At 38.1% G+C, this 72089-nt stretch overlaps 1 protein-coding gene across 1 annotated transcript; it reads right to left on the bottom strand.

The window, feature by feature from the left end:
* Positions 1–49368: 49368 nt before the first annotated feature.
* On the bottom strand, positions 49369–68609 carry Slc35b4 (solute carrier family 35 member B4). The gene is made up of 10 exons (XM_027950136.3): positions 68310–68609; positions 62212–62325; positions 59564–59666; positions 57886–57935; positions 56758–56839; positions 56473–56533; positions 54789–54898; positions 53497–53572; positions 52212–52287; positions 49369–51180 (listed from the first exon to the last, which is right to left on the bottom strand). The coding sequence occupies exons 1-10, from the start codon at positions 68384–68386 to the stop codon at positions 50934–50936; spliced, it is 996 nt and encodes a 331-aa protein (XP_027805937.1). The 5' UTR covers positions 68387–68609; the 3' UTR covers positions 49369–50933.
* Between the last annotated feature and the right edge of the window lie 3480 nt (positions 68610–72089).

Raw genomic sequence — 72089 nt, 5'->3', positions numbered from 1 at the left:
GGAGGTGAAATGGAGGATCAACTTAAGAAGGGTGATGCAAGAGGCAGGAAGAATGGCTGGCACGTGGTGGCGAAGGTTGGGACAACAGTGAGGGCCTGGTAAGGCAGTGGCGGCAGGAATGGTCAGATCCCTTCAGCATTTATCCTGGGTGTAGGGTCGGGTAGATTATGAAGAAAGAAGAAAATAAAGGTTTTCCATGAGTTGTGCATGGGGCACTTTAGAGGTGCTCATGCCTCACCTAGGCGAAGAACTTCAGAAAGGTACCTACTGTGCCCTCTGCCCCTGATTCTGATTTGTGTTAGTGTTCAATGGGTAGCTAAAGCATACTTTCCACCTGACTTGGGGGAAGCTCCAGCTTCCCTTCCCTGAAATTCTTAATGGTAATAGAAGTTTTTGATTGTTTTGCTTTGGTGTAGTGTGAGTCTCAGATTCAATGCTGGATTCTGATTTTGTGGATGACAATTTGTGGTGGAAGCAAAGCAATAGAAAAGATTGTCAACTCATCACATGTTTTTACTGCTGTTACTGTCTTGATGTAAGGAAAAGTTTAGATTTTTAAATGGAGACTATATATATTCAACATTGTCATTTTCCAGTCTACATTTAGAAGCCAAGTTTATATTATTTTCATTTGATATGTTTCTCAGCAAAGTGATTTTTGGATGGGGAAAAAAACATTGGAGACTTGAAGTCACAGTAATTAGTAATGTCTTTGGCTTCTTAAAGTCTGGTACCCAGCATTCAAATTAACAAAGGTAGTAGTTTCACTAGACTTGAGAATCTTCTTCAGATATTTAAGAACTAATCAATTATTTTCAAAACCTCAAAAGTTAATTGGAGAAAGGCATGATTGAAGGGCTGGGGTCTTAGCTCAGTTGGTAGAGTACTTGCCTCAAATGCACAAGGCCCTGGGAGGGAGGGAGGGAGGGAGGGAGGGAGGAAGGAAGGAAGGAAGGACATGATTAAAAATTCACAAAAGAGGAAGTAAAAATGTCCAAAAAATATGTCAAAAATATTTAGTTTCATTATGAGTTAAAAAATATCAAGTTAGCAAAGATGTAAAAACAGGTTAATGCTTATTTGGGGGAGATCTTTGTGTCACAGCAAAAAAGTAAACTGACACACATTTTCTGGGGGACAAATTTCTAATATCTGTCAAAGATCTAACCTTTAGTCCAATAATTTAAATCCAAGAGTTATCAGGAGAAAATCATTTATGTGCATGGATATTCATATCGATTTTTTATAATAGCTAGAAATAATTTAGTCCTCTAAAGGGATTTTAAAAAATAAGTTATGATGCAGCCATATGCTAGATTGCTATGTTGTAATTATAATCATATTGTAGAGTATTTACTTAGAGGATATTCACTATATATTAAAGACAAAGTTTAGGAAGGCATAGCTAGCATGGCTTCAGTTGTTATATCTGGATTGTTTTCCCCTCTAAAGATCACCTTGTTGAGAAACATCAAATGGAAGTGATATGAACTTGGCTTCTAAATGTAGATTGGATAATGACAATGTTAAATATTTATAGTCTCCATTTAAAAATTAAAAATTTTCTTTATATATTAAGACAATCAATAACAGCAGTAAAAAAGTTATGAATAATTTTTTCTCATTTATGTTTTTTAGTATTTTCTAAATTTTCTGCAATTTATGTTTATTCAAAAAAGTAAATAGAATTAAATTCTCTGTCACAAACACACATTGAAGAGTATGTCATGTAAAAGCAACAGCCTTATGGTCTATTTCAATTTGGCATAATGAAGAACTTTCTAAGAGTTAGAGGTGATTTGCAGAGAAACAAACAGACTTCTCCAGAAGTTAGATGCTCCTTTGTGGAAATCTCACAAAAAGTCTCCATCTGTTGGGTGATTTGTTGGAGTAGATGAAATTTAAATATCCTTTAATGATCTATGATCCATTTGTTATGACTAGCTCTACTTCTTGGCCCTGAGGAATCCAGCTGTCTGTTTTATTAAATATCGTGCTTAGTACTAGAACAGAGCACACTTAGTATTCACTAGATCACTGGCTTTTCAACATTTTTGACTAAGATTCATAACTTGAAATACATTTTACATGGGAAGCAAAGCCTCATAAAGCTCCATTACTGTAGAGATACAACTTGATGTTTTCTGTGTGCTGAATTTTAGCTTTCTAAATGCAGCCTATAGCCCGCTGCATTGATTTCACAATTTGATTTGCAACATGCAGTTTAAAAGCCCTGCACTGAACCCTCTAGGGCTTTGCTTGGGTGCCATCTTTGGAGGCTCATTTACCAGGTCATCTGCCTGTCTGGCTGCCATCAGGTGAGGTTGAATGTCATCCCCTCATTTATGCTAAATTCTCTGAAATGATCTGCGTAGTGGCAGATATGACCTTTGTCAATGTTGGAGCTCAGGGGAAGATATATCCAAAATTTTTATGCATAATTATAAGTTCTTTATGTAAAGCTTAAAAAATACTTCTTGATAAACACAGCACATGATCTCCATCAATAGTGTTTCCTCTACTAAGTTCTTAACTGACTTCTCTGATTTTTGTTCTGTGACAACCCTGGAAATAATCTTGTTACCATAAAAGATCCTCACTATTGATATAGTAACTAGCACAGTATGTCCATAAATGAATTCAATTGCTTAGTTCAATTTGAAAGATGCAATTCTAGAAATCACTTTACCATGTTGATCAGGCATTCAGAGAAGAGTCTACCCTTTTATTTGTGTTGAAGATAGATAAATAAACATTGGAAGACTAAACCTCTAATCTTAAAGGTGATTATAAAAGGGCAATCCTGCATAGCAAAAAAATAAAGCTTTTTTAATTAAAGATTGTAACCTTAGAAATACATGACTGTGAATGACTTCAAGAGTTGAAGTAATCCTTGGAAATTCCAGTTCCACTAAAATGTCACCCTGTGAACTTGGCAAGTTAGAAAGTTCTCATGTATTAAATGGAGGCGATACTAGGATTGCTGTGAGGATTAAATGAGTTAATATACTGAAAAATACCTATAACAATGTCTTCCCCTTTTCCAATTTTTCCTATATAATACAGATCTTAGATAGCAAGTTTCCTCTCTTGAAATTTGCCTACTCTATGTTTTGTCTTCTTCAAAGTGTTGACTAGTTATTTTGTGATAAACTCATTCATTTTTTAAAAATCCTAGATAGTAGTACTATGTTTTTATTTTTTTTGTTCAATTGTTTTTTGTGGTATGGGGGATTGAACCCAGGGCCTTGTGCATGCAAGGCAAGCACTCTACCAACTGAGCTATATCCCTAGCCCTGTAGTATTATGTTTTAATTGAACCTTTCTGGATGCCGTGCTCAAATGTTGTCATGTTAATTCAGCTCTACAGAAGACATTACAAATTATGAAGCTTAGTAGAAATAAATGTTTTTGTAACTCATTTTCTCTGTATGTGAATGTGTTTTCATGAACTTTGCTTTTTCTTGGTATAGAAATAGATTCTGATTATTCCTTTGACTGGACTGAAGACTATAGCACTTTACAGTTATAATAGTTTAATAAATATATTCACTTTATCATAGAACCATGAACATTATTACTATTTCCATGGACTTACATGGTAGCTTTCTATTGCAGTAGTTTATTTTGCTATGAAAAGTTATCATGGATACTATGTGAAATTATTTTTTTCTAATTTCTATCATTCCTTTCTTAGAAGCACAAATAGCAAAGCTTTTAAGATATAATCTGTCCTGGAAGAAAGCTTCTTTTATGTACCTTTGGTTTTGTAATAGCAGTTCTTAATGAACTAAATATTTTCTTTAATTTTTCACTATAAATTATGTGACTATTCTATTAGAAATAAATATCTTAAATTCTAAAGAAGATTGTTGTGTTTTAATTTGTTTAAAACCCTTTTCATGGTTACATATTTCAGTATAGAGATTCTTTTTTAGGATTTATATAGGTATTTACATTTTATATATGTATATGCATTTTAATCATGGTAGCTATAAGTTACTCTTATTAATTGTAAACACACACACACACACACATACACACACCTTATCACATGTTTTTTAAACCCTCCTTTCAGTGGAGAAAAAAATGAATGATTTCAAAGTCATTTGGGCATCTGAAGAATTTTGTCTGAAAATGAAAGTCTTATTCAAGTCATTCATTTCCAAATGCTTCCAAAGAAAATAAACTCGAGTGTGGATACATTTAGTTTTGCAAGGTTTTAATTAAATGTTTTTAAAAGTTCATATTGAAAAGTGATTAGTCTCATGTTCGTGGACAGGAGAACAACTAAATTGGTTTGCTATACAAGTAATCTGATGGACGTGGAAACACTGGTCATTAAAATAGGGATTTTTGTTTTTCAAAATATTTACAACCTGACCCACAAATGGCATTTTTTTTTTTTTACAAATTATTAACTTGAATGTATGTGTATAATAACAGATCATCAATATCTTTTACTTTCACTTTTACTCAGTAAAAGGCCCTACTTAGCCTGTGTGATGATATGATATTTAATATATATGCAAATGCTTTATACTTATGTAATTATATCTCCTGCATTTGTTATCTAGGTTGTATTCTATGATTATTCTTTTAAAATATTTTCTTCAAATAGCATTTAACTCATTTGACTTCAAAGGGATGTAAGCCAAAATAAATGTCTGAGCCATTTAGAATTGTTTTTGAGATGCAGTACCAGTTGTGCCAGATACTTCATTTATAGCTTCCTGCATTTGGTAATGATATCAATCCATAAAATGACTTTAAAATCTGCCATGCATCATTAAATTCTTTTATGCTTCATTGTAGGGGTTTAAATAAATTTAACTGGCCTATATACTAAAGAATTTGCTTCTTTTGTGGATTATAAAGTTGTGTGTGTGTGTGTGTGTGTATTTTTAAAATGTTGTCTCTAGTTGACTTTAATTTAGATACTTTGAATAAGATCGCATTAAGAAACTTTGTGGCAGGGTATTATAACATTGGTAATTGCTTTTTTTTTTAACTGAAAAGTAAGATCTTTTGCCTATCAATGTATCAAGACATTAGAAAATAAATTAGGAACTGTTTGAAACTCTTTATTATAGGAGTTCAAGTCATTAAAGTGGTGGCATTATAATGTGGTTTAATAGTAATCTGAACACATTATCTTTTACCCAAAATGTTTTGTTGCTGAGAAACCATTAAGACATTAAATTGCTGGAATTATGGCTGCCTTGTATCATCAGATGGAACCTGACTTATTTTCGCCATAGTTTAGATGGCTTATATTTTAGGTTAGAAAAAGAAACTCTGACACAAAAATTTTATCTCAAATACATTTTAACAGGCATAGGATCTTTCTATGAAAATTATATCAATGAAATACCTTTGTTAATTTTTATCTTATTTCAGTCTGTTCAGATTTCTGGTCTTTTTCATGATGCTCTGTTAAAACAAGTGTTTTCTTAAAAACTAACGAACACAGGGTCTAGCCCTGTTAGAGTCTGTAAACAAGTCTGGATGGCGCCTGGCATTTTGCCAGAGGGAGTGGTTTGTGAAGTAAAGCCAGCGAGTCATTAAGTGTGGAGATTTCTTATTGGTTGACTGCTGTATCGAGTTTATGCTAATTAAGATAAGCTGTGTGGAATGTATAAATACCTCTGTTGTCCTACAATAAACGGCTCCTACTCCTGCTGTATCAATCTACACAAGTTGTTCGTCACCCCCCGGTTATTTTGCTGCAGCCAGACTGCGGCATAGCCCTTCCATCTTTTCTCTCTCCCCACTGCACACCCCCTGTTCCTGTTTTTTTTTTTTCTGTATTAGCTACACTGAATTCTTAACAGTGGTAATAGTCAGGTTAAGCATGTATTTGGCTCCTTATACAAACCACTTTCACTGCCTGATATTTATTCTCCCCAGATGTTTGAATGCCCCCCCGCCCCGATATTTCTTTGTTTTAAAGTTTTGTTCAGATATCACCTCCTTCCAGAGGACTTCTGTTGACTGCCATGCCATCTCTCACTCTGTTCCCTTACCTGGCTTCACTGAATATATCATCCGATATTTTAAAAATGTGTTATTTGTCTATCTCTAATATAAGAAGGTCTTCCTCTCAGGACTCTCTGCTCATTGCTACATGCCCGACATCCAGAAAGTCCAGCACAGGGAAGGTGATCAATAAATATGGGTGAAATGACCTCTTTCTCCTGGAGATTTAGTAAAGAATGGTCCTGCATACAGTTGTCTCCTTTCATCCGGTTGGTTGTGATAAACTCGGTTACTCTGTTGTTCCTTTTCAGGTTCCTCTGTTACTCAGAGCTCCTTTGATGTAGGACTTGACCATGTGTTGCCTGTGTCAAATCTCTCTGCTCTGTCTCAAGTCAGGTGCTAGGTTGTGGAGCTCTAAACTTTCCTGCCTTAATTAAATCCTTTTACTTATCTGCAACAGCTTTCACCTTATATTATTGGTTTGGGATTGTTGTCGGAGTTTAAGTTCAGATTACAGACCAGCAAACTGCACAGAATAGGGATTTGATCTCCTATAAGGATTCCTGGCCTCAAGCTACGTGAGACTCTGCTCAGATAAGTCCTTACATCTGTGGGCTGAGATTTAGACTCCTCCTTTCCAACTTTTCACCTTATCAAAGCACTTGAGTCTTGACAGCAAGGCACACAGGGACAGGGACAGGGGCCTGCCTTTTCAGGACAGGTATTCAAGCCTCAGCCCTGATAACCTCTGACCTGTCAACCTCAGTCCCCACTCTTCTGACTTAGAGCCTTCACTTCACTTGTCACAGGTGGAAGGTTATCTGTCTGGATTTCAGCCTGGATCTCTATTATATTAAAATAAACTAAATTTCTGTTACAGATTAGTAATATTTTTTTTCTTTGGATGGGGGTAACTTCCTACATCTGCTTAATTATATTGACATGTAAATTGTTTATTTTAGCATTTTTAAAGCAAAATTCCTGAAAGTGTTGATGTTCCTAAATAGCTATAGGTATTTATTCCTGGGCCTTCTATAGATGAGCAATACTAAATTAATATTCTTGAATTCTAGGTCTTTAGACATTCTAATGTTTTTAAAGGGAATATTATATATTATTTATAAATATGTCATGTTAAACAGCAACCTCACCATCCATTCTATTTGATCTCAAAGTTTCTTCTTAGCATTGCATGTTTTGTTTTCCTTTAAGCCCTTGGGAATAATTTTGTTAAATGGAAAGTAATTATGGCACCAAAACAGGCTGGTAGACCAATGGTACAGAATAGAGGACACAGAGACCAACCCAAAATTACAACTACCTTATATTAGACAAAGGTGCTAAAAGCATGCAATGGAGGAAGGATAGCATCTTCAACAAATGGTGCTGGGAAAACTGGAAATCCATATGCAACAAAATGAAATTGAATCCCTCTCTCTCACCATGCACAAAAGTTAACTCAAAATGGATCAAGGATTTAGGAATCAAACCAGAGACTCTGCGTCTAATAGAAGAAAAAGTTGGCCCTAATCTCCATCACGTGGGGTCAGGCCCCAAATTCCTTAATAAGACACCTATAGCACAAGAGTTAAAACCAAGAATCAACAAATAGGACAAATTCAAACTAAAAGGTTTTTTCTCAGCAAGAGAAATAATATGTGAGGTGAATAGGGAGCCTACATCCTGGGAACAAATTTTTACCCCTCACACATCAGATAGAGCTCTAATCTCTAGGGTATATAAAGAACTCAAAAAGTTAAATAACAACAACAACAAAAAAAAAAACAATAACCCAATCAACAAATGGGCCAAGGACCTGAACAGACACTTCTCAGAAAAGGATATACAATCAATCAACAAATACACAAAAAAATGCTCACCATCTCTAGCAATCAGAGAAATGCAAATTAAAACTACTCTAAGATACCATCCCACTCCAGTAAGAATGGCAGCCATGATGAAGACAAACAACAACAAGTGCTGGCGAGGATGCGGGGAAAAATGTACACTCATACATTGCTGGTGGGACTGCAAATTGGTGCAGCCAATTTGGAAAGCAGTATGGAGATTCCTTGGAAAGCTGGGAATGGAACCACCATTTGACCCAGTTATTTCTCTTCTCGGACTATACCCCAAAGACCTAAAAACAGCATACTACAGGGAAACAGCCACATCACTGTTTATAGCAGCACAACTCACAATAGCTAGACTGTGGAACCAACCTAGATGCCCTTCAATGGATGAGTGGATAAAAAAAAAATGTGGCATATATACACAATGGAATATTACTCAGCACTAAAAAAATAACAAGATCATGGCATTTGCAGGGAAATGGATGACATTAGAGCAGATTATAATAAGTGAAGTTAGCCACTCCCTAAAATACAAATGCCTAATGTCTTCTCTGATATAAAGGGGGTGACTTAAAATGGGGTAGGGAGGAAGAGCATGAGAAGAAGATTATCACTAAATAAGGAAGAGAGTTGGGAGGGAAAAGGAGGGAGAAGGAGAATCGCACGGAAGATGGAAGGGGAGACCCTCATCGTTATACAGCATACATGTATGATATTGTGATGCGAAAAAGAAAAAAGAAAGAAGGGTGTCACATTAGATTGGGTAGAGAGAAGTGATGGGAGGGGAGGGGAGGGAAGTGGGGAATGGAAGGACAGCAGAATAGAATAGACATTATTATTGCTGTGTGTATATATGTGACTGCATGACCAATGTGATTCTGCAACCTGTACACTCAGAAAAATGAGAAATTATATCCCTTCTGATTCAAATGTATGATAATACCAAGATCATTGTACTGTCATGTGTAACTAATTAAAAAAAATTAAAAAAAAAGAAATTATAGCTCAACAAAGATATGAGGAAAAATAAGATGTTTTATGGGACATTTTAAATTTTCTATATGGAGAGTCTTGACAGATTCTTCTTTTATATTCTATAAAAGAACTTAAATTGTGAATTACAATATGTCTGAGAACATTCTTCACTGACCTCCTCCATATACAAAGTAAACTAAACTCATTAACATATTTCTATTGCTGCATCTTTGCTGTCAGAACTTGATCTTACTATGTTTTTAATTTTGATGCTCATTAAAATGTTACTTTCTTTAGAAAAAAAAAGAAAGTAATTATATATGGGTGACTTTTCCATTAAGTATCTAGAAGCCAGTGTTTTTGACATGTTCTATGTCCTAAATTCCATTCATAAACCTATATTGATTGAGTATTAGGTGTACTCCCAGGATATGACTCCTACATGCTACCAACCGACTTTATTATTTATTATTACTTGTGTTTGGGCAAATACAAACATTTCTGTTGCTTCAGAAAGTTCTCTTATTCTATTTTGTGCCTTTTATTTTAAATTTTACTTCTTTCCTGCCAGATGTTCAGACATCCCACCTGGAATCTGAAGACGCTCCCAGGAAGTCTACTACTTCGAATATATATGATTTCCAGGATCCTACAGACAGAAACTACTTTGCTAAATTATGGGCCAAACTTTCAGCCAAAAAAACACCAGTGGTAAGGGAGGGACCGAAGGGGTGAAGTGGCAACTGAGCCCTATGTGATGTCAGGCAGAAAGAGGATTTGATATTTGGGGATGAATGAATTCCCCCCAAATTATTTTCTTACTGGTGTGAGCCAAAGACAGGACTTTTTCCTGCTCTTTCTACATCTCTAAGAGTAGATACTGATTCTAAAAACCAGAATATCCAAACTCTGACACTCAGTTCTTCTATTCTGTGAGAATAGAAAAACACTACAATAAAATTGATGCAGAAAAATATGTATTTCAAGAGAAAACTTGCTCTCTTGCTGGGATATAATTTTGAATATTGTGGAGCTGAGCCTGAAAAGGGAGTCCATTCAGAGAATCTGTGTTTTATGACAGTACTGTTTTTTTCTTCCATATTTCTAGAGGACCGTTATAGTTGTACATAATAGTGGAATTTGCTGTTATACATTTGGACATGCACATAATGATTAATACACCATATAATTTGACCAATATCACTCCCCAATATTTCCCCCCCACCCCCCCTTCTTCCCCTGGTCCCTTTCCTCTACTCCTACTGATCTCACTTCCATTTTTATCACATAGTATTATTTAAATCAGTCACGTAACTTGGTTCTAACTCAATTCTCTGGGAACTTAAGAAATCAGCATGCGCAAGACTGTCAAATATAAAATGGGCCCTACATGCAGATTAGGTTGCTCATTTTTCTTTTGTAATCGTTTTTCTGTGGTGATCTGGGAATGCAGAGAGTTAAAAAGTCGCAGTTGCAGCAGTGGCAGAACTTTTGTTTTGATTGTCAACTCTGTGCTTGTGTTTCCTTAAGCCTAGTCTGTTCAGATAATTACAGCATCTTCCAAAGTCAGAGCCACAGGCAGTGGCCCAAAGCACCAGACTGATTACTGGTCTCTTCCAACAGAAAGGCTCAGGCTCTGCCACAGACAGACAGAGCTATGCATTCTATTCTAAGCCATGATAGTTGTCAGGCGTTCTGGGGGCAGGAAGCAGTATCTCTGTGTGTATGTCCTGTGTATTCTTGGTCTCCTCTCTGCTGGCGGGCCTCCTCCACCTCCCACTCCCAGGCCTTCCTTCCTCATACGTGCTGTCTCATCATGGTCCAGCCCGACTCTCTACAACCTCTTGGTTCTGTGCCCACACTTGCAGCAACTTCCTCTGTCTCTTTAATTCATATTGCTGAAAACTAGATAATTCACTTGTCCCACTTGACTTTTCAAGCCATGCCACACAGGTCCTATTAGAATACTTGCACAGTCCCCTGTGGCAGGGCAAGAGCGAGACCTCCTTGGTGGAGACTGGGTCTTGGAAGCAGCAGTGGGTGGGTGTACTGTAAACATGTATAAATAACATGAAGTGTGCCCTGGTGTTTGAATGTGGGAAATGCATGCTTATTTGTCCAAAATAAATTAAGTCTAGAATTATTCTCATCGACCAGGAATTGTGGGAGATCAAATATTAGTAATTAGAAATGGGGATCCCTCCCCATAATCAGTTTAAATTCAAGAATTCTAAGACTTAACAATATTCTGGAAAATCACAGAAGGACCTGTGGCCTCCCAGCCACCACAGTTACCCTGGGGTTGCTCCTTGTGTAATATTCTAAATTTTTTATTTTAAGCCAATGACTCTGGCATTTTTTTGTATCTTCTCTACTTGTAGTAGTTTTTTCTACTCTGCCCCTTCAATCTTGCGGAACTCTGGGGAGCCAACAGAGGTGAACAGGTACACCCCCCTGCACTTGAGGAACCCATTACCCTCTGTCATTGCAGGGCTGGGAAGTTCAGGCCTTCCCAGGTTAGTCTAAGTCTCTTCATGGGCCCTGGCCTCCTTAGATGGTATGGCTTGACGCTTCGAAGAGCTTAGCATTTCGAATACAAGTTCTTGAATCTCCATCTGGAACATGGGTGTCCAGAGTTCAGATCTCCAGACCACAAAATCCTGACCACCTTTAGTCCTTCGTGATAAGCCTGTGCCTTTCAACCAGACCCAGTTCTTTCCCAGTTAGGTTGTCCTACCTACCACATAGACAGGCAGAAGCATGTATCATTGTTTGGCACCCTTCTGCAAATGGGCATGTCATGCTTTATTTAAACATGTTTTATCTGTGAGAAAACTTGCAGGCCTTATTAAAGACAGTTTTTCTCTGGTTAAGGGCACTAAGATACCTGGAGTTGGGGACTGGGAAACAGAAATGGAAAAACCCACACTCTGCTCTTAACTGTGATTCATCTCTTAAAATTTTAATATAAGATTAGCAAATAGTATGGAGAAACCCAAAGAAGGGGAGGGTGTGATAAAAAACATGAAAGTAGAAGGGGCCACCTAGATGGTGATAGATGGGGGAGAAGAAGCAGGTGACATAGATCACCTGGGGTCAAAAAGTCTCACGAACTTTTCACATGCCAGATTACTCTGTACCTGCAATGCACTCACTGAGAAGCTGTTTAGCACCTGTAATCCAGGTCATCCAGAGCTCCGTGTTGAACTGAAATGTCTGTTGTGACAGGTGTCAGGGTTGGCGGATACTGATCCATGCTGGTAACAATGCCCAGACCCAGGAGGTTGGGTGCCTTTGCCTGTCAGGCTGGTAGTATAGATGGAGTTACAATGTAACAGGGTGGTTTTACAGAAGAGCCAATCAGGTCCTCCAAGAATTGACAATTTACTTGAGAAATTAGTCTAAATGTCATACTGCATTGTTGTCCTATATATGGGTGCGTTTATCTAAGGTTATTTTGGGTGCCTCACTTTTCTTTTAAAGATTATGAATTTCAACAAATTTCACCATTACATGCAACTATAGTGTACCAAAAAATATGGAAAAAATGAAAACTTCAAAAAATTATTCATAAAAATTATGAATTGAATTCTATTTTGAAATTTGCAAATATTTATCAAAATGTAGGAGATCTCCCAGATGATTAGTCTTTGCACTGCAGGGATAATACCACAAAATAAGCAACATACTTTTTAATGATTGCAACAGAAGGTTCAGTGAAAACGTTACAGTGTTATGTTAGGGAACATAATTGCCTGTATACAGCATTTATAATTTAGATAGGGCTTTCACTAGATTATTTATGTATTCCTCACTGCAGTTCTAAGGAGATGCTATTTTCCTTGTTCCACTTTGGAGTGTTCTAGTGGAATTGATAAAGGAATTACAACGTCCTCTGCCAAAATAAACAAATGATAATTTGTCTAAAAGGGAAAAAAGTAGACATTTTTTTTTTCTTTTTTGGTATCTTATCTGTAGATTTAATGTGTTCCTATTTTCCTTTGAGAATTATTAAGTAAGTGATGTAAAAAGCAGAAATTCCCATCTGTAATATCTTCCATGAGGTTCTGTTTCTCTGGAACATACATCCTACTTATGATTGCATTCTCCCTCTGCTCCTCAATCCCACCTCAAAACTCATCATGTAATGAGGTTTTGGAGAACAATGCCTCTCATCTAATATTCTGCTTCTTCCTTGGCCACAGTGTATCAAGGTGTAATTACAGAATAATGAGGCCAGCTCAAAGATATTGTATGACTTTTAGAATCCAGTCTTAGTCCTTGGTAGACACATAGCACATGTTATAACTAGATGATTGAGAATATGTTTGTTATATGTTTTTGGTCTATGCTTGTTTCTATCTCCATTTGACTATTGGCTCTTTGACTCAGGAGGAAAAATGCACTCTGTGGTATTCTTGTACTGGGTAATCTTACAAAAGTCACTTTTCTGCTATGCAATACCATTTCTTTCTGCAAAATAGAGATATCTACTTGACAATATCTTTGTATTAAACTCTTTTGTAAATTATTGATTTTAAAATAAATGTTAGTTGTTGCTATAGTGATGGTGATGGTGATGATTGGCAGGAAGTGGGGAAGAGTTCAGACCTTTCGCTGTACTTTTTATGTTCAAGAATAGCAGCTCTACTTTGGGGGCTCATCATATCTCAGTATCACCAAGAACCTTCAAATCCATGAAAAGTGGTTCATTGGACTTCTACCAATGGCAGATTTAGCACTTTGGACCAAACCCCTCTGAAGACTACTAAAAAAACAAGATAAAAAAATCTACTGGAAGATATCAGAGAGCAAAGAGACAAGTGGAAAATTATCTGACCAGGAATTCAGGGAAAATGATCCTGAGAGATGAGCCTGGTACCAGAGATAGGCATGATTGAAGCTGAAGTAACACTTCTGACATCTTGTGGAAATACAAAAATCAGGTGTGCTTGCTTTGTGTTGGTGAGTGAAGAGCTGCAACCTTGCAAGTGGGGGTGAACAAGAAGTATTTGGGGCTTCATGGGAACAACAGTTTAAGTACTCTAATTCCTGAAATTCCATTTGTTTGTCTCCAACAAGATGTTTCCAGATATCCAACAGAGAAAGATTTTCATAAGCAATTTTGACAATATTATGTCTAGTTCACAATAAAAAATAACAAAACATACAAGGAGATGAGAAAACATGAACTAAAAATAACAATTAACAGGTAATAGAAATAGGCCTACAGATCTTCTAGATATTGGTGGAATCAAACACACATTTTGAAATTTCCAAGTATTGATTATTAAACCCAATTTTTAATATGTTTGTACTTAAATATCCAAGGTACAGGATTATACTGGAAATTTAATCAAAAATTAGAGATGATAAAAAAACAACTATATGGAATTATAAAGCCTATGAGAAGGGGGAAACAATAACTAAAATTAACACCCAATTAGACACACCTTCGAATTAGTGGACAGGAAAATTAGTAGGAAAAATAAATCTTAGATGATAAAATAGACAATGCTGTGAAAAGGGGAAGATTCACAAAGTAAACAAGAAGGTCTAATGTGTTATTGAACCCTAAAAAGAAAGAAGAGAAAAAATGGAACAGAAGCCAGATTTCAGAGGCAAGTGATGAAATCTTATAATCCTGATGAAAGTCATTAATCAGATTGAAGAAATCTTTAAAACTCAATTTAGCACATATTTATTGTGAAATCATATTGAACAAAAAGAAAATCATCTAAAAAACAATTGGTGGGGGTTGGGGGGAGACTACTTTTCAAGGAGTAACTATTAGGCTGACAGATGATTTTCCAAAAGAAATCATGCAAGTTAGAAGACAGAGACTAAAGTGATGAAGGAAAATTATTGCTTATTGTTCCAAACTGAAAATGAATCAAAAGATATTTCTAGACAAAGGAACAGAGAATTTGTCACAGAAAACCTACATAAAAGGAGATTTTAGGGAATTTTCTTTAGGCAGCATGAAAATGATCTAAAATTTAGAGACACAGGAAAGAATAAAGAGCAAGAGAAAATGAAAATATGTTAGTGAGTCAAAAGAGATGTTGACTATTTTTGTTGTTGGATATAAATAGAATCAGAATATATGACATTAAAATATAAAAATGAAAACATACAACAATTACAAAAGCCAAGAACATTATAAGAGGAGATGAAATGCCCTAGAATCCTGGCATCTGAAGTCCAGGAAGGTAAATATAATAATTAATATCAGTCTGTTACACTGTGATGTGTCAAGAACACATTTTAACCTCTATGATGTCCTAAAAGATTAATAAATGTACGATTTTTAATCTTAACTGGGGGCAGAAGTAGAATAATAAATAATTCAACCTTGTGTCAGCAACAGTAGCCAGAGTGATAAAGCATGAATAAGTAATAAATAGTGTAAAGTTTGTAACAGTTAATAAATGCACTTGACAAAGCTATGATATATAATATTAGTATACTTAAATAAATTGAACTTCAATAAAATTGCAGTGATTTTAAAGGTATTTTTAAAAATTTAAATATACTTTCAACAGCGTTCAAAAATCAAATATTTAAGGATAAATCTAATAAAGGATAAGTAATGCCTTCACACAGAAAGATATCAAACATATTATTTAGGAAATTTGAAGAACTAAGTAATTGGAGGGAAGATCATGTTCATAAACTGCAAGAATCAATAACATACAAATGTCAGCTCTCTCCAAATAAAATTATAAATTCAATGCAATCCAGTAAAAAAAATCCCTATAAATTCTTTTTGGAAATTTATATCATCTTAATATTTACATGGAAATACTGGTATCATAAAATAAACTAATAGACTGAGTAAGAGTCCAGAAACAAACCTATGCACACATGAAAAGGTACTAAAACTATAAGGACAGACTTAACATGGGACAATTAAAATTCTTATAAGACAATTTATGGGAGGTTAATTGGTATGCTTTAGAAAATAATTGGGCCTTTCTTACTGAAATTGAATATATATACACACACACACACATACACATACACACACACATTCACATACATACATTATGCATCAACCATGATATTCCTGAGTATTTAGAGATATATATCTATATATCAGAAAAAGAGACATGTACATCAAAAGATAGGTACAAAGATTTTTATAATAGCATTGTTCACAGTAGTCCTAAACTGGAAATTCAAATGTCCATCAGCAGTAGAATGGCTAAGATTCTACCTTGTGTATGTGTGTGTGGTACTGGTGATTGAACTTGGGAGTGTTCTACCTCTGAGATATAGCCCTAACCCTTTTTATTTTGAGACCTGGTTTCATTAAGTTGTTCAAGCTGGCCTCAAACTTAAAATCCTCCTGTCTCAGTCTTCCCAGTAGCTGGAATTTCAGACATGCCTCACCACACCCAACTAAAAGAACTTAGATAATTTAATAAATAAGATATTCAATTTTCTCATTCCTTGCTCTTACAATCCTTTATTGCTTTATTTTTCCTCCCTCCCTATCTTAAATGGTATTTACTTTTCTGAATGATTCCCAAAGCACGTTAATTTGAACATCTCTAAAAGATTCTTGGAGAACTGTAAATATAATTTTAATCAACCTTACTTCTTAAACACAATTTTTCTCTTTAGATTTTATTTTTTAAACAAATTCACAGCTTTTTTTCTTAGGGCTGAAAATGGCGTCTTACAAATGCCACCCAGTGAGGTTATTTCAGCCCCCTCCCTGGTAGTACCCAGCCCCTTTTGCAAGGTCAGCTCTCTGGGTAGCACAGAGGCTGTGCAGACTTAGACAATATTTTTTTCCCTCCAGAATTGTTATGACCAAGCCTTTGCCTTCTAGAAGAAGCAAAATGACTTTCTGTACTTCAGTCTCTTCAATCAGCATCTCCAAACTCTGTAGGGGACATCTACTCCCACGGTAGGCCAAGTCACCAAAGCCAGTTCTCCAGGGGGAAAATAGCAAGTGACCAGTTGTTTGAGGGCAAATGTGTGTGTAGAGCATATAAGGCCAGTTCAATCCTATAAGGTACCCATCTGTCTGAGGCCAGTGAGAACGTGGCTCTGCAGGGACAAAGCTCTGGGCACCTCCCTCCTCCAAGCACCCCTTCCTTTCAGAGCTCTGCAGCCAGTCAGCTCAGGGAGGAGGGCTGCTTGCCCAAGATTACAAAGCTTCAGAAATCCTATTTTGATCCCCCCAAAATATGCTTTCTTTTATTTAGGTGCATTTCTCAGTGTGGACAAACCAGTGTGAATCCTGGGAGAATAAAGTTCGTCCCCAGAGTTTTCCCTGTTCTTCATGTTCCGTTTGAACTCAGGATCCTCATGACTGTTCACTATTTCACTTTCAACTTTTCTTTTGTCATGAAAAAGACTTATTTGGCTCCACAGGGGTATGAATTACCATCTCAGGTGCTCCCCAGCCCTTCATGAGGCCTGTTCTCAGTGTCCCCCTTTTCTAATTATTACATCACCCCCTACTTGGCCCTTACCACAGCGCACCGCAAGTTCCCAGCCACTTGGCCATCTCATGCGCTGACTTGGAGTTGAGATAGGCGTCTTGGTTCTAGATGGATTCCCAGTTCCTGGTGTGGTTGTTTGACCCCTACAGGGTGTCGATAAATATTTGCTGAACCAATGATTGGACAAAGGAAGGAGGGATGAGTGAGGTGACACACTAGAATCCCCCCCCCCGAGTTTTGTTTTGACCCCTCATTCCCCATTATTCCCAGCTGATGAGTGGGGGGCTATTTCTACTCTATCTCTGTTCTTCCCAAAATCCATACTGTATTCCTTCTCATGATCAATTTGTTTTTCTAGGGACAGATTTCTTACCTGAGCCACTTGATTCAATCTTGGCTTTCCTCCTACCTCCCTGGCTGTTCCTTCTCAGTCTCCTGGTCTATTTTTTTCCTCCCCAACTTGATACTGGTGCACCTCAGGATTCCTCTGCCCCTTTCCTCCCTTTCTCTTCCCTTCTTTTTCTTATCTACTCTCACTTCCTCCCAAACTGAAACCCTGACCTTTGCCCTAAGTCATCTGTAACCTTCTCCACCCTAATTGATGGTAACGGCGGCTTATTTTCAGGTATCAGGACAGAAACTTTGTGGTCCTTCCTCTCCTACCTGGTATCCAATCTATCCCAGGAAATCCCATGGACTCTACTTTCAGATTGTGTCTGGAATCTAGACACTTCTTCCCAGCTATACAGCTGCTGCCCTGGTGTGCTCTGCCATCCTGTATCTACTGGTTACTGTGGTCACCTCCCAGGTGGTCTCTGCATGTTGACCTTTGCTATTCACAAACACAGAACACAGAACACAGTGGTCGGTTACAAACCTAAGTCAGACTGCAACTGCCCTCTGATCAAATACCCGCAGCCGCCTACCTTGTCTTTGGTTTCCTGCAAGGCTCTGTGTGGTCTGGTCCTCTGGGTGTCTTTAATCCCATTCCTCCTCCTCCTCTCCCCACCTCAGCCCCATGGACACTGCTGTCTTATTTCTCTAACCCACCAACACTCCTGCCCAGACAAAATGATTAGTACTGCAACCTGCAACCCACATTCTGTCCCCTTCCTTGGTCTCCCTAATCCCCTTTCCCTGTAATACTTAAAAAAAAAAAACCAAAACAAACCCAAACCTCCATACTACCCTCTAACATATTATATTATTTGCTTTCTAATTATGTTTGTTCTTGTATTCTGATTATTTTGTACCTAGTAGTAGTACATAGCCAGGCACATGGTAGGTGCTTAGTTTATACTCAATGGATGAATGAAGGGATAATAATTTAGAGCACTGCCCCTTGGGCAAATCATACATCTTTTCTGATGCTTAGTTTTCTTATCCACAGAGATAATGGTGATAAAGAGCTAGGTTGTTAAAATGATTAGAAAAGTTAATGGATATAAATTTCCTGCCACTTCATAAGTGCTCTGTGTTATTATTATATTTTAACCACTAGAGCAAGGCAGTGCTAGAGTAAATATTATGAGCATAGGAAGACACCACATATTTTCTCAATCATAAGATTTTACTAGGTAAGAACAACAGTGACATTCTTGTTTTTCCTCAAATTCCAATATTCTCCCCACATCTTATTCAACTCCTGTTATTATGGTATAGAGTGCATTTGTGTAACCTCTTTTATTATATGATTAAAAATACACAAAGCAAATGTGAGGATTTTTCTAAGGCAAACTCCATTGTGAGATGGCCCAGGCTGAGACATGGAACATTGCCAGTCACTCCAGAAGACCCTCCTCCACCCCATCCTACTCCCGCTCCCTCCAAACGTCATCACCATCCTGACTCTGACCATACCAACTCCTTATATTCTTTTTGGATTCTAGTTTGTGAAAGAAAAGTGGAGCAGAACTGACCACAGGCACACCAATTATACAGGCTGTCTTGCGCAGAGAGAGCAGCAAGAGAGGGAGAGCAGCAGTAACTCCCCCTTGAGCATTTTTTATAGGTCAGAATCATGGCTGCCTGTTAGGGGTGGGTTTAACCTTTGTGACTGATATAGCAAGCAACACCTGATTTTGCAGAAGGCAAGTTTCTGTCCCTTGCGAACAGAGACGGGCAGATCTTTTCTCTCTTAAGGAGAATATAGAGAGGCCGGCACATCTCCAGGCCAGTAAGTTTTTTTCTTGGGCTAGTTTCTATTTCTTGAGAGTAAGAACAGAATAAGAAATGCCACTGCCACTGTCGTCTTTCCAGTTGTGATATAATTTAAATCAAGCATCGATTGAGAAAAAAATCAGGATGATATAAACGAAATCACAATAGTAAATGTTGTGTTTTGTACTAGCTCAGAGTGATGCAGGGTAAAATCATAGCCAGTTTTCATGAGAATGAATTAAAAACACAAACAAAATAATAAGTTCACAGCAGGTGTGGTTCATATGTGGTTATTTTATAGAAATGTAAAGCTATTTAGATTAAATTTATGGAGTATTCATAAAGTGAGGGTGGGGAGAGGAAGATGGCTGTAATTATGCCAACAGTTTGGTCTTTTCTATTTTCAAATGAATATTATATCTTTTAATGACAGGTTCTCCACCCATTCCTTTGTTTTCTTTACAATTATCTGTTAAAGAACTCCGTCTGATCCGTAAGGTTTTCCATCCTTTGGGTTTTGCTGGTTGGCTTCTTATGGTACCATTCATCATGGTCTCCTGCCCCTAGATTTCCTGCAAATTGACAGCTGGATCCAGAAGTTTGTCCAACTCAAGGCCCATTTCTTTAGCAAGGCAATAAGAAGTTCTGTATTCTTTCATTAAAGGGCTCATGCTACCTGGTGTTCTCTTTTTGTGATGTTAATAGTTATTGTTGCTCAATATCTAGGATTTTTTTTAATATTCTGGGAAATTGAAAAATGATGATTTTGGAACTCCATGATTTCATTTTCACTTATTAGCTGGAATAATACTATCAAGAGAGGCTTCTCTCATCTGCCACTTGGAAAAATGGTACAGTTCACATAGAATCAACAGCCTCAAAACTTTTTTTTTTTTTTCTTATTTAAGATAATAGATTGGTTTCCTCTTTTCTCTGGAGGTGATCAATTAATTTTAAAGTATCATTGGTAATCATTATAACTTGAATTTATGCATCTTTGAAGGCCATTTATCCTCTACATTTTTAATCCTTATTGAAACACAAATTATCCTACCTTTGGCTAGTGGAGTCTCTTCCAAGTTGGCTCTCATGTCCTTCTAGCTCGGCCCATGTAGTTTTTGATAGCCATCTTGCAATCTGACGTGACAAAGACATTTTCCTGCTATCGTGTAGTCTACCTGACCCAGACCTGGAATTAGTCTCTTCTCTGAGAATTCTGGGTTTCTTTAAGTGGGAAATGGTGGCACAGGAACACATTGCATTTGAGATGCTCAGAGCTATCAGGTGTTCATTGTTTTTAGAACTTTTCTGTGGAAAGATAAAATATTTCATGAGTTCAAGTGAATATTTCCTAATCAAATGCACAGAGAATCCTGCTTTTCAAAGACATAGGACATGATGGAATTATAATGTCCCATTCAATGACTCCTTTGCTTTGTCCCGCATTCCACACAGAACAGTCTCAGAATAATAATACTATCAGATCTTGTTAGGAAAACCAAAAACAGTTACCAATTTTAAACAAATGTTCTCCCTCCATTATTTATGGTTATAACTATACTATCAGAGCATAGTATCCTTATATACTTTCTTCTTTTTAACTCTTTTTTGTTTTAGTTCTCCAATATGTACACACTTAATACTCATCATTAGACCCTACATCAATATCTGTCTTGTTGTTTTCTTGTCTAAATTTATTCTCTACTAGAAATCGAAAAGGCAAAGGAAAAAACATTTCCTGAGTTCTTGTGTGTTGACAACAATGTTATACTGTTAAAATTTATACCTGAATTGTACTTTTTTATTATTTGTCAAATTGCTTGTTTTGTTTATCTTATGAAGTACTTTTATTGTGTGTATGTTGGATCTTCTTTATCCATCTTAAATATTTATCATTTTCTCATTAATCTATTTTTTACCTTTCTTTATTTCTTTTTGGTTTTAAAAAATTTTTCCTTAATTCACTTTCTGTTTCTCATGCCATTATTTCTTACATTTATTTGCTCTTGTATTGCTTGTCTAGTTTTCATTTCTGTGTTGATTTTTCCTTATATTTCTAATTCTTTCCTGAGTTCTGCTGCCTCGTTTATGAATTTTTAAAAAAACATAGTATTTGTTTCTTAATGTTTTGTGTCATTTTCTTTTCTTCTTGTTCTTTCTTTTTATCTTGTGGTGCTAGGGATAGAAACCAGATTCTTATACCTGCAAGGCTGGCCCTCTACCACTGAGTTATACCTGCAGCCTCTGTGTCATTGTCTTAATGTCTTTGTTTATTTTGAAATAGTAGATTACAGATTGTACCGGTTTTATATGCAAATTTTCATTATGGGAGTGTTGTTTGTTCCTTTTTCTCTTTTTTCTTATAATAAGTATGTATAAAATGTGATTGGGTACTATTACTCGTTTTATGTGATATGAATTTTCTCACACTTTTAGAAGGGACCATGGTGGTGCCTTCCTGAGATTTCCTGTCCCTTGTCCCCTCCCCCCTTTGGTCTAAACCTTATCTTTCCTTTGTCTCTTAATAAATTTTTATTCTACTCTCATTGGTTTGTCTTAGTGGGAGGCCCAGTGGGTCACTTACATGACTTCACTTCTCCTAGAACTTACTGTGGACCTCTGTGCTCACCCACTGATGGAGCTGGAACACCCATCCTGTGTTCAGCTGTGGTTCCCAGTGCTTCCCTGTGACTATTTTGAGTGTCTTCACATTCTTGTCCTCATATCTCCCAGGCACCACTTGGTTCCTTTGGCTTCCTCCTGCATAGACATGGATACCATGCAGGAGCTGCAGCTGTTAGTCTCACCTGTATGTTGGGCTTTGAGGGGATATTTTGTCACCTATTTTTGTTGTAAACGTTTCAATATGAGTTTCATTTTGCTATTTGGTTGCTCTTGTCTATTTTGCGGGTGAGATTCTGAAAGAACCAAATCAATTCAGCCACCACCGCTGTCCACCATCACTGTCATCTTCCCAGTTGTGATATAATTTAAATCAAGCATCAATTGAGAAAAAAATAAGGATGATATAAATGAAATCACAGAAGTAAATGTTGTAAAATAATAGCCAGCTTGCATGAGAATGAATAAAAAACACAAACAAAATAATAAGTTCACAGCAGGTTTGGTTCATATGTGGTTATTTTTTAGTAACGTAAAGCTATTAAGATTATATTTATGGAGTTACTTAAATATATGGGTTTTAAATGGCAAAATTTAAATGGGTTGTTCCTTTCTCATCTCATTACAGCCTCCCCTGACCTCTCAACACATATTTTCTCTCCCTCCTGCTGGCAGAGAATCACAGAGCTAATGGTCAGGGAAAGGGTAGAATGGTCTCCGTAATCGAATATCCACCTGAGAGTCTCTGTTCAATGAGTCCACATTAGCTCTCATGGTCATGATTTCTAAGAAACAATTTTAAAACTTGACCTAGACTTTTTCAAGCTAGGAACAGTTGATAGCAAGTTTTAGTGCAGGTTATAAAGAGTGGCAAATATTATTTGTTCTTTATGTTATCCCCCCAAATCTATACTGTTGTACATTAAAGGACTTACCAAGCTCCTGCTTTATGCCAAGGTGCATATGCTATATACAGGGGATGCAGCAGAGACCCAAGGGACTTCTGTTCAGGGTCAGGACTCATTTCCCAGAGATGATCAGTGTGCTAGTCTTGGGCATCGTTATTAAGCAGTCACTCCTACAGATAAGTTTTTGTAAAGCAAAAATATTTTTAGAATCACATCAACTTAATTCTCAAAAATTTTGTCTTAAAATATTTCCCCTAAAGACATGCAAACACTTGAAATAATGCTAGTCCCCAAGGCTAAGCAGGTGGTGAGCCTGGAGTTGTGGCTTAATGCCACTAAGTATAGCATGTCTCCTTTTCCTAGAGGGCTTGTTTATTGTTATTTTCTATGCAATTTTAAGCAAATGCCAACTCATAATGGAGCCTGCTTCTAATGACATAAAAATCAAAACAGCCAGGCTTGTTTCACATTGTGACTGCAAGCAGAGATTAGTGTGTTTTAAATGTACTTGCTGTTTAAATCAATGTTATACATCTCTGTAAACGATGGAGTCTTTTATGAAAAACAAATGAGCACTTGCTAATTTATATTTTTTGGAAGTTAAGAATTTTATATATTAGGTTTGCTTCAAGTGGGGAAATCCAGCACATGGCCAGTTGCTAAACAAGTCATTGTCATCATCTGAGTACCAACGTTTGTATTCTTCACAAAGCAACACATGCTAAATTGTTTTGTTCCTTTATTCTGTCCCCCTTTCTCACCAGATTATAAACCTTTCGAGTGCAAAAGTTTTTTTTTTTTTTTTCCTTATTTCCTGAGTGCAAAATCCTCTGGACTACCATTGAGTTCTTACCAAGTAACCATAGTGGTGGTGACGAGGGTTAAATACGGAAGAAGTCCTTCTGGTTTTTTCTTTTGGGATCATCCTTGGATATGTCCATTCACTCTGTTAGCCATTCTGTGTGCTATGTTCCAGGAAGAGTAAGAAAACATTAATAGTCTGTACCCTTGAGATGTCCATAGTCTCATTAGATTAAAAAAACAAACATAAAATGTTAATGAAAACTGTCACATTATCATTTGGATATTAAACAAAATTTATACGTTAAATTGAAGTCTTTATAAAATATTTGGGGTTTATTTATAAAGTTTATCATCTTTCCACTGAGTGATATCAATTGTTTTATTTTAATGCCTGTTTCCCCCTCCTTTTTCTTTCCACATATTTGGCAACTTCTAGTAAGAAGAGAATTATTATAGCTATTTTGATCATCTGGCATATTTTTAACATTGATATAATTTTCTGATCACACGTCTTGCCTAGGAAAGAGATTCTGTGCACAGACAGCACGAGGCAGCCCGGCAGGCACTCATGGGAAAGACGCCTCCTGGTCATACACTCCTATTTCAAAGGTAGAAATTTATCACATTTATTGATAGCCAAGCCATCTTAGATTGATTTGCTGGTGTCCATTTATACCAAATGCATCCTAAATCATCAATAGAAACAGAGACCTCTGCACTAAAATGGACCTTATGATTTAGTGTCGAACCCAGTTCTAGAAGCTGTATCTCCTTGTCATTTATATATTGTTTTAAAAGGTACAATATGCTCATAGCTTCTAGAAACTGATGGTATTTTGCTGACTGCAAAGAATAATGTTTCCAGTGGTGTTGGAATCTAAGTACCAGGCTTCACCAAGACTGTTCATGACTGAGGGTTAATTATATCCTGTTGATTTCCCTGTTCTTGTCTGTCAAGACTCTCAAAACGATGGTAATTGTGTGTGGGGTCATTTGTTAAATGTCTCCTTTCCATATTAGACTGGAAATTCCATGGGGATAAGGGCTGTTATATCTTTATTAATTCATGAATTCTTAGTCCTTAGTATGAAATGTTTTACTAGGACCTGCCACATAGTGAAGGCTTCACAGATATTAGTAGCTACAATAATTATTATTCTATTAATAATTACACATGATGAGGTAAGACTTTAGGTTTTAAGTTTCCCTGAAAATGAATAATATGCAAACATAATCATCCTAGGATGATTATGTAACGTTTGCATGTTATTTCTCATTAATGTTGTAGGTTTCAGTGTTTTGAATTCTCCTTTCTGTGTGGCCTTTTGCAATATTTGAATAACGAAATGGAGAAATCCCTGTTTTCAGAAAATTGCTAAGAGCACTGAAAAAAAAATGTTAATTTTAGTGTTAAAAAAAAACTTTTTAGTAAAGAATGCAATGACTTGAGGAAGTGGAATTTAAAAAAGCGATTTAATTCTTTTCAATTTCAGTTCTTGTCTGTAATATTATCTGCTGAGAATCTTTGATCACTATAAATAAAATTAAATCTCTTTTGTCTAAGAAAGTGTGATTAATTTTCTCCATGTTAGTAGGCTTTCTTTGGATAGTCTTATTAAAAAATGCAGGCTGTGTATAAATATAAAATTCTACTGGGACATTGGGAGGGTGGGGATCAGGAAGTAGAGTGTGTTCCCAGAGCAGTTAAAGTTGGGGATTGTGTGCCCACCAGGGTGTCGCGTGCCTACTCAAACACTGTGGACAGAAAAACTAAGCAGTTTTAAATATGAGCTTCAAATGGATCATCACTCGGCAGATAGATGCTTTGAATTTGCATGCACTTACATGCAGTGGGACTGCTTTGCACATAGCAACAGCAGCAAGTCTGAGCTGAATTGCAGCAGAGTTTATTCACTGAAAATGGTTAACAATTCTTTTTCTCTGCAGTCACTCTGAGGGAACAGGCATATGCATTCCATATACATAAATAGATGAAAAATGAATATTTTATACTAGAGCTTAGTTCAGAGTATATTATTAAAATTTTCAGAAACATTTCACTGGAGTACCATCTTAAAGCATTAGATTATAAACAAAACTGGAAAATATCTATTTCAATTTTTGTAGAAGTTGGTATATTGCTAGGCTTTTTATGACAAATGGACTAGGGCTTATAACAGAGTATATGCAAATCACAGAAAGATAATATGCCTATATTAATGACCTAATGGATAAGGAATATCCGCAATAGCACAAAATCTTCAGATTAGGATGTAATGATGCCAGTGTCCAAGATAAGCTCTGAGTGGGTACGCTACAGTATCCGGAATAGATTTTATTGGCATTTACATTTTTGTGAGATACAATGGTCAGTATTTGGGTATTGTGTGTGTGTATGCTTAATAACACCATAAAATCCTTTGTTTTAAAAAAATTCTAATTTTAGGGGTTCAGTACCAGCACCTGTGGTCAATGGCCTACAATATTTCAATGGCCTACAATATCTTACAGCTTTAGAGGACCTACATAAAAGTTTTGAGCTTTCTGAAGATTATTTTAAATTTCCTTTTGGACCATATGCTGAAAAGAGGTGAGCTGAGTTTTGTTGAATGGAATTTTTTGTTTTCTGCTGGTTAGTTAAAATCATGATATTCATCCCTAGCCTTCAGAGAAACTCTAAAACTGAGAAGCAGGGCCCCACTCTCCACTATGGAATTTGAAGAAAGTAGACCCTGCCCCTCTAAAGAGGGCACAGTTATACAATGTAGGTTCATAAATCTGGGACTTTGAATCTTGAGGGAGTTAGAGACATTCAGGTCACCAGTAGAAGAAGAAACAAGAATCCAGAGGAATGATTGGTTCAGGCATCCATTGTGATAATACAAGCTATGATGTTCTGCTCATCTATTCCTATATATTTTGACACCTAGCTTACCTTGGTTCCTGTCCAGAACCTGGTTCCTGTCCAGAACCTGGTTCCTGATTTTTATTAATTCTATACATTAATCAATAGCTTTCCAATAACTCCCTTTTTAATATTCAGATTAGCTAGAGTTGATGTTTGAAATTTGCACCCAATATCTCTGATTAGCACAATGCTCTATTTCAAAATGTGTATTAACTGATATCATACATATGCATATATTTTACCTTGTTCCATAAGCAAACCAGAACCATTAAGTTGCAGAAGGGAAACTTGGCCCCCAGCTAGGACCATGAGACACAAAGCTCGGCTAAGAACATTCTCCCCCCCACACCCCCAGTTCCAACCTCCACCCCACTTTCCCACTCTGACTGGCTAATAAATCCCTCAGGTCTTAAATGTCACTACTTCATGGAGATCTGTCCTGGAATTACTAGTGTATGATCTTCTAGTATCCTATGTTCCCCTTCATGTCACTTACACAATTTTAATGATGTGTGTGTGATTCCATAGGCCAGTAAATCGCTAAGCTGTATGAGGACAGGTCCAAGTCTCTCATTCATGGTGGATCCCCCGAAGTTCTCAGTGCTGGCATATGAACGACTTGATAAATGAATATCAGGAAAAGGTCATGAGCTTAAACAAAATTCAGAGTATTACGTTAGGAGGTGGGGTGCATGGGTCAAGGAGGAGAGAATGGTGTGTCTATCAGTCAGGCAGGATCAAAGCTGTTCCCTTTAGTGAATCAGGGACTTGTCATGCATGACATCGATATTTAGTGAGGAAAATTCACTGAGTAAATGTCCTCCACCCTCTGATTGTGCCTAAACAACTGCCATGAGAGTTATTCTCCTTTATTCCCCCAAGACTCTGGCCTGAGTTAAAAGCAAAATTTTTCCAAAAAGTAATGGTTTAAGTATGGGCCAATTTCAAGTGATCAATTTGATTCTTTAATGACAGCAAACTTAGTAGAAATGAGGCACAATTGTAGGAGTGAAGAATCCAAAACTATGAGACCCAAGGACTGAGAACAAAGCTCAGCTACTTTACAATATTTTACAGATGGTCAACGTAGGTAGAATGGTGAAAGAAACCCGGAAACTGGTGAATCCCATAGGAGAGGAACCAGGCAGTAGGACTGTGCATTGGCTCACAAACAGAATTTAGGCACCAGATCATACAACCTCATCTTTAAAAAAGGGAGCAAAAGGATAGTCCCCCAAAACTAGCATTTGATATACCCAATGTTGGGTCCAGATCAAGTCACTTAACATTTAATTTGCTCTGTCCTTGAAAGTACTGCCATTTATAAATTAACACTTGATTCTGAAGTCCCAGAGATTAGGGCTTGTGCCTTACTAATCTTGTTTTACACTCCAGCACCTATTGCAATACCAAGTTCATAGTAAGTCCTAAGTTGTGTTTTGTATGATAGAAGAGGAGTCTGTGCTATGTGTCTAGTACCTACTACCACCAGCCATGTCAGCTGCTCTACAGTGCTTGCTGCAGATACCATTTAAGACAAGCCTAATAATATTGTAAACTACCGTCATGACTTGACAAAGGTTACCCAGTGAAGTCGTTAGTATAGATCATATGACCATTAGTAATTTTGCATCTCAAAAAGAGTGTTCATTTCTTATTTTTTTCAGTGGCAAGAATACTTACTCCAAGAAGTATTCTGCACTTCATTCTTATCTGTGGTCAAAAGAATGGTCTTTTCAGCCCCCAGAGGGCAGTATTTCCTCACGCCCAGGATCAGGAGCAAGTGACAGTGAAATGGATCAGGCCTTAAAAGGTAGAATATGTTATATTCATATGTTTTTTGCCATCTTTCTGACTGGTCCTGATTGTTTTAAATGAAGTCAATGAATAGACTTTTAGTCCTCTTAAAGGAAAGTGAGAAATGTTCTAGGACCTCCTTAAAAGCTGTGACCTGCTACTCCAGGGCCTGAGGGGACGGAGAAGCCTGGACAAAGCAGTATCAGGGTACATCATGGTTCTGGCTTTCCAGAGGACGGTGTTCCCAGATCTTCCCCATCTCATTTTCTCTCACTGTTCTTTAAATAGGATACTTGGAGTATCACATATACTCAGAGAATACACAGCTTTTTAAACAGTATGGCCAAAGCAAAGTGGGGCTGTTTTCTATGGTATGGTACAGTAGAAAAAGCATTAGATTAGGAATCACAAGACCTGAGTTCTAGTTTCATAATGTTGGGCAAATAAGTTAATAATTGAGCTTTGTGAATAATAATATCTATTCTATACTATGGTCTTACATATTATTATACATATGTATAGTATAGTGTAATATATAATATAGGGCTAGATAAGATGAGATACGGTATAAGAAGTAAGAAGTAAAATACTAGATACTTGTTATTTATTGTAATTGGAAATTTTTATACACGTAGCAGAAGATTTTGGTAGTTTTTTTCAGAGATGGTTTGTAGATGTGGGGTGTGTGTGTGTGTGTGTGTGTGTGTGTGTGTGTGTGTTTGCATGTTTCTTGGAATGAGCCATGTTTTCCTGTTTCTTTGTATACCTTATAATCTTTTGTTGAAAATTGGGCATTTGAAAAAACAGCCATCTTGCACACTGGCTGAGTGCAGGGCAACACCTTCATCAATTATCAGAGTGTGTCCAAAATGCATGAAAGCTTAACTTTTAGGACTTTTCTGGGTATGCATTTTCCCTGGCGCCAATTTATTGGCTTTTCCCCAATTCCCCAGTATACAGAGATGCTTTTAAAAGTCTTATTTTCCTAAAGGTTGTATTTCTGCTGCTTCTTTGGATGTTAGCTCTATAATTGTATTCCTTGATTCCTTGTGTGGTTTCCGTGAGCCATTCCCACTGTTTCCTGTGACTTTCCATAGTTTGAGATCCCAGTTGTGCCTCTTTGGGATATATGAATTTTTCATTAGGTGACACAGAGACCAATCAGACAGCCTCCAGACAGGTTAGAACATTATAAAACAGGTATGCTCTACTCTCTCTGGTTCACAGAAAGGTACTAGGACATGATGCATTTTCCCCAAACCACACTGTGGTGTGCTAGGGAGGTAGTTAGGTAAGGGTAAATGAAACAACATAGAATTTCCCTCCATTGTAAATATGGCTTTTTACTGATTGAGCATTCTCTTGGCTGCATGTATATAGTAATGAAAGAATATGGCATGGGGGACATTGTTACAGAGAGTGTAAGCAGGGTGGAAGAGGAGCTGAGAAATTGCTTCCTGAAAAGCCTTCTGGTCCTTGGGCAAGTCTACACAATGTAAAGCTTGTCCAATTTTCCACATGATATATCTGACCTCTTCACCTATTTTTTCTTTTTCAGTGTAATTTATTCAATATAGTTTGTCATAAACAAATCCTAAAACTTATTCTAATGCTTGCTTACAACATACAATGCTTATTTTCTTTGTTTAGTGTACCAGAGGATTAACTATATTACTGGATCTTTTCTCTTTAATATTTTCCAGCACTGCATAAACAGTCATCTTCATATGATAAAAGGACTTTCCAACCCAAAAGACACTCTGGTACAGTTACAGTTCGCCCAGGTTCCAACACCAAACCTGTCCTCCCTCCAATTCCTCAGGGCTACAAATAGACTTGACATCTGATCTTTAACATGGAAAACTGGCTTTGATAATGTCCAATCCCTGTGTCTTACCAGGACATGGCTCTCAGCCGTTTCTCCCTCAACCACCAACCTACTAAAGAATGTTCCACCTGCCTTAATTTTCTCAATCAATTTCTGTTATGATTCTCTGAATTGCGTTTTTTATTTATTTTTATCTTTTATTATTTTTCTTGTTTTAAAATGTTATTCTTAGCTTTTAAAAATGTCTTTTCAGTTTTTCCCATAGCTACAAATGATTTTTCCAGCTGCTTCCTGCTCTGAAATATCAGATGTCAAAATCTCCCAAGGTTTCTGCATTGCTATGTGTGTAGTGATTTTTGGATATATCCAATGGGGATCATCCGCTGAAGATATTAATGTATCCATTTATAACTTAAGTGGGTATGCTAGAGAATTGAATTATTTTGTTTTAATTATGAAAGAACTGTAGAGTTCCATTTAATTTGTGGCCAACATGTCAACTGTACCTCTCGAAGGGAATTAATTAATGTAATTTTGGTGAGTTCTTAACTTCCTTTAGCAATATGAGGGACTAAAGAGTATCAGGTAATTTTTTTATTTCACCTTTTCCAGACTCTGATTATGTACTGCTTTGTCATTAAAAATATTTTAAAACAACTTTCACCATCTTGTTATTTCACTCCCTGCCTTTTGCAGGAAAAAAAAAATCATTGAGTAAATATGTGCCAGTAAACTTATCTCCATTGCTAAAACATTGAAGCACATCCTTGTGGACTAGTAAGTGGTTTCTTCTCTGAGTCCTCCATGCATGATGACTAGTGGGAACAGGAGTGTCCACATCATACTGCACTAATTCTTAAATATTTCAATTATTAGAATCTTCTAGCGACTCACCCTTTTTTTCTTTATTCATTTTTATAGTACTTGGGCTCAAAACCTGGGCATGTACATCCTCTGCAAGTGCTCTACCACGGAGCTACCTCCCAGCCCTTGACTTTCCCTTTTAAAATATTAGCCCCTCTTTAACAACACTCTTCTCCATAACTTATACTTGGGTATGACATGATTTGCTACTGGCTTATTTCTTCCACATAGTCCCCTTCTCAGGTAGGAGCTGGTTAAAGTTTTTTTCCTTAGGGTTGAGAAGAAGGGGTCTGGGAACTTGGAGGAGAGAACAAGAGCAAGCAGGAGAAAGAGAGTCCATCTTTTCTGGAGAAGTGGGGAGGCAGAGGGTGGGCCACAGTGTCCCAAGCATCTATAAGAAATAATTTGACTTTCACAGACATCATCTAATCTTTTCAAAATTATTATGAGATATTTTAGATATACTTGAAGATATAAAAATAATAGTTCCAATTTCAGACAACGTGAAGATCTATTTTTCCCTATTTCTCCCTCTAAATACAGCTCATACATTGGAAATTATATATAAAACAAGCATAAGAAGACCCTGAGAGGTGGAAAGAAGGCGGATAAGCTAAGCATCTCATGAACTGAGTGGGAACATGATGATGAGTTCTCTGGTTTCCTTTTTGCCTCATATATCCTGAACTGAGTGCTAAGTAAACCATAATCCCGAAACACAAATGCATACAAATCCCAAACTAAAGCTTGTTCTCTCTAGTCACAAGAATAGGGAAGGGGCAGCCTTGTGAGAGAGCCGCAGCCAAACACCACGGGAAAATACCATGGCCCACCTCCCTTCCCACACCTGTCACAAATGCTTTTGCCTTCTGGTTGTTACCAGTTTTCCTCCTTCTCTGCTAGGTAATGTCAGAGAAGGTCTTGTGGATAGCCAGGACTTTTGCCACTGCCCAATATTAACAATAACCTTCCCCCATAGTCATCAAAGGTCACTTGAGGAGCTGATATTTATTAAACTTTGGGTAGTAATGAATACTTCTCTTCCTTCCCATTGGAGAGTGAGAGAAGGTCTCGTGGAGAGCCAGGACTTCCACCACTGACCCTTCTCTTTGCAGTCTCAGTGGAGACCAGGAGGGAAGCAGCAATGAAGTACCCCTCCCCATCTCTTCTAGGCTAGTGTTTTAGTCAGCTTTTTCACTGCTGTGACTAAAGGACCTGACCAGAACAATCGTAGAGGAGGAAATGTTTATTTGGGGGCTCACAGTTTCAGAGGCCTTAGTCCATTGAAGGCCAGCTCCATTTCTTCAAGCTCGAGGTGAGGCAGGACATCATGGAGGAAGAGTGTGGCAGAGGGAAGCAGCTCATATGGTGAACAGAAAGCAAGTGTATCTCCACTTGCCAGATACAATATATACCCCAAAGCTACGCCCCAGTTCCCACCTCCTCTAGCCACACCCTACCACTTTATTTACCCCTCAGCTAATCCCTATCAGGGGATTAATTCACTGATTAGGTTAAGGCTATAACACAATCATTTCTCCTCCAAACTTTATTGCATTATCTCCAACATGAGCTTTTGGGGAACACCTCACATCCCAGCCATAACAGTTGGTATCAGTGTACACCAATTAGGCACCCTAAATTAATGATATATCCCTCTTCTCCTTTCCACCCTGAATGTCTACAAAGGTCAAATGCAGAACTTAGACTTCTACCTGGCCCCAACAATAATGATTTACTTTCTTCTTCCTCCACTAGCATTGTGTAAGAGAAGGCCTGTTGAGACAGAATAAGTTATACTCCATGTATGTATAATATGTCAAAATACACTCTACTGTCATGCATGTCTAAAAAGAAGAAATAAAAAAAAACTTAAAAAAATCTTTGCTACATCTACCAATTAAGTTTTACCAATTGTGTTATTTAAACTACCTAGAGACAGCTTCTTATTTCTGCCAACTTGTTCTGGAATAGATGATATTGTATTTTAATATCACACTATAATTATGTTTTTGTATCTTTCATATATCAAATAGTTTTTTTGCTATATAAATTTTGATGATATGTTAATCAGCTCATAAATGCTGAGGGCTATTATCATAATTATAGATTTCATCTTGTTTCAATATAAAAGAGTCCTTTTGTTCATTGTTCTATTAAGTTGTTTTGCTTTGAACTTCTCTTTGATAATATCGGTGCCACCTGTGATTATTTTTATTTGCCTGATACACCTATCCTTTTAATCTTATTCTTTCTATGTAATTTAATTTTGGTCTCATTGTTCTTCTTTAACCCGATCTGAATCTGCCTTGTACTTCATTTAAGGAGCAAAACTATTTTTATTTAGTATTAATAACTCTAATAATGCCTGTAAGTTACTGAGTCCTATTTCTATCACTTTGTTTATATTTTCTGATGAATTTGAGACTTTTTTTTTTTTTGCCATTTCACTGATTGGTTTATGTCTCTATATATTTTGCTCTTTTAATTTGTACTAATTTGGAAGATATATATTTTCCTACCCTGATGTATATCTATAATTTAAATTATTTTTATTTCTCCTGTCTTTCCCATTCCCACAACTATAAATTTAATTAAAAATTATAGACTTAGTTTATAGAACTTACCATTTTTTTTTTTACAAAATAAATCTTTAAGGGCTGTTTTGGCTTAAATACAATATTTGTATTATTTTGCCCCTCTCTACATTTTTAGCAGTTTCAGTGTTTACTATCAATTATTTTATGATACCTTTCTCATTGTCAAATGTTAAAGCCAGAAGGGGAAGTGAAGATAGCAGAGCATTTCTGAATAGTTCTACAGTAAGGAGAAGTCCACTTGATTTCTCTATTCCACCTTGAAAGATGAAATGGAACAGGTAACTGGGGTTTTTATTTGTTTGTTTTTAACATTTATTCTATTCTCAGGATATATTTTCTTTATGTTATACCCAGGATGTTATGTTCAGTGGAAACACCACTAATTCATTTCATCACTCATTGAATGGAAAGTTAAGTTAGGTAGTTGCTAATATGCTGCCATATTAACCTAAAACTTCAAATTCTGGGAAGCATTAAGATTTCAAAAGTTCATAAAGATGTATGTATGTATGTGTGTGTGTACATACTGGTATACCATCTCATTCCAAAAAGGTTTGAGGATACTTACAGTAGTTAATTCAATTCCATTAGTAACATGAAAAGGGAAAGATATTGGGCAAAGAGGAAAAAAATAAAACAACAACAACAAAAAGATGATGTTTAATGTATCAAATGCAAGCCCTAGTTGGTAGAGGTGGGTCACAAAAACAAGTGTCCTAACTGCCCCACCAAAGAAGGAAGCATGATACCTTCCACAGTTTCAAGATTCATGATAACCTTAAAGTTGAATAATAGTTGCTCAGTAGCAGCACTGCTATTCTTGATGACAAGACTTCAGAGACATTTCTTTTCCAGTTGTCCCAAAGGGGGTGTTCTATGAATGTGGGGACCACATTCTCAATAGCTTATAAGCATCAAATACCATCTTGATTTAAGGAGGCCTTTTGTAGTAATGTCTTCCAATATAGACTACATAATACAAAATTCACAATTCTCCCCATCCCTGCCCACCAAAACAATTATTGGAGAAGCTCTAAATATGTAGGGAGACACTAGAATATAAGTTACCTGCATGAGAATCCCTGAGTTCAAATCCTGGTTCAGTTATTTGCCAGGAGGCTGATTTTAATTAATTTAGTCAGCGCTCAATCGTGGAGGGACTGCTGGAGATGTCACTTCACTGAAGTGTAGGGGCTAAGGGATTGGTGGAGTCACGTAACGAATCAGGCTGAAGAACAGGAGGCAGGTCTCTAGCTTCAGTTGTCCAACCCCCTGTGGCTGGGTCTTGGAAGAGAAATTAATAATCAAGTGGTGGAAAATGGAAGGCCAAAAAAAATTATTCTATTGATTCTATGAAACACATTTTTCACACTTTAATATCTATAAAATCAGGGCACATTTTTAAATTGATGGCATGCCACAGTTGAATTGGCAGCATTGTTTTTCTTTCTTGGTGGAATATAAAATGATGGTATATGTTATAACATTCTCAATTCAACAAAACATGGTAGCAATAATGATTACAAGGGATCTGCTGCTCCTCAGGGGCAGCCAAGGTCTCTTTGAGGAGATCGTATGGATTCTTTTAAAGTTCTGGCAATCTCTGAGGGTTCTGTTGGACAAGAAGGCATTCAGCAGAAGCATGGCTCTCCCATTTTAAAAAGAAGCTCTACTACAACTAACTCTAGCCTTAGCCACTTTTCTTAGGTCCCCATAATGACAGAAAGAACAGAAAACTGCATATACCAGGAAACCCCTGTTGTCTAGGGAGAAAAGTCAAACCCCCAAATACACATACAAATGTCAGAATGTGCATTTTAGAAGGAAGCAGAAAGCAGCCTGCCAAGGTCCCCTCAGTGCCATTTCCCTATGGATGTGTATTTTTTTCACCAAGTCATCCAGGATCCCCGGGACACCATTGTCAATAATTCCTTCCTATTCCCCCCTGAGTGATGGCATCTTGTTGGGACTTGGTCCCAAGTCCACTGAGAAGGATAGCAGAGACCACTGGATTCCGAACACACAGAAACTCATAAGAGCACAGGGGCCCCACTATGAAGAGCTACCCCATCCCATAGTTGGTAAAAGGTCACATTTATATTCAAGGGAAGTTTATGCCCCATTCCGCCCAGAATTGTCCATGTAAAGCCCTTATGAAAATGATAAATGGTCATTGGCTATTTTTGTAAGTGTGTCTGGCAAGACAGACTGGGAAAATGTGAAAGATCTATTAGGGAAATGAGAAATGCTACTCCATTTCATGATGCTTGGGAATGCTGGGGCAGGGGAGGACCTAAAAATTCCCTTGTGGGTTGAGTGATCCTGCATTCTGGTGTACTTGGGGCTGTCCCAGTTTATGCCTCTTGTCCCAGCAAAATTATTAACAAGGCTCTCTTTCACTCTCAGAAGCATTATAGCATACATAATAATTCATCATTCTATGGGTTGGTCATATGGAGTCAATCTTTCTGTTTATATTCATGCATGTAAGAAAGCAAATAATTTATGGAATAGAAAAATTGAACTAGTTAAGACACTTAAAAGCTTAAAAACAAGAAATCAAGAATAAAAATCCAAGTTAAAAAAGGCATACCATAGTGTAGAAAAGTTCCATAGTAGACTTATTAAATAAAACATGAATTTCTCAAAGTTCAAAATCAGTATTAAATAGTTAAAAAAAGACATATAATAACAAATCTTAAAGGACAAAATAAAGAGATTAAATAGTTAAATTTATGAATGAATATGTTGAAAACAAAAGAATAAAAACAGCGAGGAAAAACTCATTAAAATAATACATATATCTGTATAACATACATATATACTTACATTTATCGTATATCAATATATGCATAATATTATCTCCTTAGTACAGCACATAAACTAGAAAGAAAAATGGGAAAACTAGACCTTAGCTGTAAGTCTGTAACAACAACTCTTAGAATTCTGTGGTGAGATGGTCTCTCAGTGCCAGGCCCAAGCACTGCCTCTGCAGGAGAAAAAGTGAGAGAGCCCAGGGAGAATTACCTTGCCCTCTTCTCCTAAACCACATCAAACCACTTGAAGACTTTTCAGCTGGGTGTGGTGGTGGTGCAGGCCTGTAATCCCAGGCATTCAGAAGAAGCATGACCCAAGGCTGAGGCAGGAGGATTATAAATTCAAGGCTAGACTTAGCTCTTAGTGAGACCTGAAGCCACTTAGCAAGATCTCCAAAACAAAAAAATATACAAAGTACAAAGACTTTTCCTAACAGTGTTGATGAGATACCGTGTGCATATTTGCATATGTGCTGCTTAGATTTCTGAATGTATAAGCACGGTTGTGTTCATCCTTTTTTGAACAGTGGTCATCTGTGAAAACTCTTCCCCCAAACGTTTAATTAATGAAAACAGTCCCATCCCAAACCCTGTTGATAGCAGAGGGTGCTGTTTAAAAAGATGATGAAATCAACACATGAAGAACAGTTACTCAGTACAATAATCAGCCTAGCACCAGACAGAATCTATGGTATCACTGTTTTAAAAAGCATATGCAGCAAGTTTTGTTGAACAAGAACTATGAAAAATGAAAGCAATTTGATCCACTAATTAGAAGGCCTCCATCAAATCAAAGTGGTACCACTAAGGTCACATACAACTTGCATGCATTTAAGAAGGAGAAAGTTCTGCCGTTTTATATTTTCTTTTATTTATTAACATACAAAAAGCTTCAGGTTTTTTTTATTAACCCAGGCTGTTGTTGGCATGAGAGATTAGTTTAGCAATTTGATGAGGTGAATTCCACAGCATGTTAAATTAGAATCCTAGCCACTAAAGCCCCAAATCTAATTTTCGCCCTAGTTTATAAGGTTCTCTTGAAAATTCTATTATCCTAATGCATGTCTCTAATGCTCTAACTCCTATAAGAAACAGTACTTTCTACCAATTGTAAAGCGAAAATATTCTCATTTTGCCACTGTGGAATATTTAAATTTCATATTGACTGGATTATTGAGCTTAGGTATAGTGATCTAATCTATTTTCCCTAAAATTGTAGCAAAATTCCTGATCTAACTGAATTCAAAATAATGATTTTGCTTGTGCCAATAAGTTTACCTAAAGAATAACTATACATGCTTGTTCTTGGGGCAGGTCCTTAAAGACCCAATCAATACTGTATGTGATTCAGAAAGCCAGATGAAGGAGGGAAAAGAAACAAGAACCGCAAGGTAATGTAAGGTGAAGGATATTGGAGGCTTCTTTTGCACCAGCGCTGACAGCTGACCTTCCCGGATGTAATTAAGCTGTGGATAGGAGCGCACACACTTCCTGTAACTCTCCCCAGCACGCTTGGCCCACAAAACCACGGGGCTCCCTCCCTCTCCTTGTCAGATCTGGGCTCACATCATTGTCTCAGGTCCTTCTTAATCATCCTATTTAAAATCTCTGTCTACAGATCCCACCCCGACCCCACCTGTACCCTTCCCCTGCCTCATTTGTTTCAGAGCACTGGGAGTCTCAGCCATTTAATTATTTAGCATGTTTACTGTGTTCCCCTCTTAAAATGTAAGCCCAGGAAGGTAGAGATAACCACAATCCTGAGTTTCCAGATGGCTGTTACCTTCAGTTTTCTTAACAGGACATAGTGTTTGAAGTTGCTATTGTTTGAGCTTTATGAAAACAACACTACCATTCTGTCTATGGTCTTTCACATCCAACTTTGATTTTTGAGATTAATCTTTGCTTATGAGTAAAGCTGTAGTTCATTCATTCATTTCCCATTTTTTCATGCTCTTGTCAATGGAAATTTTGGTCTTTTCAGGGTTTTTTTTTTTTTTTTTTCAAAAAAAGCAGTTCTGTTATGAATACTCTTGAACGTGATGTGCCTGGTTGGGCGCACAGGCAAGTTTCTTGACAGAGCCAGAAGAGGAATTTTGTCCACAGGTTAGTTGCATCTTCAGCCTCTAAGGATAATATCAAATTATTTTCCAAGTCAGGATTACCAATTTGCACTCCACCATAGTATATACAAAGCTCTTGTTGATACAGTCCTTAACCCTTAACACTTGGTAACTTTTCGGTTTGGGCCATGATGTGATATGCTATATCACTCTGGATACAGGCTGCATCTGCCTATTTACCTGTGAGATTGAGTATTCTCTTATGTTTGGTGGTCAATGAGTTTTTGCTTTTCTTCAGTTCTGTGAAATAGCTATTTTTGTAAGACACAATCTATGGGTGTTTTTTTTTTTTTTGGCCTGTTTTTTAATTTGGTTGTCATTTCCTTATTGCTTTTAAGAGTTTTTAAATAGAGGCTGAATATCCAGCCTTACCAGTTCTATAGATATAATCTGCTCTCTTAGCTTGTGCCTGGTTTTTCTCCTTCCACCTTTTCTTCCTCCCTTCCTTCCTCAGTACACTGTTCTGCAGTGTGTGGATTTGGAACAAAAGGGGAACCATCCATGTCAGCTCAACCAATCACATATATAGAAATTTCTAACAGTCTCTTCCTTCCCCATAAGTTTTCCCATTCCTAGAATTTTGGGCAATTTTTCCAAGATAACTGAAAAAATAAATGGACAATCCCTTTGGTATGTGAATTATTCATTTTTGTTTTTAAATTAGGAAGTAAAATAATTATTTTTTATTTCTCCCTTGTAGTACCATTTGTATTAAACCAATTTCTAATATTCCTTCATAACTTTAACTAACTGAACACAATGCATAATTTATGGGCAATTTGACAGCTGCTATGGTGCTTAGCAAATTTTAATACCATTTGTTTGTTGGAATTATTTGCATAAATGGTGTTCTGAGAGTCAAAGCTTTCTTTTCATTCCTTTTCCTTACCCAAAGTTTTTAATTTGTCATGAAATTTAACTTTAAATATACAAAAATTCTTGTTTTTAATTGATGTTCTTGATAAGTTCTGTGAGAATAGGGACCCCATTGATTTGGCCTCCAGCACCTTCCTAGTACCTTATCTGGTTCATAGCAGCTTGCTCAGTAAATACTGGACTAGGTAATTATGTAAAGTATAGCTCTACAAAATTTTGACCATATATTTTTCTTGTAACTTTATTTTTTTTAATGCAGTGCTGAGGATCAAACCCAGTGCCTCACCTATGCTAGGCAAGTGCTCTACCACTGAGCTACAGCCCCAGCCCCATTGACTATATATTTTTAAGAATTTTAAAATCTTCATACATGGTAGGCCAATACATTTACATTTATTCTAAGAGATAAGTTTGATAAATGCAGACAGATTTATGCAAAAAGATGTTCATGGGAACCTTATTTATAATAAAGTTTGAACACATAAAGTGCTAAATGTTCAACAATAATGAATCTATTTAAGCAACCATGGAATATTCACATAATAAATTGTCACGAAGTCATTAAAACTTACATTTTCAAAGAATATAAAAAGTGCATATAAAGCAACCTTAAATGAACTAAATAGTGCAGAAGTGCATATTTGTATCCTCGTTTTTTTTTTTTTTTTTTAGAGAGAGAGAGAGAGAGAGAGAGAATTTTTTTTAATATTTATTTTTTAGTTTTCGGTGGACACAACATCTTTATTTTATTTTTATGTGATGCTGAGGATTGAACCCAGCGCTCCATGCATGCCAGGGGAGCACACTACCGCTTGAGCCACATCCCCAGCCCCTGTATCCTAGTTTTGGCCTAGCAAAAGTTTGAAATAAATCAATCAATATTTCTCAGTAGTTGTTCCTGGGTAACAGGAATCACTGATAAGTGTAATTATTACACTGATTGCAAGTGCCTTGAAATTAGCACCCAATTTTTCAGCTTGGTATTTCTATATCTTAGAGATGTCTATGAACGGTGGTATGCCACAATTAAGTAGAATAGCACATTTAAAAACTAAGAAGAATCCTGAATTCTTCATAGCTCATTATCAATAACCTGTCATTATTCATAAATTCTAAATCACAATTTATCATCATATTTTCTTTTTTGCAAAACAGGAAGTTAGCTTCATCCCCTGAGGGCATTCTGGATACTGGAAATGAGAGAGGTTCATAATGTATTTTCACAGGCACTTTGGACACCTGTAGACTATTATGATGATGCGTGTGTGCCCTGGACACCTTAGCCGTGTGGTTTGGACTGCAGGGTCCTCATCCCAGCATGTGTGGATTGGTTTTGTTTCATTCTGCCTTGGCAGGAGATTGTCAAACACACAGCAGGAAGCTTAATGAGCTCAGTAATATCTCTCATAAAGTACCTGCCATGAGTACATTTAGGCTACTTAAGGATGATTTGGGGATTTGGGGACACTTTTTCATTAAGAAATTTTTGTATTTTATTTTGCCACATTAGCTACTGTCTGCCAAGGTCTGTTCCTCTGTTGACCATGTGCAACTCCAGCGGAGGCTACTGCAGAGCCCGATAGTCCTGCCTTGCTGTGGTATTCCCTTACAGGATCACGAGTCAAGGAATGGGTACAGGTGCACCCAATGGGAGGACTTGTAGCAGTTTCCACCTTGAGTGGCTTCCTAGAGATGCCCTGGCAGAAATGACGAAGGAGACTGTAGGAAACTGGGGATGTGTTCCAGGTTCCTTGATGGAAGGTTCTGAAAGAAATGTGCTTGCTCTCTGATAAGAACTTCAAGATTGACTGAAAGTCTGAGGCCACCCACGGAGAAGAAATTCTCCTTTAGAGTCTTGAGTCAAGGAATGGGTGCAGGTGCAGCAGCAGAGGCAGGGGAGCCCACAGGTCACATGGGCAAGCGCAGCACCATCTCCTTCACAGAGGAGGTGGTGGCGGTGGCAGTGGTGGTAACTCTTCTTGGAAACTAGGACAGTAATACCAGGTGGACGGAGCTCTGAACCAGGCGCCAGCTCCTTTCCTGCCCACGGCAGAACAAGGTCTCTGCCTTCCCATCCTTTTTCTTCCCTCAAAGCTCTTTGCCTGGCTTTGACTGCCCCACTCTGGTCAGTCTGGTGCTTTTTTCTGCAGGGTTTGAACCCAGGGGGAAGTCAAGGCAGTGTTTCAGGGACAGGCACTGGAGCTGCAGGGTCCAGTGGGGCCCAGTAACTAAGAACAGGCAGAAATTCAGAACCCCTCATTCATTTTCTAAAAATCTCACAAGCCTCCTGGGTTTTTGTTCCAGCCCAGGGAGATAAAGGGGCTGTGCCAAGATGGAGCTTGAGAGCTCCACTAGCCTGGCAGAATATGGGCTAGGAAGCAGTTCTTTAAATCAATTTCTCTATATCAATATCAATTATATGTGTCATTTCCATCACAATCCAGTTTGTGGTCGGCAAGGCATACCCAAACACTCACACCCTCAGGAGTGGTGGTGGTGGTGGGGGGGTGTGATTCTTGACTACTCATAACAAAGTTGGGCTTCCAGAAGACTTTAGGGACAAATTCCAAGTGATATCAACAAATACTTGACCCCCATAAGACAAGAAGCTTTTTGTCTTGCAGCAGATGACAGCAAAGTGTTAATCTTAGCACTGGCGAAATACCTTCTGTCACTGTCAGCTGTCTCGGATTTTTGTTGCCCTGAAAAGCCAGCCACGGTTATGTATTCTCCAAGTATGCCTCGCTTTACATAATTAATAACCTTCTGCAGTGGGTAATGGAGGAGGAGAAAACTCTCTGAGGAGGTGATCTTAATTCATCCCGTGTCTCCTACAAGAAGACATGCGCTTCTGCACCAAGCGTAGCCATGACACAATGGGGAATTTACACTAGGCCTTTCTAGAGTAATTTACCAGCAAACTTGGGCGTGTATTATTGTGAACTGCTGCATACCATGCGATTACAAGATTAAGAAAGAAGGAGCGAATTGCTAATCTTGTCAGTCCAACTGTTTTCTTTCTTGATAACATTTGCATTATTACACTTTGGGTGATGAAAGATTGTAATTGGCTGTTGACACTGATTGAAGGAAGGAGACGTGGCTCTTTTAAAAAGAGAGAATTAATTAGCCTGGTGAGAGCGGTAACACATTCCAACCCGCGGCTCTCACAGCTGCAAAACAGGAGTGAACTGTCAGAGAGTGTTTTCATCTCTTTCTTCCCCACCTGTTTTTCTCCTTTCACTAACATCTTTTCCTAGATTTAACACACATAAGATGGGCCCACAAAAGAAAGCAAGCAAGAGAAAAAATATAGCTTTCAGGATTTGCAGCAGAAACACTGCTAATGTATGTGTGTTCCATTTGCATGTATGAAAGCAGTGTTTAAGGAAGACATTATAGAAGGATTAAACTAAGCCAGATCTCATTACGCCATTCAGGTTGTATTAAACCAGTAACAAACACCTGAGGCCTTGTTCATGTAGCAGTCAGAGAAAAAAAAATATGCTGGTAAGTTGACAAAAAGTTGACGTATCCTGGTTTGCCAGGTTCTTTCTGAATGTAGGTGAACCTTAAGGTCAATGAAAATTTGCTGCCTTACAAAATATGGCTACAACAGCAGCAGAAAGATAGGAACTTTCCACCCTACAGAGAAAACGGGGTCCAAAAATTAGGAGGTAGGAGTCAAGTGGCTTCTTGCTGCTACCCCCAGTAACTCAGGTGAAAAACTATTATTTCTCATGTCCACAGCTTGAATTGCTGATTGTCTAGAAACTTCAATTCTCAAGGGAGGAACACCATCCATCACCCAGGAATGCAGTGAGGGTTCGTTTGAGAAGGGAATTGAGACTATCATCTGGTCTCATCTGCCTTCTATGCCACTGACACAACAGGAAAAGAGAAAAATTATGGTCACTGCTAGGGAATTGATCCTGGCTCTCAAGGGAAAACAGGATTCCTGCTACGTTCTGAGGATAAGTACTATTTGATTGAGGCTACCCCAGGTACCTTTCTCAGTACTTACATATCTAGAGGCAAAAGTCAATGAAGACAATACCTCTAGGAAGAGGAAGAGGATTAGACTCACCAGGCATGAAGGTTTGGGTCATTCCACAAGGTCAAGACCCATGCCCACCTGGAGTGGCAGGATAAGGGAACACAGAATGAGAAGTGGAGTAAGAGCATTATAAATACTAACAATGGCCTCAAGAACAGTTGCTGAAATGAGGACTATAATGACTCTGCATATTTATTCCTTGTGTTATGAATTTATTAGTACTTTAACTTTAGCAAATTGACTTTATTATCAGCAACAAATCCCCCCTTTCTATTTTATATAAGAAGTGTGCTTAACTTTTTAAATTTTTGGCTTTAGGTTTTAGGAAATCAAAAGGGTTGCAACTGAATTAGAGCTGGATATGGTGACCTAAGGGACATTGGGTCTCTAGGGAAAGAACAATAGCACTTTCATTAGTCAAAGGAATAGTCAAATCATATGTATTAGTCTGTTTTCTGTTGCTACAACAAATACCTGAAAATTGGTACTTTGTAAGGGAAAGAGGTTTATGTGGCTCATAATTCTGGAGGTTCAACAGTAAGGTGCCAGTGTCCTGGCAAGGCTCTGGTGGCTGTGTCATAATATGGAGGAGAAACAAATGGAACTGGCCACATGCAGAAGGGATCATAAGGTGAGACAGGAAGCCAGAAAGATTCAAAGGCCAGGCTTGCTCTTTTTTTTTTTTTTTCTAATTTTAGAGGTTAGAAACTGGGAAACTAATTAGTGAAAACTTCACTAATCCCTTCTGAGTGTGGCACCCACAATGACCTAAGCACCTCCCAAAAGGCCCCACATTTTAAAGGTTCCACCACCTCAACATTGCTACACCAGGGACCGATTAACTTTTGGGGGGACCCACTCAAACTATAGTATCCTGTTAAGTAGAAGCATGCTGCTTTTAACTTCAGCTTTTTGCTTGGAAGTTAAATATTATTGTCCAATAGCCCAGCCATAGGGGCAAGCCTGTTGATGGTCCAGACCTCTTTCCCCATCTTCCCTATACCAGAGGTCTGGAAATGGAATCCACATTGCCCATAATCTTTACCAGCAGAGTTCTGGGATAGATTCCTCTAATGGCAGGTACTCGTGAGATTTGGAAGCCAAAAATGAAGCAGAAGCCATCTGACTGCTCCCCTGGCACTAGCGGGCACACATGAGGCCTTTTGCAGGTGTGCCATTTTATAATAGCTTCCACTTGTTTTCCTTGACAACTTCCTTGAGTGGCTGAACAATCTGCCTTCCTCCTGTGAAAAATAAACTACTAGGTTAAGTGACTAAGCTTGGGTTTCCACTACATGCAGTTCAACATAATCCCAATAAAATTTGTATAAAAGGGTCAACAGTTTTCATTTTGTGACAAGATTACATATGCAAACACATCTGCAGAGACATTCTAGAACTAAAATTTGAGCAGTACTATAACATTGACTCTTGTTTGAATGGAGGATATTAGGCAATCTAGTGAATAATGGATAATGCATTAAACCCCATTTGTGCCGAAGATAGTGAATCACCGCAAGGATGTATCCTTGCATAACATTGAAGGTTTATTATCAAAGTATAATTTAGAGATGGCATTTATCCAAGTAGATGAGAGAACAGAATTTAAATGTTTTCTGGGACAGAACTTGGAGACGTAACTACAAAAACAGTAAAGACATACATTAAACATGCTGTAAATTACAGCTACTTAAGCAAATCATTGATAAAGGCTTTGGGATGTAATTACTTCTTTCCATACTGTACATTTGATATTGTTGATTAACCTGAAAGCCATGCTCCAGTTACCAGGCGTAATGTTCACATTCTGATGTGAACATCTAAGAGCCACAACTAGTTCTGAGTCGTTTTGCTACCAATTTTCTGGGTTTTTTTTTCTTCACTAGCTCTTCGGAAACAATATGGTAAGAAGATACATCCAAGACTTCATAATGGCATTCGGCATACACCTACACCACACAGGGAAAAGGAAAGGAAGATGGCATAGTGTCATTAAGGAGATTTTAGGGGTAGCATCATGCAGTGATTACAAATTCTGGAATCATCTTTGAAGGTTCAAATCCCAGCACTAGCATTTATGAGCCACTGAGCAAGTTAGGTATCTCCTCTGTGTTCAGTCTCATCTATAAAACAGGATAATTCCCTTACATCAAGGATTTGAAGGGTGAAATAAGTTAATATTAAGTGAAACGCCTTGCACACAGTAAATGTATATTTACTATTATTACTGTATCATTTCATTCAATTCTGGAATGAACCAGATTATTTTAACAATGGTAAAGATTCTGGAAAATGAATACAGATGTACAACCTTCATGAAAGGAGTGTGTTCATGCTGTAAGCTCCATTCAGAGCTATTACAGGAAATAATAAATTCCAGTAATTATAATCATAAGCTTATTTAGCTTCAGAATGCATTTGTGCATCATGGAGTCATATGTAATAATGGAGCCATATGCCAGATCCTTAAAGTGCTGATTAAGAAACAACTAGACATTAAAATAACTTAATTTTAATGAGACGATTTTATTAATTTTAAGATAAAGAACATCACTGAAAAGCTTTGATTATTAACAAATATTTGCATAGCCAGATGTTTATTTTTCCTTTTTAAAAGAAAAATTTTGACGTGCACACATATTCAAGTTACTGATCTGTACTCATTTTTGATGGGTGCTTGAAGATAAGAGTACAAAGAAATCGGATCTTTGCTGATACTCACCAACATTTTATAGCTTTTATTAAAGAAAGGTATCTTGGGTGGATATATTGCTGCATTATCTGCAATCGTATTTTATTGCAGGTACCAGATCACTGCTCCACTGATGAGATTATACAATTTGCTAAAGAGTTGAACTCAGCCATAACTTGGCCTCTCACTTTTCTTCAGGCTTGCAATCTGTAACATTTTAAAGTCCAACATGCACTAGGTCTGACTCAAGAATTGGAGACCATTCCACCTTGCAATTACAGGCTCTGAGCTGCTTAGGAACATCCAGCCCTGTCCCTCTGATAAGTGTGTTGCAATTCTTAAGGAGATGAATTTTAATTTTGCTACAGCTAGTGCCAAATGTTTCATTTATTTTTCTCTCTTCCTGTTCTGTACATGGAGGCTATAGTAAACCATAATTAAAAATAAATGGTGTGGAAAACTGCTTTAAGAGTGGCTTTTGTGTGCAATAGTGGCATATTAAAATAGAGCTGGCCATTGCTGCACTGTAAAAGTCAACCTACAGGCCTACTCACACAAAGCAGTTTGGAGAGACCGGCCACAAGAAACTTACTACTGTGAACCTCTAGAAATCCAAAAAAGTAGACTGATCTACTTGAAATTTCTGAAGCAGAAACAGAAGTGCAGCTGGAGAAGTGACCTCTTATCAATCCAGCTGTGCCACAATGCCTTAGGAAGACAGGCTGTTGACAATGGCTCACAGTAAAAATTCTGCCACCACCTTACAAGGTAAAAGCTGGAGAGTCCTTGAAAGCGTCTGTGGGCCCTTGAAAAGTAATGGTGATTGGAAACACCTGCAGGAAATGTAGCACTTTTATTAAGAAACAATGCTCATACAATCCAAGATAAAAACCAAATGTCTGATGAGTTGTTTCAGAAGGTTAAAAAAAAAAAAAGGCCCTTTACAATAACTGACGGTAAAAAGACTCATTCAGTTTGGCAAAACATTTTATTCACAAACTTTCCCTTTCCTCCGTAGCTCTCTGTTCAAATAGCTGGCAAGGCTGGGAGCGACGTTTGCTATTTACACAGCTCCAAGTCTGAATACGCACTAATGTCTTTTGGCTGCTGTACAAACTCAGCTGCCACCCCCAACCCCGATCTTTGTTCTGAAGATGTAACATCGATGAAGGGCTCAGAGGCTGAACACAGAAAATCTTTGCTGCCCCTCCCCACCCTGTAGTTTATAAGGAAAAGTGTAGGTCTAATCATCCTCTTTGGAGGATGAGGCCATCCTCCGGAAGGAAAGCAACTAGCACAGCAATGACATGACTTGTGAATGTGACAAAGATTTTTTTTTTTTTTTTAGGATGCAGGGGTATAACTGCTGCCACCCTCTTTGGTTCACAGGATCTTCACTGTATCTTAAAAGATATAAATAATTCTGTGTGTCAAAGGAATCATTATGACTCTTCTTAATTCTGGGCCTCGTTTCTTTTAAGGCAGGCCAAACTTTCTTTTTGCTCCTGTCTTTGGTTCCCTTGAAGCCTGCCTTTGGGTAGTGGTTTAAGCAGGAAAAGTCTCAGCATGACACCAAGAATAGACAGATAAAGATGCTCTACTAGCGGCAGCTAATACACACTGCACCAGGGGAGGTGACATGAGGGCGGAGCTGGTTACCCAAGGCAACCATTCAAAACCTCAGAAACCTTTACTGCTCTGCTAGGTATCTTCTTACTTTCTTCCTGAGCACCAGATATGTAAGGTGCTAGATATATATTGTTCTCCCTCTTACCACCAGGCATTCAAGAGAGCAAAAGGCTGGGTAGCAGGCTACATGCTATATAATCTCCCAACATCCCTCCTTCCTTTCTTCTGCTCAAACCTCTGGAATGTTTTCCCTTACTGTCTTACTTCCCAACTAGCTGAAGAGTGGAGCAAGTGTCAGGAACCATTTCTCAAAACTTGAGGAAGAGATCTCGACAAGCCTTCATTGAATGAATGAATATAATACAAGTCAGACCCTATGCCAGGGGCTGGCAATACAGGAATGAATCAGATCACAGGCCTCTCCCAGCCCTGGAATGTCTACAGTGAGGAAGATCCTGGAAAGAAAGAACACACAACAAGGCTGAGAAGCCCATGCTCCTGTCCCAGCTCTGGACATATCCAACATATTCTAAGGACATATCCAACATATTCTAAGGACATATCTAACATACTCTAAGGCTTATGACTAGTTCCTGTGGTTACAAATACTGCTTATACTAATTTTCAAATATCACTCCAATCAAGAGTAATACAGAATGCATTTTATCTATACTGACAGTTCTCTCGGTCTAACAGTGAAATGCCTTCAATAAGAGTCAGTCACATTTTTCAGCAGAAAGCCACTGATACCAAAATGCTTTGATTATCTAATAATGGCAAATTCTCATAATTCTTTCGCTCCAAGCCAAAGATACACAAAATACAACAAATTCAGGATCTTGCTTTTGGATGTCCATAATGTGATTCTTCTCCATGTGTATTTATGTATTTGTTCAGGTCAATGCCAACTGGACCACTGGCGAACAGGCCCACATCCAAAGCCAATTCACTGGTTGAGGGTTATTCCTAGTCAAATAGTTTTCACTTCTCCTCTCCACAATTCTGACCTTGTTGAGTGAGGCCAGCCAAAGTTTAGGGTAAAAAGAGCCAAATAAAACTATTGTTTTCCAAAGACAGCCCTCTGTCTGCGGGTCAAGATCTCAGCCCCATTCTGAGCATGCAAACATTTCCACACTAACCTTCAAGTTTGTACTTATCTACAGTCATATATTTTGCCAGCTTCTCACCTGTACAGATGCCTTTCCTTAAAAACAATAAGAATGCATAACAAAATACACGCTACCCAGGTAGAAATACCCTGTAAAAATCTACAAAAACACTCAGAGGCCTCCCAAAATAGAGGCATAAATAGATATGCAGTTATAGGTATTGCTCAGTAGAAAACACATGTGAAAGGGGCTTCAGTGAAGAAACTGGAAAGTAGAAAGTGAATGAAAAAAAAAATGAGAAGAACGTGCTCAGCAAATGACCACAAGACATTTATTAGAATCCTGTAAAAATACCACATCATCTTCCTACAAGAGGTGGCTTACAGGTGGCATGGATCAGCTCAGCCGTCCTTGCTTTCCTCACTTCTAGCACTGACCAAATTAAAGTACTGCAGCATTTCATTTTAGTCAACTGGGTAGGAAGAAGGGAAAAGGAAAACAAAAACAAAAACAAGAAAGCATTGACTGCTGGGATTGTGTCTGAACACATTAGAACCGACATAAACTCATCAAGTGTATTAATGGTTTAGTTGGATGAAAAATAAAGTAAAAAATATGGATAAGGCCTGGGTTTGATCCAAGGATAAAAAAATAAATTACAAAACAATGAAAAAAGACAGCATTTATAGTAACAGAATCTTGGTAAAGGATATATGCAGGTATTAATATAATCCCAAGACCACGTCTCCTGTTACTCATCTATTATACCAGGCAAGCTGCTATAGGAGCACGCAGGCGCCACACCTTACACGGTCTGGCTAGTGTCCTTTGCTATTTGATTTGTGCTTTGGGGTAGAGTTGTGGATATCTTAAACACTAAATTATTTTTATAAACAAACTATGTTTCTCTGAAGCACAAATTATATAGTCCTCACAGACAATGAGAAAGGCATTTAAGAGATGTCTCCTGCTGTAAATGAGTCTAATGTTCTATAAAATGGTTTATTCGCCCTTTTAATAAATGTTGAAAAAAAGTTTCAACCTGGATTGAAAAATCAGTTAACTAAGGGTAATAAATTATTTTTAAAGAGTATTAACTGGTAGCTGTTTTATGTATTTCCTTATATCCAACCGCCAGAGAGAAAACCTAGCTCACACAGTGCAGGCCTTCAGCTTTCTGAGCACTCATTTTGTTGTGCTCTGACCTGGTATCTGTCCGTAAATATCCTATAATAATAAGACCAGCAGAGGTATTTGCACTGAGAGAAATAGACATCATGCTGTGAGACGCTGTCGGGCTGCAACAAGTGTTTACATATGGGGGAAAAAAGCAAAATGTAGTAAAGGGGGCCTGCCAGTACGCTCCAGTGTCACCAGAGCTCAGAGTTTGCTGGGCCACTCAGTTGTTCAGTGGAAGATGGTGCCTGGAGTACCTGACAGACTGCAAAGTGCTGCTGAAGAATGAGGGGGGGGGGCAGGAGAAAAAGGGGACGGGATAACAAATGATTATTATGGCAGAGAATGTCAGAACAGTAACAAAGGCATGATCTTGTCTGAGATCACAGATACAAGACTCACAGCTCTAGGGACTTGGAATTTAACAAACAAGCACAGTTCTGAATATCCTGGTAAACAAATAACGAATGATCTGTGTGATAATACAGAACTACTCTTTTTCCTATTTTTAGGGTTAAGGGATGTCTATTCAGAGTCTACAAACTTTGTTTGGATGGCCATGAGAAACGGAAAACGTCCCCTCCTTCTCAGTAATCCCTGGGGTATGTCTGGTTCCATCCTGGGTTAACATCAGTGTTAACCAAAGCAAAAGGGCGGAGGCCTCCTGCACACAACACTAGTCATCTTCCAGGCAGATGTCAGTTCTTCTTGTCGGCCTTCTGCTGCTGACTTTTTGTGGTTCCTAGGTTGTTCCACACCTCTGTGTACATTAAGGTCCCAATGAAGACAAACAAGGTGCCCAGCCAGTGCCACAGAGTGAAAGGGTTCTGGAAGTACAGGATGGAAAAGATGAGGCTCACGAACTTGCGTAGAGTCACAACAAGCGTGACGGTGAGGGAGGCACACTCTGTTGTGAGGATGAACACGCCCCGGATGCACACGTACCTGGAATGGAGTTAAGGTCGTTTTCTGTAAACTGCACTTGGGAGGCCAGTGGGGGGAACTTCTGCATGGCTCTTGGCTTAAATTTTCACCTTCTAAGAAAATAGGAGGGTCTATCACAGCACTCTATGGCCCCTCCTCAGCAGAACATCCTGCAGAGTTCCTGTTCTGCCATTCCATTTATAGATCTCAGATGGAAACTACCTCAAGATCTCCCATTATTATTCTGGATGTTTCCTGTGGTTTACAACCAAGGTTGCCTCTGAGATAACAAAAGGGCAACATTCTCAGTAAGGCTGATCCCATCTCCCTTTATTTTGTCTTGTCCTCAGCTTCTGTGCACCCTCCTCCAAAAAGGAACTTTTAGGATTTCAGAGGATTGAGGTCAAATCAAACTGTTTCACTACTTCAAAGAGTTAACAGATTTTAAAAGGTACTTAAGGTCATTAAAAATGATTACTTAAAAAAACTGAGTCTTGGGCTGGGGATGTGGCTCAAGCGGTAGCGCGCTCGCCTGGCATGTGTGCGGCCCGGGTTCGATCCTCAGCACCACATACAAAGATGTTGTGTCCGCCGAATACTAAAAAATGAATATTGAAATTCTCTCTCTATATATCTCTCTCTCACTCTCTCTTTAAAAAAAAAAAAACAACTGAGTCTTGACTAATTTGAAATTTCTTTCAAAGCTTGGGGTACTTGTGATAATTGGAAATATCTTGGAATACTAGAAAAGCCTGGGCAAAAAATCACAAACTGTCCATGCCATAGACTAGTGTTTAACCAGTGGGCTCCTTCACTCCACCAGCGCATTCCTCCCTGCTCCCTGAGACTTAATGATCCATTGCACCACTGTCCCTTTGCCCTTTGCAAAGGAACTCCCTGAATATGTCTCTCTGCTTCCTGCTCCCTACAGGAAGAAATCAAGGAAAAAAACCAAACTCATGTCTCCACACCTGTTAGAAGAAAAGAATAAACATTCTAGGCCAAAATAACATGAAGAAACCATATATATATATGGGAAATCAAAAGGATACTGAGTGATAACATTCATGAGGAGGTAGAACCACATGATGGGCACTGTCACACCGACAACTGGAACTTGATAGAGTTCTGCAAAGATTGAGAGGATATGGTCACACTAGTTTTTCTTTTTCTTTTCTTTCTTTCTTTTTTTTTTTGTGGTACTGGAAACCCAGGGCTTTGGGCATGCTAGCTAGGCTACACACCTGACCCCAAGATCACTTTTTGATAGCTAAACTTTTCATCTTTCGAAAAGGCAATATAAATAAATGATTATAGAAATAGCAGCTTTATTTCACTTGCCAATAGGTTTGGACCTCCCATCAATTTACCTGCCTTGATTCTAATGGTTAATAACAGCCACAAGAGTTATTGCTCTGAGGTGACTCTCAGAGGTCTTCAAAACTATGTTGTTAATAATCGGAAGTGGTTCTCTTATTCAGAAACTTTCCAACTTTCTTATATACTATTACCTTTATTATATATATTTGGCCAAATGAGAGAGATAACACAGTTATAACACTGTCATGCAGAGAGCAGACCTAATTTTAGAACTCATGCTCCGATGAGACCCTAAGGCCAGGCTATAGAATGCACTTACCATTCAAGGTATATGCAACATAAAGCCTGATTTTAAATGCCGTTTGTTCCCTGTGTGCTCATTTGTCTGTATGATGATATCATTAGTAGATAATCAGATCACACAGTAGTTTCCTTCAAGTTGACTGACAATTTATAGCTAATTAATCAAATGGCCACTTTACATTTATACTGTAGACACTTGAAACTAATTTGCTTATTCTTGTTGCCTATCTAACCGGTCACTAGGAAACAAGCCCTGCCACCATCCTACGCCCATCTTTCTTGGCACCAAGGCAGCTTGCATCCATGAGCAGCTCTGCCATTCACAGTAGAAAAGGATGAGCAGCACCAGAGAGAGCTGGACTGCTGCCCAAATCTGCAGGGTGCAGATCTCTGTTCTGTGTGGCTACTAGTTGTTTGTATTCCCAAAACCTCTCGATTCAAAGGCAAACACGCAAATTCCAAAGCAAAATAGAAACGTGAAGATATTTTCTTACTTAATTTGCAAAAAATGGAGAAGTGCCTACAGAAAGCTATTGCTGCTACAACTACTAATTAATAGTACCATTTATATTCCTGAAAGGTTGGAGGAAGATAGTTTTGGAAGGGACGGATGATTTAAATAATAATGAAAAAAATTATGGTCAAATCAAAAGCAAAACTGAGACTCTGCCTCAGAAACTGGTATGTAATTCTATCATATAATCCTAAACTCACCAGACTTATTGAATAGAACTGCATGGTCATAAATATCAGAGGCCAAGAAGATGAAACCAGGAAGTGGAAGGGCGTGCTGTGGGAAGAAATGGGTCATATAAAGTTAAGTGCAAGAACATACAAAACAGTAATTGAAAGTTGTACAAATTGTTTGATAAGTAATATAAAGAAAAGCAAGTTAGACTAAGTTAAATGTATCAGTGCCTCCACCTGGCATCATGCACAGATAAAAGCAAAGGAGCCAGCATCCTTTCCTCAACAAAAGGGAAGGGGGAAACTTAAAAACAGTCCAAAAGGATTTGACACATTTATTTATTTATTTATTTATTTTTGAGAAAGGTTAAGCAAACAATGGATCTAAGAATTATAAAGAATACAGAGGCAGATTTCAGGGAATTCAGAAAGCTAGTGGGAAAGAGATTTGAGGACAATCCAAAATCAGGGAAAAATAAATGAAGGTAAAAATTAGAAGGGGCTGAAGAGAAAAAAAGATATGATAGGCCAACAATGACGAAGGTGCTCGACAACAGCCCCCACCCTGCCCATCAGTAATGACGAGTCACACCTAACACTCACTGAGCAGTTACCATATGCCTGGCATTGGAGATATGAACCAAACACAATGTTTAAGTTTTAAAATTCCCAGCCACGAACCCTGGCTCCAATTAAATATCTCAAAATGTTTGGTTGCAACTTCAGTACAAAAAGTCAGCAGTGAAAGAATCCCTGGCTACCTGCATGAGGGCAACTGCCTCACTCTCAGCTTAAGGGACTGGCTATGCTCTGAGGGTATCTCAATAGCCAAGAGGGAAGAAGAGGAGGAAAGTTAGAGGAAGTGACAGTTCAAAACAAAGCACATATAATAATTAAACTATTAAGTGAATAAAACCCATCTGGGGGACTTATGCCTCTCCACCCCATCCTCCCCAAACTACACCACAGATGCCTGCCTGCACAAATTCCCTTGCCTGTTGCTCTTGGAACTTGGTTTTCCTTTTCAGGATTTCCATATTGGTTTTAACTCGATTTCATCTACAAGAATGTTGCAGGTTAGGGTGCTTTGTCCCTGGAGGTTGCTCCTGCCTAACAGATGTTTCATTCACATTGGCTGATAAGGATTGTCTTATGTAGGCAACTGTGGCTCAGAATGTGCACTAGCTCCCTCACAAAAGCACTTCAGTCTCTGGGTCTCAAGGCTTTTTAATGACATCAGAAGGATGGCATCTTTCACTTGAAATAACACACTATAATGCAGGAATTTCCACCTTCCCCACCTATAAGAAGTTGCTTACGTTATAAAATAAGGCCTCCTTGGAGTGCTTCCCAAATTGTTTGTAGAGAGTCTCTTGGAATATACCCATCCTTGCTGACATCAGAAGAGCAAAAGTCAGTGCCCCGATGCCTAAGACACAAACACTGGGTTACAAGATGGCCTGCATTTGTTCATTTTCAGATGTTTCCTCAAAGAACATTTATTGCTTGTTTACAGTTCTACAGATATTATAAACTAAATGTAGAACATGTACAACATTTTAAAAATAGGTAAAAATCAACCACAATATCACCATCTAACCTTTTATTTTCTACATCTCTCTATATCTAATGCATATATTTTTATTCTAAGATGGGATGAGATTGCATGCACGATATAATATCTTGCTTTTCTTGGGATGTTTTCTCACATTTTTCTTCAAGTCCTTCATTAAATTTTTTCAAAATTGTGATTTAATGACTGTATATTATTCTATCACATGGTTGGATATAATCTAACCATCTAATCTAATTAGAAATAATCTAACCATTCTCCCTTAAATGTCTTTCAGGGAGAATGGTTAGATTATTTCCAATTACCTCATCATTGAAATCAATATGTATCATTGTACACAAACCTTTAAACATTTTGATTATTTCCTTAGAATAAACATATAAATGGAATTACCGAATCAAAGGTTGAAGACATTTTAAAAACTCAATATATAATATTTTTCCAGAAAGGCTGTGTCAATTTAAACTAATCATTTATATGAAAATGGTTTTGTCATTCTGTACCCTCGCAGCAATGAAAATAATCATTTATCATTTTGCCAATATGACAGGACAAAGTAAAAAGGTATTGTATTTTGGTTTTAATTTTCATTTCTTTGACGAACAAACTAGTGAAGCTTAACATAAAATTATCATTTATTAATTTTCCCCATGAATTGTATACTCATATCCTTTGGAAACTTTTCTCATTAGGTAAAGTATTTTTCTCATAGCTCATACAGATCTTTCTATGTTAAGAATAGCAACCTAAAGGGATAAAATTCAAAGAAAAGAGAACCACAGTCTTTTATTGCTACTTCCCTTCCACGTTGTCAGTCTCAATCTGTTCTTGTTATTACTGAAAGTACATGGAAAGAGTTTCCCTCCAAATCAGACAGTGTTGAGAACAAGGCTCTCTAGGAGTTCTCTAATTAATTCTACAAAGAGATACTTGTATTTAAGAAAAAAAGAATTCCCAGGAGATTATGATGATCGGTTAGATTCGGGAACACTGCCATCTGGAACAGCTAACCTATGAAGAATATAAATCTAAGATTTAGAAATGGGTCCCTTGGAAATTTGAAGAGTCAACTGGTTAATGTGCCCTTCTTTTGCAGATGCTTTTACTCAGCAGATGGATCATGAAGAAATGGCTGACAGCCCACGCACTGCTCTCAGAGCATGCTAGGCAGGCCAGTAGACACACTTTTCTTTCAAGGCCAGTGGCAACCAAGAAACATATAGATCCATGTTGTCCAACACTCTGCCACAAATGTGGACTTTTTTTTTTTCATTTCTTGAATGCTAAGGTTTAGAAATACAGGATCCCCTCTCTTCCAGGACATAATTTTTTTTAGCTGAAGCTTCTTGCCAAGAAACACTTCCCTTAGGAGAAAACTAAGCAAACACAACTTCAGAGGCAATTAGCTTTATTGTAATTACTGTACTTGCCTAGTAACCACCATGCAAAGGCCTGGAATCCATCATTTTCACCCACGCTGGACTGGGAAGTCTAGGAAATAAGAAAATACAGAGATACAGAGACCAGAATCACATGCAACATGCAAGAGAGACAAGGGAAGTATTTATGCTATCCATTTCCCTCCATTCCTCTCTTGCAGAGACTCAAATCCTTACATTACAAAAGTTTTAATTTGTTTTATTATTAATGAGTGTCTGGTAACCAGGCCCCAATGGCAAGTAGTGAATATAAATGATTTGTGAGCTGATTCTTACCACCTGCTTTGCTGACATGAAAGTGCAAATAAAAATCCCTGCAGACACCAGGGCAATGGAGGTATACTTGAAAATACTGTATCTGCAAAATAAAAACAAAACACAGGAAAACACATTTCCAAATGACATTTGTAGTCAATGGGGTATGTAAGTACAAATCACTAAAATGTGACCTTCCAGCAGAGTCCACACAGGCAGGTACATGAAGGAATCAGGGTACTGACTGGTTCCTAAACATTTTCCCTGGGGTGGTTAAAATAATTTGTTTCCAACAGTTTGTTGATAAACAGATTGCTGCATCAGGAAACAAAAATAGAAACAGACACAGACCAGGCATGACACTGCATTCTGCTCTCAAGAGTCCATAGGGAGCCTGGCCAGTCTTAACTGGGCTCGGTGGCTTTCCCTGTCTTTATAGAACTCAAACCTGAGTCCTAAGACACACACTACCAAAGAGGAAGAATAGACCATCAGGTACCAGTAGCAGCATTCAATGCTCAGAAAATGATTAAATTGAACATTCTCTGAGGATGGTATTATTTCTAAACTTTCTGAATAACTTAAATGTTGCTTTTGAATGTTGGCATAGTTGGACAAAGAGAATTTTCAATTTATAGAACGATGAGCGATAGTAATAGCGACATTTCACATTAACTAAAATAGCATCATTATTATCCCTTTCAGATTTTTGGTGATCAAGCAAAAGCCTCAGGGAAGGATTAAAAAAAAATTAAAATGAAATGTAATAAATAAAATAAATGTAATAAATAAAAATTAAATTTAGATGTTAAGTGTAAATAGTCACAGATGACTAGTGGTAACCATATTACACAGTGAAGCTCTATTGGTTTAATAGGTACATATGGTACCATAGATTTAGTCATGACAAGAGTTAATCAACTCAGAGAAGATACTACTCCAAAATCACAGATTAGCCCACTCACCTGGCCAACTGCCTCAGGAAACTATATCATTGTGCACCATTTTTAGAAAAAGAACTAAGAAAAAAGGTAGATGGCCAAAAGCAAACTTACAACCACAAAGGGAAAAAGAATCCAGATGATAACCCCAGGGATGGTGGCTCAGAATATCACTTCTATACATAAAATACGAAGGTGTGTTGTTTACCTTTTCTTTAAAATGATAATTCCCAGAATCATGTTGGCAATGAGGGAGCCCTGTAAAAAGGAAACAAGAATAACAAAAAGAGTCTTAGTGCACCAGGGAAAGAAAATAACTCAAAATGAATATGAATGTGTACAAGGGGGGAAACATGGAATGAAGGAGGATGGATAAACAATTAATAAGGTCCAGATGTTCTATGGCAGCAAAAAGTATAGAGCACAACGATCTCTCGTGTTAAACAGTAACGAGCTAATAATGAGAACAAAAATGATCAATTCTCAATAACTGGTCACAGAAGTTATGACTAATAGGAATAAATGATTTAATAGACTTCTTTTTGTCCAGTTTTCCATCTAATTTCTAAGACTTTTAATAAGCTTCTTCTCACCTGAAGTTTTAATGAAAGAAGTCATACAAGGATCTCTCTCCCCACTCTGGAAAGATGTCAATCAATCAGCAAGTGTTTATTAAAGTCTACTATGTGTTAAAGTTCGTCTTAATAATTATAATTAATATTTACATTCAGAAATAGCACATTCAATGTCACAAAAAATCTCAGGCCACCCAGAAATGCTATCATTCCAGTCATCACCACCCATTCTGCAGTCTTTTGCAATCCTACCTACATGACCCTTGAAGTCTTCCCTTCTCTTCTGGGCATACTCTGTTCTTATTTATATACAAACCACACATGGATCTCCCACTATACATTAGGAAAAGAAGAAAACTTGTACTACTTTGGGAAAAATTCCCTTTGTCAAAAATTTTCCTTTATTAGCTCAAGTTTTTGATGAAAAAAAATTAGAAAAGAGAAGTACAATTTGAGCATTCCTGATCTGAAAATCCGAACTGTTCTAAAATCCAAAACTTTTTGAGTGCTGACATGACGCCACAAGTAGATAATCCCATGCCCCAAACCTTGATTCATGCACAAAATCATTAAATGTATTGTATAAAATTTCCTTTAGACTATGTGTATAAGGTACATATGAAACATAAGTAAATTATGTGGTTAGACTTGGGTTCCACAACCTACACTATCCCTTTAGGTATATGCAAATATTCCAAACCTGGAAACACTAGTGTCACAAGCATTTTGGGTAAGGTATACTCAATCTGTATCTGTTTCATGTAACAGAAGTAAATGTAATTTTTTTTAATGGGAAAAAAAAAAAAACCCACTAAGGCTGGAGCTGTGGCTCAGCGGTGGAGCATTTGCCTAGCATGTTCGAGGCCTTGGGTTTGATACTCAGCATCACATAAAAATAAAGGTATGGTGTCCAACTACAACTAAAAATAAATAAATAAATATTAAAAAAAAAAAAAGAAAAAACACTAAGTGATAAAAAAGAAATAAGTTAAATAACATTAATAGTAAGTTTGAATATAAAATCAACCAGATGAAGAAAATTGAAGGTAAAATCTGTTTCCCAGGGAAATTTTAATTTCTTTTTAATAATCACCCATTAGACTTCAAAAAAATAAGTTAACTGTCCACTTTCACATTTCTTTCTTTTTGCCTTCCTTCTCTGGTGAAAGCCATCCTTGCTCACACATTCACAAACCTATTCTCTTATACCCAAGACCAAAGACTTATTACAAGACCTTTCTACTTTTGCTACATAGTCAGCCTACTACTTTTTTATGCTTTTCAGAGGAACATGCACATGGCAGCACTTACAGATCTAAATATCATGTGCAAGGGCATGGCAATGTTGAGATTCAGGGCATAGTTGTTCACCACGCTGACAGTAAAGAACATGGTTACCATCACGGCATAGTACCTGAAATACAGAAAGAACAGCAAATCACAGAATCTGTTATTTCCAGAAATTAAGTATAGAAGGAAATCTATATTTTAGTCTAAAAAGAATTTGTTTCCTTTACATTAAAAGACTATCACTATTATCATCTGAAGTCAAATATTATGTATGTATAAAAATACAAAGTCAGACTAATATGGGAAAAGTTTGAATTACTGAATATGTTTAAAGAAATTATTTTTTCAAATATACGTGGCCATTTAAAACTAAACTTTTAAAATGTTAATAGATATCAATAGGCTTTTTCGAAGTGAATAGATAAATATTACTGTATTGGTTCACTGTACATAAATTTCACATATATATTAAACCATATTAAATTGCCATGGTTTTTTGGTAATTCAAAAAGGGTTGAACATTAGCAATTTCATGATTCAATTGAACCTATTCAATAAGAGAAATATTTAAAATCAATGACTAAAGAATGCATGGCAAAGGTAAATAAGTGATTCCATGTTCTTCATGAAATGTTGTCCATTTCCACCTCTGCACATGTGGAGATATAACAACAGAGAGTTGTTCCAAGTTATCTTCTCTAACAAGAACCTATTATATATTGCTGGTTAGATATGGAGCTCTCTATACATCACAATAGCAGTAAAGCCTAAGGCTAAATTAACATAGCCTGGAAAGTTTGAGAAGCTTAACAATGAACGTAGAGCACAGTGACACATACACACAAAATCACTAGCAACTGTTTCTTCACAACCTTTTAATACTATATATTAGTGATTTTGCAAGGCTTCTTGTACAATTTTCTCAGTCTTGTCTTAAAGAGATGCCTTTGGGAGGCAAGAAGAGTTCATCAAGGTGTTTCAGGATAATTAACTCAATTATTCCACATGGCTGCTGACCTAGCACTGCCTAGAAATCACTTATGAGGATGAATTACATGAGTAAAACCTTGATTATGGTTTCACAACCGAAAATAAAATAGCTATCACAAACAGGACACACATGGGAGTGTGGTTGTTGGGGGAAGATCATGGGAGTCTCAAGGACAGGCTGGGGAGGTTGAAATTCATTCTGAACATCATGACAACCACTGAGCAAGAAGTGCCACAATGAAATGGTACAAGTAAAACAGGAATAAACAAAAGTGGGCGGAAGGGAGATCAGTCAGCTGGATACTTAAAAGTTATGGTGACACGGAATACGCTCCTAATCCACGCAAATGGCTGAGGTGATGGGAAGAGACAGTGGGAAGAGGCAGGAAAGGCCAAAGAAGTAAAAAGTCACTGGGGCTCCTAGTGCAGGGTACATGCTGGCCTGCAGGAGCAGAAGTGTTATGAAGATATTAAAGCCAATGCAAAAAAAAAGTATTCCGAATATTTAACATCTGTTATGGTTTAGATATGGGGTGTCCCTCCAAAGCTCATGTGTAAGACAATGCAAGAAAGTTGAGGTGAGATGATTGGGTTCTGAGAGCCTTCACCCAGTCAATGATTAATTCCTTGGTAAGGATTAACTGTGGATAACAGTAGGCAGGTAGGGTGTGGCTGGGGGAGGTGGGTCATGCCTTTTGGGTATATATTTCGCCCTGGTAAGGGAACTCTCTCTCTGCTTCCTGATCGGCACATTCTGAGCCGCTTTCCTCCACCACATTCTTTCACCATGATGTTCTGCCTCACCTCACGCTCCAAGGAATGGGGCCTGCTGTCTAGGGACTGAGACCTCTGAAACCAAGAGCCCCCAAATAAATTCTTCCTCCTCTAAATTTGTTCTTGTCTATCTTTTAGTCACAGCAGTAAAAAAGCTGACTAAAACAGCATCCCACATCAAGAAATTTAAAAGTATGATATTTAATATAACACAATTCAGCCAGATTTTCTGTGTGCACTGTTCAGGAATGCTGCAAAACAATACCAACAAGGGTGAACCTGAGTACCTGGATATAGTCACATGGGAATGTTGCTCTCCACAGGTTAAGTGACACCATTCTTCCAACACTCAAAACTGGATGGATAACACTCAAGTCACTCATCAAGAAGGCTGAGTCTTCAACACACTGTTCACTGTAAGAACTGCCCTGTGTTCTATCTGGCCTCAGGAGTACAGTTATGCAAGTGTGGACTAGTGGACAAAGGTCTGGCATCAACAATTCTGACTTCGCTTGCTATTCATTTTCTTTTAATTGAGGTGAAATTCATGTAACATAATATTGACCATTTTAAAGTGAACAATTCAGGGGAATTTAGTACACTTATAAAATTGTGTACACCTCTATATAGTCCCCAAGGTTAGTCAGTTTTAGAAAGGGGCAGTCACACACAAACACAAGTGCACACACTATTGTCTTCCTCACAGTTATGTAAAGTGTTGTGGCAGGAATTTTATCCTAAAAATAGACTCCCCAGAGTTTTGCAATGTGTTAAACTCAAAAAATGAATTATTCTACTGATATCTTTGATATATATCTCAGAATGTCTTATACTCCTTTTCTATGGGTTCCATCTCTCTTCATCTTTTTAAAAAGACCCAAAACAAAGAGACTTATGTGTCATACCTTATTGGGATAGCTGGCGGCTTCCTTCCCAAGTCAGCTTCAAAGAGGAAGCCTTCCACAGCAATAAATAAGAACTGTGCAAATGTCACGATGTTCCCACATCCTGGATGCTTCCTGGGTGATGAGTAACAGAAAGGAAAAATAAGGCACAAAGACCGAGATAAAGAGCACTAAGGTCTTATATTTATAATTCCAAAACAGCAAGAAGGATAGATCCCTATTACCCACTGTCTTTCCTTACCTGGGCTCTCAGAGACCATGGATCACACACCTTTAGCATTATACCTCACAGAAAGTGTAAAAATTTCTTATTTATTCATCCCCAGGTGTAGCAGGCCATGAGTGAGATTTGCTCTGCCCTACCCATTGCCAGAACTGTGACACAGCTTTCCTGGTACTTGGCAGGAGACTAGTTATATGTTCTGGTGGAGATCCAAAAGGCCTGTCGCCAGGAGCTGAGTCAGCACAGGTAGCAAAACCCAAGGACAGAAAGGGGCTGAATTTTCTCCTGGAATGTTTATATACCCCTCTTGACTAGGAATCATCGGGTCAGGTGATGATAAGGACGTTATTTTAGATAGTGTCTCTGAGGGGGTAAAAACTAGTTCTTGGGAAGGGGGAGGGATCTTACCCCTTTTAAGTATAAGGTACAACAAAACACACCTGTGCATAAACCAGAATATAGTATATCTGTGAAGGGGTGATTTAGAAAAATTGTCTAAAAAGGGTTCTGGTGTCAAAGACAATAAAACTGCGAAAGACTACTATCGTTCCTTTCACCACAATCCTTACACAGCATTTCAAATCTATTAGGCACTCAAGAAATGTCTGTGGAATTCAATTGATCCTCTTCAGTGATCTATGTAACAGTTGGGGAATCTTCCACGGTGACCATTGGGAACAGATTCACAAAGTAGAAAAATTCCTTCTAACATCCAGCTGGAGGCATTCTGAAAATTAGTCACATGCTATGCTAATGTTTTTCTTGAGCTTGTCTATTCAGCTCTGCTTGATCACTGGAAAAAGTACCAAGTAAACAGCATCTAGATTTCCCTTACTACCATTAATCACCACTTCATATTCTTCTCTTCATCCTGATCAAAGATATTTACCTAAAGCCAGTGAATACAGGATTTAACTGTATTGTTACATATTAATACATTGCTATTTATCAAAACTCCATTTCCTATTGGTAGCATAATATTAAACAAGATATACAAACTCTTAAAGATATCCATCAGGCACAAAAACAGACAAGCTAAGGCATAAGCCATTCTTACAGCAAGTCAGGCTTACCATCTGAAGCAGACCTGTCACTGCTCTAAGCTGGACTGCCTAAGAAGGCTTCCTTGAAATCTCTAATTTTAGATGCCATTCAACAATGTCTCTTTCAGCATTTTTCATATTCAAAAGACAAGGCCAAACATTGCATTGCAGGGATCCATAAATAAGTATGTAAGATCATTATCTCATTCAAGAAGCTAATTAAAACCATTATCTTATATAAGAGAGCCCCAAGAAGGAATTCTAACCTAGATGGTCCCTGGTACAATGCTTCCGAACTCCCTCCAGCCCACCGCTGTTTATAAGCCCATGTGCCTTAAGAGGCTCACTCTCCTACTTCTGATTCCATTGGTCTAGGACTGGATCCTAGGAATCTACTTTCAAAAGTTTTCCTTGGCTGGGCATAGTGGCGCATGCCTACAATCCCAGTGGCTTGGGAGGCTGCAGCAGGAGGATGGCAAGTTCAAAACCAGCCTCAGCAATGCAACCAGGCTCTAAGCAACTTAGTAAGACCCTGTCTCAAAAATAAAAAGGGCTGGGGATGTGACTCAGTGGTTAAATGCCCCTGAGTTAAATCCCCAGTACTAAAAAAAATGTTTTTCCTTGATCCTAATGTGCAGCCAGAGTTGAAGTGTGCATGAATGTGCATTTGGCCATGCATGTGCAAGACGCATGACCCCTTACATGGGATTGGAGACTACTATGCTCCATAGTGGTTAAAAGTATAGACTAACATGCAAGATTCATTTTCATCACATACCATCTAAATCCTGTTTTCTCATCTTTAAAATGGGAACCTATTAGTTGCTCATCTCGGGAGTAAATGAGCCACTCCCTAAAAAGTACTTAACACAGTGCTTGCCAGAGTGACAAAGGCAAACAGAACCACCAGCGATGACCAGTGCTTAGGGTCTTGCATATTAAAAGGTCTTCAATGAAAATGATCTATTATTAGTGCAGTGAGAATTCAATGAGAAAATACAAATGAAGTGCCAAGCACAAGACTGAGCCCAAAAGCTCAAAACTTGCTTTCCTGTCTATCTTGTCTCTATGGAAAGCTCAGACGAAGTCAATTAATGAACATTATCAAGAACCGATTATGCACAGTTAGGTGCTAGCTTAGAGGGAGTTCCCAATGTGAATGACAACTGATCCCTGCCCTCAGGAAGACAACAGCAGCTTAGGGAGCCAAAGGGGAAATATGGACAGTGAGAACCCAGTGCCACAGTGGGAATGTTGGAGGACAGACCACATCCCATCCATCTTTGAGCCCCAATCACAGCCTTCACTCAAATAAGCCAATGAATGTAGGAATGCCTCACTTTAACAAGAGTGATCTAGAATATTAGCATATGTACAAAAGATTTTTTAAAAGGTAGTTTATTTTTTTAAAAAAGATTCACTTTACAAGTGTATTCTTCAGATGATTTTTTTAATGTTTTGTTGTTGTTACGGGAGCCAAACCTAGGCCCTCACACCCAGGGCCTCACAAAGGCTCTGTCACTAACTAAGGCCCCTTATGATTTTTTAAGGGCCATCATGTTTTTATTTTACCTTTATTTTATGGAGTTAAAGTAGTAGCATGCCCATTTTATTGCCCAAGACACTGAGGGCCACACAGCTGAGCTGAGTAAGTTTCTCAGGGCCTCTAGGCAAAGTAACAGGGTTTGCATATATCCTTATTCTTCTTCTTAACGTTACAATTCTATGGCTTTTAATGTGGCTTTTTAGTCTTGCAACCTTAGCTACTAGCTAATTTTAGGACATTCCCCAAAGGAAATCCTGTATGCATATGAGTGACTCCTCACCCTCCCTTCTTTACCCCAGGTCCTTTGACAACTCATAATCTACTTTTTGTGGTCTCTATTTCCATATAATTTTTAAATCTCCCTAATGTACTCATATAACTCAAGTTTCTTTCTAAATCTACTTGGCTTTTTAGGAACACATATTATTGTATATCTCTCAGGGAATTCTATATATTTAACTGGAGTAATTCATTTTAAAACTTCAGAGTAAAAACTTAATTTTTTTCCCTAAATCTTTTGTTCTTTTAACTTTACTCCCCAAGAATTATAATCATTAACTGCCAACAACTGCTCTTACTTTGAATTGTCTTTGGCAAGAATCCACATTTTTATTTTTTAAAAAAAGCAACTTTGAAGAGAATGAACTGATCAGATAGTTCATATCTTTTCTTTTTCTAGATACAGGAAACTTACTTATTTAATTCAACATCAGGCCTTTAATTGAAAAATTGAATGGGAAATAGAAAATGTTTCAGATTGTTTTCCTAATGTAAGACATACAATACCTTGCCTATCAACTTGTTAGTTGATACATGAATATTTTGTTTCCAAGGTAGGAAGGAGCTTCTTAAAGGAGGGGGAGCAGGCACTTATTCATTACTATGGATCTGCTCAGTGCAATATATGTTTATATTTTACTATTGGTCCCATATAATATAGGTACACAAATCAGAAAGAACAAACTGAATTTATTTCCCAATTTGGGAAAAACGGTTTAAAAAATTCTTTTTTTTTTTTCCCAACAGGTCAACTTTAGCGTTTACATTTAAGAGTAAATTTGCCATTTGCTATGGTGCCTAAGTGTTATAAAGAAGTCATGAAAAAGTGCAGCTCCTGCTCTGAAAAAATTCATGGGCTTTCCACTGTGATGTTCCCAGATAAAGCAGTGAATTCCAAGATCATATCTAGAAAGAACCTTAAAGACTATGTGGCCTAAGCAGGTTCTATTTTACTGATTTGTCACGAAAGTTGTGACTTACCCAAGCAAGTTAGGAAAAGGCAGCTATTTGGTCTGGTATATCACATATCACTGATTATTTTAACAAATATACTTTCTCTCCACTTAATGAAAACCCACTGTTGTATGCAAAAATGCAGATATATAAAAAAAGAAAAGAAAAGAAAAAGAAGGAGGGATGATTTGTATATAAATTAGTCAAGTATTCTAAATAGAAGCTCCTATGGAAATATTTTATAAAGTTAGAGTTGTCCATAACTTTTCTGAACATCTCATAAAACAAGGTACCTGAATTGAAATAAAATTTTAAGAGTAATGGAAGTCAACCACCAGTGTGCTTCAAGTTTTCCACATGCATCTCACTTAATCCTTTAAAACTTGTGAGCCTGATGGAACCATCACCCTCTTTGGCAGCTAGAATCAAGTCATTTGGCCAAGGACTCACAAACTAGTAAAAAGAGGCTTCAGTAGCTAGCATATTCTGGCATCATACAATTAAATCTTTTGGCAAGATTTAATTTAACGGCATATATAATATAAATATTGCACTATTATTTTCTGACCTTCCTTTCCGTGGACTACCTAATTATATCACTTTTTATATTTAAAAAAATATAGATATAAACTATATGTCAATTTCCAAAGTGGCCTTCCTGTGAAGTGTATCAGATTATAGCCGGATACAGGTGTTGGGGTTTTTTTTTTTGTTTTTTTTTTTTCATTTTTATATCCTTCACCACCTACTCCCAAGACAAATAACAGATCTTTATCAGCACTTGCTGCATAATAAAATGTCAAGCTCCGTAAGAGCAAAAATGAACTCCTCATAAAGTTTAACTTAACTGGTTGCTTCAGAATGATTTAATCAATGGTTTCAAATAAAATACATCTCTTGCAGGCATCACATGAAGAATTGGATGACCAAGACCCATCTGCCACTCAAGTTCAAAATTAACTGGGAGGTGAAAGAGGGTATTAAATTAGGAATTTAGACAACATCTTGGACTACAGATCTTGCTCTGCCACTTACAAGTAGTGAAAGACCACCTATTCACTGTCAGCAAAGGTGAATTCTTGACAATAGGATTAGTTGGAAGATAAATGGAGAATTTAGAAACAGGAAGCTAGATGGCACCACAGATACTATTTTACAGCAGAGGAAAGGAGGCCCAGAGAGGCTAAGTAACTTGAAAAGGGCACACAGTCAGTGGATGGCAAAGTCAAGACTGAAATTCATAACTTCGAGCTTTTTAATCCAGAGCTTTTTCCATTCCACCTGTTGTCTCTTCAGCAACAGTTCTGTCCACTGAACTTTGCACATTGTTTCTCACCCTATTTGCTAGCTACCTCAATAAAGCCAGTCTAGTCACCTTTGGGAAAGTGTCATAGCCTTTCTCATTTTATACATTTCAAAATGCATGTTTCCCAATTTAAAACCTGTGATGGCATAAAGCTGGAAATGATCTCTCAGGTCACTTGGACTGATCTTCCACATAATAATTATCTGTTCTACATCACTGAGATGTATGTTTGGGCAAAATAGCCACAGGCAACTCTGGGGCCAATAATAAAGATGAAACTGTGCGGTGTGGACAAAACCAGAACGCTTTGCTCAACTCGGGATATGCCATTGACTGGGCGAAGAAATGAGCTGGAGCTGAAGGGGAAGTAGGGGAGAGAGTGGCTGGACGAAGGAACCAGCTCCCTGCCCATCTTGGACCAGTCACTTAAAAAACTCCGCAGGCTTCCATCCCCCAGGGTGCGGAAACTGGGTGACGACTGCAACACCCTCAGTGTCCGTCCCCTCACGGGGATGCTGTCAGACTTTATTAGGCGGGATAGCCGGCGGTGTGCAGGACTAGGGGCAGAGTAGTGGGTTCAAAGGGGTCCCAGGCTGCCCACGCCGGACCGGGCTCATGCATTCCCGCCCGGGCACCGCTCAAGGCGGGGTGGGGACTGGGCAGAGATGCGGCCCCGGGCGGCGCGCAGAGACGCCTCTCCTCCGACCAGCCCCGGGTGCCCGGGTGCGGCCCGAGAGGGTCACTCACCGGGCCAGCAGCTCTAGGAAGATCACGTTACTGCAGCAGCCTGCGAATACCAGGCCCACCGCGAAGGCCGGGCGCATGGCCGGTGCGGGGGCAGGGGAGCGAGCGCGGCGGAGGCGCCCGCCTACGCTGCTACCCCAGGAAGGCGGCAATGGACATGCCCGCGGTCCGGGAGCGCGGCTCTTGCCCGGGGCCGAGGCGGTTCCCTCTTCCCCTGAGGCCGCCACCCACGCTGCCAGCCGAGGAGCTGTAGTTCTCAGTCAGCCCAGGCCCCATTCATCCGAGGGGGCGTCCAAGTCCCGGCCAGACTACATATCCCAGCATCCCGCGCGCCCTTACGCGGGGCGGGACGGGTCGTTCCGCCAGAGAGGAGCAAAGGGAAAGTGCCACGAAAGCCTCGCGAGATCAGCGGCCGCGGGGCCTGCCGGGAAGTGAAGTCTCCACGCCGTCGATGCTTCCTGGGAGACCCAAGAACTCAAAAGGGGATTCGCTACTGTCACAAAAACTCGCCGCCGCTGCACTAAAACCACAGACCTGTGACTGCTCATTAGAGGTGTTCGAGCATCTGAAACAATTCTCCAAAACAGGATGAAAGTAGAAATTGGTCTCTAGAAAAGCGTTAGTTCTGGGGTTGGAATCTTGGCTCATCAGTAGTGCTATCCCAAGCAAACGCTCAGAGCCTCACCCTCACCCTTGGTAAAGATGGGACAGTAATTTACGCCTGTCCTGCCTGGTTGATGTGAGAGGTAAAAGATGTGGACTATGAAAAGCCTAGCTCGTTAAGTTTATTGCTTTACATTATGATTATTGGCAAGACAGCCAGTACACTAATTGACCCTGTTGGCCCTTCCAGGGTAAAGTCTTCCTCCAGTTCAGTGTGGTCAGGTGCCCACGTTGTGCCGGCTCAAGGTGTGTGCTCATCAAATATTGAACTTGTAGTAAGCAGTCTATTCACACTAATTCTTGTTTCTGCTCATCAGCTGTGTGCAGATTTTACATTGCAATTAGTATTGTCTGGGATAGTTATTTAAAATATAGATTTCTAGAACCCATGCACAGGGATTCTGATATATTAGGTCTAAAATGGAACCCAGTAATCTGCACTAATAACCAGATGATTCTGTTGTGGTTTCCAGGCCGCAAAATTCCGGGGGCGGGGGGCGGGGGCATTTTAAAATATGTTGTGGTTCTTGAGGAAAACTTCAGACTTTCATGTTTCCCAAGAAATAAAAACATTATCACATTCCAAAATCCTACTTATTCCCAACCAGATACTTTGACTTTGCTATTGCTCTTTTATTTAATTATAACCTAAATATATGATGTGGTAAAATACTGAAGAGTAGGACTAACGTTTTATACTAGGAACTGGGAACAAAAAGGAAGTATAAATATATTGCTTCTATCAAAAAGACTGTCTTGCTGGGAGGACGAGATATATACACATTTTACAAATAAAGAATAGTGTGGCACTATCCTATGTACTTAGTAAGTGCTTAACAAACACTATTGGTTGCTGTTGTTGATGACTGAATAAGTGCTACGTTGGTTGAAAGAAAAGTGACCACAACACTGGGAGCCACCAACAGATCTTTATTGCAGCAGTGCAAAAGAGGAGAAAAAGAGAGAGAGAGAAGAAAGAGAGAGCAAGGGAGAACGAAAGCAAGAGAGGGAGACAGAGGCAGTAAGAGAGAGGGGCCAGGCAGGAGGGAGTTTTTATAGCCAGAATCTAATGGGGTCTCTGGGTCTGCAAGCTGCCTTGTTGGTGTACAATGATTGGATCACACAGTAGTTGCTAAGGGTGTCATCTTCTGCCTTCAGGCAGATGGGGTAGGGATCAGATGTGGGTTTCTGTTGCACCGGACTGGTGGGGGTGGAGTGTTCATCCTTCAGTGGGGTTGAATGTTCAGACTTGAGGCAAACAGGTGATAAAGAACCAGACAGAGGGGGTTTGAGTGAATGGGTTATCCTGCAGCTAACGTTTGTTCAGCCTGCCCTGTAGAAACTTAGTTCAGCCTGTTCTGCAGCTAATATTGAATAGCTCAGATTGTAAATGCTATGAGAGTTTAGTTGGAAGAAGAGGGAAATGTACCTCCTTTCACCTGGCTTTTTTGACAGAAGTGCCTAGAAATTGGTCGTTCTTGAAGTTCCCTAGATAATTTGTGCAGCTAAGGCTGAGAACTGTTAAAGTAAAGGAAATGAATACCTTAAAGGGCTGGGACTAGGGACAACATCAATAGGTCATTTTTAAGGCTCATCTCAGTCTGATTGAATCAAAATCATTTGGGGTGGGACTCAGGTATCTGATAGCTTTCAAACTCTCCCAGGCGATTCTAATATACAGTCAAGGTTACCTTATATTAACTCTAATAATCATCAATCCTGGCTGCATAATAATCACATAAGTAATTGTTAAAAACTTTTTAATAAATAAAGCAGAATATTTGAGAGTAAGGCTCAAGTAGTGACAATATCCCAAACCCCACTGTAGGTAATCCTACCTAGAGGAAAGCTGAACAGAGAGAACTTTTTCCTCTAATTTCACTAGAGATAATTTCTCATAGCACAAAACTTAATTTTTTGTATACCCCCAAATTTGAGAGCACCAAATGTATCTTATTAAATTTCAGAAAAAAAATCAAAATATGTCTGAGTGATTGAACAAAAAATGGCCAAAGTGCCATAATGTCTGCATATATTCTGTGTCTTTCTTCCTTCCTCCATATTTCTGTTTTCTCCTACCCCAGTGCATATTAATTTAATGTGCATGTTAGTTACCTGGGATCTTGTTAAAAATATGCATTCTGATTCACTACCACTGAGGTGTGGCCTGAGATTCTGCATTTTTAAGTAGATTCCCTGAGCTCCTATTCTGTAAGCACACTTGGAAAGCAGAAGCCTATAAACTAGTTTGCTCTAGAGACCTCTGTATCTTCTCCTGTCATTGATTCAGAGACCCCATGCTAGCAAGCCTGCCCCTATGCTCCTCCTTCCCCTTAACCTACCTTCATGCTCAGAGAAACAAACTTATCTTTCTTCATCCTTTATCTTAACCCCAAATATCTCTGAAGAGTAATTTATATGTATAGTCTGTTTTTTAAGCCTCCAATCAGCTTCTTAAACTACTCTGATCAAAGCCAGATTATTGAAAGTAGTTTCATAGAGTCTTAATGACTTTTTAATTGTCAGAACCACAGTCTCATCTTATTTGATCTCACAATAGCTTCTGACAATGAAAGCCTTATACTTCTTAACCTTCTCTTGTCCCTCTGTTTCTAAGACATGAGTCTTCTCTTTCTTTTTCTATTACTCTTTTCAGTTGCCTTTGCACAAACTGAAAACTTTCCTGACCACTGAGTTCTCTTTTCTGAATTCTACCATTTGTCCCCTCCTCTTATCCTGCACACTTTGTATTAGTGAGATCATTTCTGAGATCTCTACCATCATACATGTTAACTATGTGTATATGTAATGTACATGTGGTTTGACCCAATCTCCCTGTGTCCTAGATCAAACTTTCCAACTCTTTTGTCGTCTTTACTGATATTTCCTTGTAAACCCCTCACCCTCTATACACATTTCATTAAGTACCCTAATTGATAGGCCTTTCTTTCTATTGAGGACACGACCCACCACCTCTTCCTTTTGGGAAAAAAAAATCTGACTTTCAGTCTTTCTTTTCTTGCCACCACACATTTATTTATTCTTTACATTCTGTCAATTCTACCTCAGAAATATCTATAGATTCCAGTCAGTCTTTCCTACTTCCATCGATATCTGCTT

The sequence above is a fragment of the Marmota flaviventris genome, chromosome 1, assembly GCF_047511675.1.
Source record: "Marmota flaviventris isolate mMarFla1 chromosome 1, mMarFla1.hap1, whole genome shotgun sequence".
NCBI classification, from domain to species: domain Eukaryota; kingdom Metazoa; phylum Chordata; class Mammalia; order Rodentia; family Sciuridae; genus Marmota; species Marmota flaviventris.
This window is presented reverse-complemented; position numbering and strand designations above follow the sequence as displayed.

Excerpts from the sequence above, each read along its gene's own strand:
- Slc35b4 (XM_027950136.3), bottom strand. The coding sequence starts at position 68,386 with ATGCGCCCGGCCTTCGCGGTGGGCCTGGTATTCGCAGGCTGCTGCAGT. Across the intron at positions 57,936-59,563 it reads TGCACATGATATTTAGATCT|GGCTCCCTCATTGCCAACAT; the intron begins GTAAGTGCTGCC and ends TCCTTTTTACAG. Across the intron at positions 53,573-54,788 it reads AGGAGGCCTTATTTTATAAC|CACGCCCTTCCACTTCCTGG; the intron begins GTAAGCAACTTC and ends TTCTTCCCACAG.